At 37.2% G+C, this 65859-nt stretch overlaps 3 protein-coding genes across 3 annotated transcripts; all 3 read right to left on the reverse strand.

Annotated features, from left to right (window-relative positions):
• Positions 1-19343: 19343 nt before the first annotated feature.
• Positions 19344-37233, reverse strand: RNF212 (ring finger protein 212). The gene is made up of 12 exons (XM_038136400.1): positions 37122-37233; positions 35417-35478; positions 32734-32808; positions 29370-29426; positions 26718-26776; positions 25241-25302; positions 25082-25151; positions 24231-24276; positions 23413-23476; positions 21784-21856; positions 20863-21053; positions 19344-19662 (listed from the first exon to the last, which is right to left on the reverse strand). The coding sequence occupies exons 1-12, from the start codon at positions 37231-37233 to the stop codon at positions 19625-19627; spliced, it is 909 nt and encodes a 302-aa protein (XP_037992328.1). The 3' UTR covers positions 19344-19624.
• Positions 37234-38504: 1271 nt separating this feature from the next.
• On the reverse strand, positions 38505-48555 carry LOC119700814 (transmembrane emp24 domain-containing protein 11-like). The gene is made up of 6 exons (XM_038136433.1): positions 45942-48555; positions 44946-45156; positions 43986-44086; positions 43138-43263; positions 40900-41046; positions 38505-40089 (listed from the first exon to the last, which is right to left on the reverse strand). The coding sequence occupies exons 2-6, from the start codon at positions 45073-45075 to the stop codon at positions 39940-39942; spliced, it is 654 nt and encodes a 217-aa protein (XP_037992361.1). The 5' UTR covers positions 45076-45156; positions 45942-48555; the 3' UTR covers positions 38505-39939.
• Positions 48556-49181: 626 nt separating this feature from the next.
• SPON2 (spondin 2) lies at positions 49182-55595 on the reverse strand. The gene is made up of 6 exons (XM_038136431.1): positions 55438-55595; positions 54411-54636; positions 53829-54052; positions 53369-53560; positions 52198-52372; positions 49182-50206 (listed from the first exon to the last, which is right to left on the reverse strand). The coding sequence occupies exons 2-6, from the start codon at positions 54631-54633 to the stop codon at positions 50028-50030; spliced, it is 993 nt and encodes a 330-aa protein (XP_037992359.1). The 5' UTR covers positions 54634-54636; positions 55438-55595; the 3' UTR covers positions 49182-50027.
• Positions 55596-65859: the final 10264 nt, after the last annotated feature.

Here is a 65859-nt window from a genome sequence, read left to right on the forward strand (position 1 = left end):
TATTGATCTATAAAATGTTTCTTTTCTTCTCCCTTCTTTGCCCTCTTGATTCTCTTCCAAGCTCCCCTGTTCTGGTGCTTTCCGAGGAACAAGGGCTTCTGGGAAGGACCATCTTGAAACACAACTTTGTCCGCTATGCCCCGAATTTTATTCCCACTCAGGAGGCCCTTTGCACAGTTCTGGCAATTTGGAGAGGAATTACATCCATTTCTAGCTCTTCAGACTCCTCCCAGCATGTATAAGGCCCTTTGTAACAACAAGGGCTTAGTATGCACATTATTGCAAGGTTGCTTTGGATTCCCTCTCCCCTACACAGACGTAAATGGAAGTGGATCTGGAAAAAATGTTTCACTTCCTGTGAAAGTCAATCCACCTAGTCAGGAATCCTCATAAAGAGAAATACTGCTCAAGGCAGGGATTTCTCTGAACAAACTAAGTGTCTAGGTGTTTTGAATAGGTGGGTTTCCTATTCAGTGGTGCACACTAGTGGCTTTATAATGCAGCAGTGACGCAAAACACCTCTGCTAGCTTAAAAATACAAGGTTCAGGATCACTGGAACAGCAGTGCAGAGCAGCTGGACTAGCCCACTGTATCTGTCCCTTGCTGTACCAGTGGTGGGAGCTGATTGAAACCAGCTGTGGCTTCCTTGAGTTGGCCACTGCTTGCCTCTCCATTTTAAGATGAAGTGAGGAGAAATTGCACTGCTGTAACTCTACAACATGGGATTTTCTTTACTCCCCACTCTTCTTCAAAGGCAAAATAGTGTCAAAAAATCATGCAAGTTTCTGACTTACAAAACAGGGGGTCCTGGGGGCTCAAGTGAAGTTGTTTTTTGTTCAGCAGAAAACAGCAAGTCACTGGAGGGATGGCATTTCCAAACAACATATATCCCACCTGTCTTTTTGACCTGGCACCCTGTCACACCACAAGAGTGATGGATTAAAGCTTTTATACAGTTGACTGCTGTTTCTGAGTCTCATTTTTCCACTGAGGGCTCTATTTCCCCATTAGCAAATGTTTTTATTTCGGGCAGACTACAATGCCTTGTTTGTGTTTGTTTGGCAAGCCATGGGTTAGCCTGGTCAGAGGAAGGAGGAGACACGGCCCATCCCTTGTGTGATGTCTTTTAACAGCTCTGAAAGGCCACTGACAGGCAGCAGCTCCCTGCTGCTCCCACCCTGCACTCCAGGCAGCCCATTACTGAGATAAACTAATATCACCTATTGAGCATTAGCTGACATATGGCTTTTGAGGACAAAATCAGATAAGAAAGAGTTTAAATATTGAATCTGCTTGCACAGGCTTTAACTTCTCTGTTTGCAAGGAGGAAGAACACAGAGGCTTATTCTGAAGTCAACTATTTCAAAATGCAGTCAATAAAAGCAGTGTAAAAGAGCAGCTGGTAAGTACAACCATGTGTCAAATGAACCATTGTGTTTTCTAGGAATGAGGATGTAAGAAAGTCTGGTTATGGGACCACTCTTTTTCCTGGAATACTATACATCTAAAACAGCAGCTTAACAAAACACCACTAAGATCAAGGGATATTTGCTGTTAAAGCCTAAAGGAATCACAGGCTTCCTTAACAGAGGGATTCTTAAGGCCTGAAGGAGCACTGAAAATGGTGTTTCAGCTTCTCTTTGTCTCCTTTCGGATCTAATTTTTTATTTGCAGTTATTGGCAGAACTAAATCCTTCTTTCTACTAATTCTCCATTCATACTTTCACATGGAATAGGCTTAACAGTTGTTTAAGACCCATGACAAACTGGCATTCACAAGTCTGGAAACAGACATCCATATTTTTGTGCACATGCAACCACAAAGAGGGTAGCAAGGATTTCAGCCTTAATATTCAAAGGAGTCCTTCAGGTGTTCAAATTTTGTGGCAGGGTTTACAATTTCCAGTGACTTTTGAGAAATGTTTACCATGTTTCTGGTCCTTTTTTCCACGCAGCCCTCACAGATGGCAAATCAGCTCCCCAAAACTTTAATAGATTTTGGAGCCAAAAAGTAGGGAAATCATATCTCATCTATGATCTCATACAACCCTTCAGGTTGTTCTGTGTGACTTTATCCAGTGCATAACCTCCAAGAAAGCTCAGTGAAAAGATGAGCAGATCATCTCCACCCTGCAACCTGTCACCTTCTCATTGCAAGACCAAGCCTGGGACCAAGCCCAGGGCTTCACTCAGCCCCTGCTGTGCCAGTTAGCTGGAGCCACATCCCTCAGAGCTGCACTGCTGCTGGAGGCAGGCTTTTGAGGAACAAAACCAACTCTTCCACCTCCTTGAAACCTGGAAGTGGCTGATCACACCTACACCAGAGTTCCCTGAACCATCTGAATCTAGCTGAGTTCCTCCTCAGAGAGAAAATACTGCAAATTCCTCGTGTGAACAAAAGGGGAAGCCACTGTGGCCGCTCATGAAAATCAGTCATGGAAAAAGAGCTGGGAATTCATGAGTAGTGAGAGGGATTATACACTGTCCCATTAGAATGTGCTCCTCTCCTGGGGAAAACACCCTGCGTGACACTGCTTTGTGAAGCTCACATCCAGTAAGCCAGTTAAATTGCTGTGAGGGAGTGAAAGGTAATAATATCCCTCCTGAGGGGAGCAGGAGGTCTTTCCTGTAGACACCAGAGTTTTGTCTTAAACTCCATGTCCAAGTCAAATAATTTTCAACTTCCTTTGCAAAAGTAGGAAGGAGTCAGATGGAAGAATCACTCATTGCATGGAAATAACAAGATTTGCACAGGTTGATTGAGCGCCCTCCTCCATGCACTTCTCCTTCCAGATCCTCCTGAAAAGAGCTAAAATAATAATCTCTAAAAATTAATAATAAAATTAATAATCTCTAAAATAATAATCTCTTGAGAGTATCTGTTACTGACAGTTCATTACACTACTTTGAATGGGATTCTTGCTTCCACTTTAAAACTGGAGATGGTCTTGCCAGTCATGAAAGATTTTGTATTTGTTATAAAAACACAATGTGGTAGGAATGTGTCATTTCAGAAGCAACCTACCTTTCACCAGCACTACTGGTTCCTTTCATATTATAATTAGAATCAGTCTCTGATTTTAAAAGATGGGAAAGTTTCACAGAGTCCTCAGAAGCTCCCTCATGCTGAGCTGCTCTTGACTTCTGGCTTAGAAGATGGGTCAAACAATGTAATGGTACAGAATTATATATCTCATAGACAGATCTTCATGTCTCCTGAGTTAATAAATCAGTGGAAAAGATTTTCATTAGATGTTTAGTTAACTTCTATTTTTATTACTGGGACAGTATTTTTCTGTTAATTTGATGATGTTCAAAATGTTCAAAACTCTTCTTTAAGAGATTTGCCAAAGTACTACAAGCAGTTTCTAATTTGTAATTGTAAAATTGTCCTTTTGTTTTGCTGGAGATACCAGTATTTTGTAGTAGAATTTTTTATATTCGTGCAAGACCTCATACAAGTATGCACAGAAGAAAACACTGTTGCATTATTTGCCTTTGAATGGAAATTTCCCATGAATATAAATTAAACTACTCCACAGAAGTGAATACAGAGCAAACACAATTATGCCACTGTTTCTTACATATTTTGGCAAATTAGTAGGATCTGGTTATCAAATTTATGATGTTCTGCTCCCATAATAAATAATATGTGAACCCATTAAAACTACATTTCTCACATATCATTAACTACAATAGACCAGCACACGTGCAAACATAATCTCCTTCCCAAAGCCAGATACTCTATATCAAACTTCTGGTTTTTCTATGTGGCCTGTTTGTAATATTCTTGGAAGCTGGGGAGTGAAAATGATTGCTATATATTTGAGGCCTATAAAAGACTGGGTTAATTTTTCCAAATGTCATAGATGTTTTCCACTCATCAGTTTCATCTGAGCTTTCACTCAGTATCTCCCACCATTAGATCCAAGTCTTACCCTGCTAATTACCAGCAAAAAGCAGTCCCCTCCCCTTATTTTTAACTTGCCTGGAGAAAAGGCAGTTCAGGGGAGACTTTATGGTGTCCTGTCAGGAGTTTGTAGCCAGGTAGGGATTGTTCTCTTCTCCCAGGTAACAAGTGACAGAACGAGAGGAAATGCCCTCAAGTTGCAGCAGGTGAGGTTTACTTTGGATATTAGGAAAACATTTTCACAGAAATGTTGAGCATTGGAACAGTCTCCTCAGGGAAGTGGTGGAGTCACCATGCCTGGTAGTGTAAAAAAAGGCATGTGGGTATGGTGTTGGAGTACATGGCTTAATAGGCTGACAAGTGGACTTAATGATCTTAAAGGTCTTTTTCAACTTTAACCATTCTATAATTCTATGAAAACTACAGTTAGACAAAATATGTTCTGCTAATATAATATCTTTCAGCTCTGGCCTCAACTCAGAAATGTCAGACCACTTCTATTCTCCCCTTCCCTTCCATCTATCCCTTTGACAGACCCTAGCAGGTAGGTTTCATAGCACTCTTCAGCAATTAATCTTCAGACAATTTAATATTCTTTGCCCTCCCAATAAAAAAAAAAACAAAAACACCTTGATAGTGAGAAAATAGGGGATAGAAAGTTTAAATGGCTTTCTCCTGGTTGCACTGGAGCTCTGTGGATAAGGCATTTCCTGTAGCACCAGAGCAGTACTGAAAGCCACCTTTCCTCTGGGCAACAGATACCAAAACCTTTGCAAATATCCATGAATCCAACCCAAGAGCAGTGCTGCTCTTCCTGCCAGCAGCACCACCTCCCACTGCAAAATAGCAAATAGCAGTTTGAGTGAGAAGAGCTGGTATTTGTCACCTCTGCCTTTGCTGCGCAGTGGAGAACGTGGCACCTGAGCTTCCACACTCTCCTGTCCCTCTTGCCCACAATCATTTGTGAATTATCATTTGTGCAAACGTTTTCACCCTTTTCCCTTTCTAAAAGGTCAGAGAAGAGGTGTCAGTGCTACTGCAGCCATCCAGCAACTGTTTACTAAATAATCCTTCACTGCATCCCACCGACTGTTTTCTTTGGAGGGAAACATTCTTACAAATACAGCAGATGACATATGGAATTATAAAACAGCCTATTGGGTAAATTAAAGATCTCCTTTATCCTCAAAAACATCCAGCTTTACAAATCTAATGTGGAGTGCTGTACTATGCCAGATACATTTGGAAACTATCCCAGCTATCACTTTGAAACTCTGCCTATTTAAAAGTTTTGGCAACTTTAATCACAGCCACAAAAGCTTCAGCAAAATTGCTGTTTTAATGAGGCCAGTTCTGCCAGGAAGCAACAAAGCAACTGATGCCATCTGTTTGCATCTACCCACATTTAATCTATTAATGTGAGCCAAACTTACAGTCATCAGTATTGTTTTACTGGGATCATTATCTGGCCTAAAAATAAGCTATGGGTCTTATTCACTGCTGAAGTAACTGAAATCAGCATTCTTGCACCAGATATAAGTTTGATCCAATGCTTTTTTGGCCAGAAGAGAAACCAGGAATGGTTCAGCCCCATATGCCATGAATGCAAATGAACCTTGGCTAAGCAGACAAACGCTTTCTTCACATATGCATTACAAGCTGAAAACTAACTACACTTGTGGGTCACAGTGTCTGTTTCTGAATCGCTGTGAACTTAAAATAGGTGGAACAGAAACAAGTTAAAAGATGTTACTATATTCCTGTGCTACTATCAAGTTTCTATTCAGTGATCCAACATGAAGTAGCTAAATAAATCCAACTGGCTTCTTTTCTATTCATTCTCTCTCAAGATCCTTTTTTCCACTTATTTTATGCAGTTATAAAACCTTTGGACAATCGTAACAATAAAACATGGATATGGGCATTAGTGTCTGTTACTTCAAGGCAAAACTTAAAATCATTAATTGATTTGACACTCCAGAGAAAGCCACTGCAGAGAAATGTCAGCTTGCATTTTGTGATGTCTCTGTCTACACTCTGAACAATTGGAGTAACCAGGGCTGAGAATGAACTGCAGGAACCTGGAGCAATTCTTGTCCTCTGATCCCGAGGCTGAGCTCCAGTTACATCTCAGCTCCCATACAGGCAGTTCTGCTGGTATAAATTCCCACTCCCCACCTCCTTATTCCACCTCCCTCAGTTTGATCTCATTTTCTACCCTCTGGGATGCTATCACATGGATTGAGAGCAAGATCCACCAAGGTCTCTGACCTGATCAGAGCCAGGACTGTGGAGGTGCACTGAAGTACAGCTGACCTGCAGCCTGAAGTAATCTGAAAATTTTAGAATCAATTGCTTAGGCTGGAAAAGACCCCTTAGATCACCAAGTCCAACCAATCCAAGACAGCTCTTCATATAATGTTCTTCAAAACTTCCTGAAGATCATGGAAGGCAAAGGTGGAGGTGTTCAGCTTGTGAGGAACAACAAGCACTATCTGCCATGGCTGGCAACACACATCCTTCCTCTTGGGATATTTGAACCTAAAAAGATGAAGAATTTAATCTAATTTTTGATGGTATGAGATCATCCTCATGCATAAGGAGATGGACTGACAATGTCTACCTGTTGCTTAACAAATGTTAACAAAAAGTAGAGCTAAGCAAAGCAAAAGAAGAAAACCTGTATGCTGTCTAATACCTGTAAGATCTGGAATAAGATATTTCTATTGGATGGAGAAACCAATTTTCCTGGTTTCCTGCTTGTTTCCCACATAAGAAAAAATATGTGCGGAATGACTATTCTCCAACATTTTAAAACATAATTTACTATAAGCAAGATGTTAGTTTCCTTGGCTCAATACAGACATTGTCCTGCAGTAGGGATAATTCTTCCCAGTTCCTTGGGCCTCTCATAAATTTATTTCTTACTTGTTCAAAAAACCACTTATGATCACCTACATCCTCTGAGTTAATGGTACCATTTTTTCTTGTTGTTTTCAGCTTATGTTATGATCTCTGAGACTATACGGGATTTAGGGATTTCAATTTGGTCTTTAGTGGCTCATATATGCCACAAATTTAATACATATCACTGGGCAAAGACTAAAAAAAAAAAGTGCAGCTGAGGCTGGCATTTCTGTAAAAGCCCAGAGTGCTGTAGTACATTGGCAGGATAATCTGTCATGGCTAAGAATTATTATATTCATAAGTCTATACCACACAAACTGAATCCTCTGATCTAAATTAAATTACTCTGGTTTCATGGCAGTGCTACTTATATTGCATTACAGTCCATTATCCATGGCCTTGTTCTGGCCATAAGTGATGACAGATTCTAGTGCCTCACATAGTTATATTGGCCATTTATTTTCAGTGCTAGAACAATAGGCACAAACAAGTCTCTTTTGTAAAGCTTTGGTACAGCTTGAGACACATATTCTGCTTCTCAATCAAACTTTTTTAAGGTATCAGTATTCTTTTTTCAACACTATTTCTTTTATCTTGCATGCCTGATCCTTAATCATTAAGATTTCACTGAGCTGTGACATGAGCAAACTTTTCCATCATTTTCTGCCCCTTTAATGCCAAAGTTCACAGTACTTCAATTATTTTAAAACACCAACTGTACTTCACATTTTATTTATGATATTAGCATGTCATGTTCTGACACTGCAGAGTGTTATAGGGTTTAGTGCTGATATCTCTTAAACACAGTAAACTGCAGTTCTTGAACCCAGATCACCTAAAGCATCAGTGGGATGGATGATCCCAAGGGCATAAGCACTACAGCACTGTGAGAGAAGCACTCCAGGCTCCTGCACCAGCTGCCAAGGAAAAATGGTGCAAATTAGCAGATTTAGGGTAAACCCCAGAGAAAATTTATTCCTCACCTCCCAGGGTTAGGCATTAAATTAAGCTCTGGAAAAGAAACACAGCAAATAATTATGGAGAATGAGAAATGCAATTTAATTTTTTTTTAATTCATATCATTTTCTTAGTGCAAGAAAGCACTAAGATAGCTGTGATAGCTTGGGCAGTGTGGTAGTGGGGTGCCAGCAACAGAGGCAAGGGAACATCATGCAGTAGTTGCACTTAGAAAGGAAACTACTGATTTCTAGGAACAGCACATTCCCCTGCTTTGGATGCTGTGCTGCTGTATGGGAATACCCAAATAATTCCCCTAAATACATTGACAAAAACTCTGCTGTCTAGCATCCATAAACACAGACTTATCCTCCAAATATACAAGGGAGATAAACCACAATCTGTTTGGTTTTAAACCAGCAATTTAATAACTGCTGCAGTAGTCTTTTTTAGAGTTAAATCCAAACCACCATCCCTATTTAGGAAGCTCTGGGGCATGACCTGCCTCTCCAGAGCTGGTTCCTTGGGAGCTGGAACAACCACACTCCAGCTGCCTCACCAGAAATGCAACTGCAGCAGCTCCAGAAGTTCACAGTAGCTGCACTAATTTTTACCAGCTGAGGACTTGAGCCTCTATCTCTTGTTTAGACTCCAGAACAGACATCAGGTTTCAGCAGCGTGAGTCTGCTCTAAGCAAAGAGCTGATCTTTTTGGGTTCAGGGTTTGCTCATCCCAGGGAGCCGGATCTTCCTCAGGCAGTGTGGAGCTCTGGTGACAAAATGACATCCAATTCCTGGAGAAATGCTGCCGTGGATGTGGGAAATGGAGTAGCTACCACATGGGTGCTACTGAAATGAAACTGGCCCCACGTGCCAGCTTCGCAAAAAAGAACACTTTGTTCCTGCCTGGCCTTGGCAAGCTTTTAACCCTGGCTAATTTGACATTAAAGCTACACTAGCTGTCTCAGATCCATATTGTTAAAGCCAGCTGGATATGCCAAAAACTACAAAGGGGAGCAAGCTTTTTGCCTACACAAATAACACTGACTGTCACTTTGTATCAGGACTTAATCCTGTTAATGAGCTGCAGGCGGGGCAATTTCCCTGATTGAATATGTTTTTCAGAGCCCATTTCCACTCACTGCATTGCTTGCTGATAGCCATAAGGTATGGACTGCAATCTGGACTCCACTCTCATTCAGCAGTTCATTATTCAGAGTGCCTTTTGCTTCCACATCCACTCAATCCTGTTATCTCTCCCACTGCCACAAGGAAATGCTGTTCCCATTCATTGCAGGCTTTCCAAGCTGTATTCAGATTTGCACCAGGCTGCACGGTCATCTTTTGTGCTGTGTAAAGGATTTTGGGGAGGTTTCACCTGGTTTCACACTGGTTCTGTTCTGCTGTACTGGATAGTGGAAATTTCACAGGATTTCATTCATTCATTCATTCATTCATTCATTCATTCATTCAATGAAAATGAAGTAAATTCCTTGGTTATTCCACTTCAGATCCTAAGAACTCACATTGTGCTGCACAGAAACAGGCCCATGGATTGGGTAAGTTTAACACCTGATTATATATAAAGATTAGTCCAGAAAATGGATTTATAGTAATAAAAACTCTATTTTTATTTTTCATTTATGTTGGTTTAATTTGATTCTACCACAGTTTCATGGATGTAAAAGGAACAAGTTTTTCTTTGCCTCTGAAAACAAATGGTTGGATACATTTTCCTATTTATGTTATATGAACATCCTTGGAAGAAAAAGAGAACACCACCAGATGAGAAGATGCCACCTCAGCTCCCTGGAAACTGGGAGAGCAGGTGTGCCTGTATTGATCCTGCTTAGGATCCTGCAGCAGGCTGAACAGCTCTTTGTCCAAGATTTGATTTGTGACATCCTGGCTCTTTTAGCTCTACTTGCTCTCCCAGGAAGAAAACGATAGGAGAGGAGGCAGCCAGGATACTTATTTACTTGTCCTCTGAGTAAGAATCTAGTATTTCAGGTAAAACATTTTGGGTTTACGACAGTTTTTGGGTTTTGGGGTTGGTTTTGTTTTGGTTTTTTTTTTGACAAAGGAAAAATATAAAACCCTACATATATTTTTCAATGGATATGAATGCTAAGAAAATCACCAATCTTACAAAACTCACTTCTTTTCACTGCAAACCTGTTCTCCGACTGAAAACCCTCTGAAGAGCAGTGCTGGTTCTAGGCATGGGGCCTGCACACACCTAACGTCCCAGACCACTACGACAAATCATTTGCTGCTTGATTTTAAACCAAGTACTAGAAAAAAAGGGCTATTTTGGATTAAAGGGACAAAGCACTACTTTGAGCACAGGAACTAATAAAAGGCTGGCCTCCAGCAGGCAACCATCTCACGCTTTGTTTGTTTTTACCTGAATTAGATTAGTGCTGCAGTGTGATTTCACCCTTATTAGACACTAGGAAGGCTACACAATGTAGCACTAAGCCCAAGGAAAAGTTCAGAGAGAGTTCACAGCTAATTAGAGATCTCAGGCTGCTCACAGCAAAGCAACCTTGATGGTGAAGTGGATTCTTGCATGTCTGATATGACTGAGCTGCACTGGCGTGGATTTTTACATGCCTGAACACTGTTGCATCCAGCTGGTGTTTTTCCCTCGCTGGTGAACTAAGAAGTGCTGCTCCTCTCCTCCCAGTTTGCACATAATGTTTACTGCAAAATCACGGAGAACTCTGTTAAAAATATCAGAGTTACATGTCACATAAATATTTATGTCAGAACAGCTCAACAAGGCATAACTGGGACCCTGAGAATGGATATATGTAGCTACTATGCATTTATATAGTTTAGCAAATAGTACATATTTAGTATGGTGGTTTTTTTGTCTGACTTCTCTAAATAAATTGTAAAGTTAAAGTGAGTTGTATTTTTTTTCTCTCTTAAAAAATAATTATTGTTAGGTGAATCAGAAGTCAAAGATGCGTTTGGTATTGCCCAAGAAATACTACCATGTTTACAGAAAAGAATTCACACATAACCCATACTAATTGCTGAGAAAACCCTTGTATTTCTTGCCTTTCCAGTTATAATGACCTGATTGTGAGAAGTTTGGCTACTTAGGAGATGTGTTACAAAACACATGCATGTATCCCTGTTTTACATCACCAAAACCTGGATGTGGGCAGGAACTCTGAGTGTGGCTGGCAGCTTTTCACCCCTGCCTGACTTCCACAGAAATGTTTTCTCACCCTTCAGTATAAAAGAGACTTGTTTCTCCATTTTAAAAGTGACTGTTGGCAGCAAATAGTTGTATCCAAGGCTCCCCTGCACAAAAGGCTTCCCAAAGAATAAAATGCCCACTTGCCCGGATGGTTGGGCTCAGGAGTTGCTTCTGCCCTGCTTGGCTGTGGTTTTGGGCTGTGAGTGGGAGACCAGCGGCTCACAAGCTGTTTGCTGTCTCTGCTGGAGTGAATTCACTGCTGGATGACAGACTGGTGGCAAAATCTGCCCTGTGCCCACTGGCCTGGCTTTACGTGTGCTGTGTTGATGATGATGCTCCTTCAGGATCTGCTTATCACTGCTTAAAATATGTAAGATATTTGTATTCTCTGAAGAGTCACACTTTTCACCTCCTTGGGGTATAAAGAATGTGGATTAAACACTTCTTAAAGCTGGGGAAAATATACAGCTAGTACAGCAATATTTCATTAAATGTGACTATGCAGTATGTCCCATTACATATGGTGTATTCAAAAAGTTCAAAACTGTTGAAGAGCAATTAAGTAAAATAAAACATATATTAGCATATCCCAAGAAAGCTCTAAAGCACTCCATGCAAACTTCCATGCTTTTTTTCCTTACTCATAAGCTAATTAATTTTTTGGAAACAGGCTGCATTTATGAATTTTGGAAACTAAGTGAAGCACAGCAGGGATCCCAGTTTACTGCCTAACAAAAACTGTGACTCTTTTAAGAGCACTGACAGACACAGCTGAGTCTCAAAAGAGCCATTCCCTTCCCTCAAACATTTTTTGGTCCCTTCAAACACTCTGTTGCCATATTAACAATCCACGCTGAAAATCTGCACTTACCCCAACAGCATCATAGTCAGGAGCTACTTTTTGATTTACATCTTTCTCAACTGATTCTCAAGGAACACTGCAGGCATTAACCATTACAAACAACAGGAAGGTTTTCAATGTGTGTATGCTTTACACACAGTCTATGTCTATTTGTGACATTTATTTTACAGCTTCTCTCTTTAGTGGTAATATTTGCAGCCCCGTCATCAACAACTGAGATAAGAGTTTTAAGGGAACAGTAGTTTGAAACAAAGATTGCCTCCAAGAAGAAGGGCTTGAATGAAGCAATAAAATGTTTGCACACATGAAAAATACCTATGAAGTCACTCCTTGGTCTACAGAGCCAGGATGCAGGGAACAGATTTCACTGCTGAAGTGTTACCATGATTAATCACAGCCTGTAGGAAAGCCATTCTGAGTGTTCTGCAAGGGAACTGCAGGGCCACCACCATGCAAGGACTCCAAAAGGCTTCCCTGTGCCAGCACAGAGGCGACTTTCTGTCCCCTCCACACCCTCCTACAAAGGCTGCCAGAAGCTGCAAATTTCAGCCCAACAGAGACTCTGAACTCATTTCTGAACCCCGAGAGGCTGCTGTCTCATCCAGTGTGCAAAAAGGCCTTAGCAGACTGATGCCTTAGCATTAATTATTATTAGCTGTCTCTGATTTATGGTGTTAAGGGGAGGCACTGTGGTTTGCCAGTTTCCAGTTGGAGTTGAACTGGAAATATACAGCAGCTTTCCCCTAAATCTACAACCATGGCATCAATATTGACATGAGCACATGAAGACACAGCTCCCTGTGCATCCATGGCAGAGTAGCAGTCATCCAGCCTGTGCAAACACACCCCCTTCTTCCTCATACAGTCCTGCAAAATGTGCATGGATGGGCTCTTTAAGAGAAAAAATTACTTTGAGGGCTCATGTAGTTCTTTTAGGAGGTTGATCTTGTACTACCCAGCATATTGGGTATGGCATAGTTTGGGAAAACACCAATTAGGTTAAAGGGAAAAATCCTTCTTATATGTAAAAGCTTCTTTATATTTCAGTAACACATTTTCCACAAGAACCATTGAAAACCCTGACAAAGTGATATATGAGCAAATAAAACTTGAGTTTACGGCATACAGGCTCACATTGTCTGATTTTTTTTCCTCAAAACTCAGTGCCAACTGTTTTCTTTGCCATTTTTCTCCAAACCCACTGTGCCAACCAAATGTCATTGATATGTGACTTTCCACACAGATAGATGGCATTGCAATTTTTCAAAGTACTAGACTGAGGCTATTAAGCATATTGCTTTAAACTTGCACCAAAATCAGAGGATATGAAGGAAGCAGACAGTTGGCAGAACTAGCCTTTCTACCACATATGTCAGCAAGAACTATAGCTTGGGAAAATGATGATTTCTGGAATATAGCACTAATGTATTTACCGTATGCTGGGCTAGAAGCTTTTTACATTCATGCTAATAATGCAACTTGGTAATTTCACATAGGCAAACTAGAGGTCTATTTTTATTTTTTATGCAAAGATTTAATGTATGGGGCTGAAACATGGCCAGGCTGCTTTATTTTTACCCACACACTCCATAGACTCTACTGGTAAGCTGTGAAATGCTGTCAGAAGAAACAGTAACTGCACTGCACTCGTGGAAAATGCAAGTCCTCTACATTACAAAGGTTATTTGCCTTGTTTCTTATTCATTTATCTATTTATTTATTAGTTAGAAAAACTGCATCATTTCTAAATGACCTGCCATTCCTAGGAACTGCAGAGATTCTAATAGAAAGATAAATAAATAGATAAAAAGCTGGAAATGCCCATTTCAGAGCTTACAATGAAAGAAATGAGTAAGGCAAACCAGGTCTGCATACCAACACCAAGAATGAAACCAGAACACAGAACAGCAGAAGTATTGACCAGAGGTATTTAACAGCTCTCATTTAGGTATTCCAGTCTCTCTCTGCCTTAAACCTTCTACTGCTGACATTGTATGGGCAACAGCAAAAAGGAGAACACACGTGAACATCTGAGTACACACAAGGAGCAAGACTAGAAGGATGTAGTTTACATTGAAAACATTCCTTGATATTCATGGCTGCTTTTGTTCTTCCTTCCTTTATCCTGCCTCTACCTCCTAGCCAGGTTTTTCTTCCTCTCCCCTGCACCATCCTATTTATAATGTTCCCAAGTGACAGGTGACAGCAAAACCGGAGGTGACCTTCAGAGAGCTGACTCCTCCCAGGCTGGGTCCTGTGTGAAGACTTAGGTCAAGAACATAGTTGAAACTGGTCTGGGTAATCCCAAATGGCCCATCTGTTCCTCACTCCCATCACACCAAGCCTTGCCTGTCATCACCCACAATGACTCTTGGAGCTCTGTCCTGCCTGTTTCAAAGTGGTTGAGCTCAGAGGAGCTGGGGATGGCTGAAATTTTATTTTTTTTACCGTATTCTGCACAGCCAAATGCATAAAGACACAGATGTACTTCGACCATCTCCAAAGTCAGCTTCTGTTTGGCTCAACACTGAGCTAGGCAAGGATGTGAAACATGGCTAAAATGTGTGCTCAGTTAAGGCAGGGGCCAGAAAAAGCTTTTAGGAATGTCTAGTGGGACTGATTTCCTCCTCTCTTTTGGGTTTTTTTTCTCCAGATGCCTTAACATGGGGATAGACAGCCCTTGATCTTGTTGTGGAGACTGCTCTGATGAGAAATGTGTTGTGTGGCTTTACCTGGGAGGCCCTGGGTTGGTTAGGACAAAATATTGCCAGTGTGGAGTGATCCTCCAGAGTGCAGGACGTAACCTGGAACCTCTCAGCATTGCTCATTTTCTGCAGGGCTTTTTTACATGTGGGCCTTGACAACACCAGTGCCTGGTTTTAGAGTTTTGCAAGGTGGACCATGATGTAGAACAGTCAATCTTTTCTAGATTTGGTGGCTTCCAAATAGTTCTATGGCAGCAAGGTCAGAGGGCTGCTGCTTGCTGGGAGGAGGGGCTGTGAGGGACCTTCCCCATGTCCCATGTGTCAAAAAGGAAAGCAACCCTCTTCACTTGCAGAACAGAAAGATTTTCCATGTTTTGCTGGTGGCAAACTGCTGGTGGCAAACTTGCTAACAGAGCTTGTTCACTGACTCCTAACACTGAAAAGCTTTTCACATTTCACAGAGTCATGTCCTTCCCCACCTTGTCACCACACAAATTTTCCATTTTGTTCCAAAGAAGTTCTTTCCCTATCCCTCCAGACACCAGATACTCAGCTGGCACCCTAGTCTCTGGTACTACTTTAGTATTAGAGTTCAGAACAAATATTTAATACCTTTTCAAGGAAAAAATTATCAGAGGTTTAGACATAACCAAGGGAAGACTTGCCCAAAGCTCATGTAACACATGAGACAAAGGATCCTCAGGGCAGAGCCTTCTTCAGCAAGTCAATCCTGTTGTTACATAAGGCAGATTTCCCTGCAAAATGTAGCAGTCAGGGGTCCTAGTGATGCAGATGATTTAGTCACAGCAGTGCTAAATCCTTCTGCAGCTGGTGGGATACCCAGCCATGTCCATTCTCTAAGATTACACCATATTTTCTTTGGAAAGTGGAACATTATACCTTTATTTTATATTTGATAATTTTTTTTAATATGGGTTTTGAACCCATATTAAAGTAGTACCATTCTTTAACCCACTTGAAACTTTATCCTGAGCCAATCAAACTTGACTCTGAGTCAGTTAAAAAGTGTGCCACACTTCTCTTGTGACTGAAAAAACAAATTGTTTTTGTTTTTCCAGCAATCTAAAGGGACAATGTGGAAAAATCCCAAACACTACAGTGTGGACATGAGCAGTGTCCTCCTATTTGCACAGCAGTTTTTATCTGCACGAAAGAGATTTGCAGAAGGACTCTGGCACAATAAACCATGAGAAACAGCATGTGCTCCAAAGGCACACAAAACTGATCTACAGGCTGAAGTATGTCAGCATTTTTGACACAGAGACCACAGAAGGAGTGAATTATCAAATTGCATTTCCTCAGGTCAGGAGCAGGTTAAATTCTAGAGGGAAAATAGGGCTATCATAGATAAACCAACAGCGCTGCATCTTGATGAGTTATGGCATTCTTTCCTGACTGCCAGAACAAGAGAGTTCAAAAATAAGTGGTAGCAATTTCACATTTTAATTGGCACAATTGTAGAAAATGCTCCTTGGCAAGTATCAGGTATTATGTCTAACAGACCAAGCATTTGTCTGCAACAGACTTCCTTTGTGTCACACAGGAATAAATAGACATGATGCTGCCTTATATGGCATAAGCATCACCTTGTGAGGGAGATGTGATGACTGTGAAATGAAGCTGAAGTTGGCAACGATAATGCAAACAAGAGGATACCTTCAGCATGAGTGCTGACCCCATTGCATGAATAGCACGATTCTGTCTCGTAATAAAATCCTCCGCTATTGTTTGTGTGTGCATAAAACACCCTTGTAGTGAAATATATACTAGTGTTCTCTCCCAGAAAACTGAAAGAGATAAATTGGTGCCCTCTTATGCCTTAAGGCCAGAAAGCTGCAGATAGAAAGAGAGAACTGGAGGTCAGTTCAGTCTGTTTCTCAAAGTTACACAGCACAGCTTCAGCTGCTGCTTCTCAATGCTGAAGTCTTGACTGTGCCTTGCCAAAGTCCTCTGCTCAGAAATTTTCAAAATTAATAAATAATTTATTCATTCAGACCACTACTGCTCACCTTCCCCAGCATGACTGAACCCCTGCTTCCATTTTTACCTTTTACATCCCTAAACACTCCTGTATCTGAGTTAGTTTTAACTTCCAGGGACCTTATGTGGTCCCTCACATTTGCTGTTCACCTCCGGGTGCTTTTCTGATGTTTCACATTGGGACTCCACATCACAATCACATCCTTGCTCTTCCCATCACCGTCTGTAGCGTTTCCATGTAAGTTCCATACCGAAAAGGCCACAGGCTGCATTTCAGTCCCCTTAGCCAAAGAGCAGTGAGGAGTGAATTTCTTTAGAGGTAGCTCAGCACCCTCTGCTGTATCCTCAGCGAACTGCAAATTTCCTTGCACACCAAGGACCAATTGCAAGAGCAAGAAAAATTCTGTGAAGAGAGATGCCTAAGAGAGTGATATAGGAACTTCCGTGCCTATTGGAAGATAGAACAAACCTTGTTTTTTTTCCCTTCTCCTCTTCTTAAAGAGTGAAATACTGAATACAGCATTTCCAACTTTATTGAACAAATGACAGAGGCATTGAACTTGGCAAATGACAATCCTCATACTTTTACCTTTTAAATTATTTTTTCCTACCTATTACTTGATTTTATATAAGAACCACTTAGATGCAAGTTTTGAAAAACACCACATTATATTCAGTTCATTATTTTTGTTTAATTTTTTTCTGAACTGGGAAGCAAGAAGATGTCATTCAAAAGTGTTTCTCCTCAGCATGGATAGCTCCAGTGCCTTTGCTTTCTTTCTCAAATTACATTGTTTCTCTTCAAAGTGCATTTCAAAGCTGTAACATTGCTGAAGATGAGGCTGCTGGACTTTTTCTTCTTCAGGATTAGACTGTGGGTGCAAATAGATTAGGCAATACATGTTAAGTAGAAGATACTACCAGACACTACTAAGTAGTTCAAAGCAGCAATAAAATGATATAAATATCCATTTCCATACTACATTTCTTTTCTTTATTGATGTGATGTTCCAAGTTCTCTTCTCAGCCTACAGCTACAAAACACAGTCTGCCTGTATCCAGCTTTCATGACAGAAAAGGTAAACTGATGGTTACCTGAACCATGAAGATTGTCACTGAATTTGAGTGGAAATCACTGTGGTGAGCAAGAAACAGGAATCATCCTTTTCTCTGTGAATACTTATCCACATCTCTGAATGACAGGGTGATTCTTTGTTATTGTGACTCTTTCCTACACAAATTCTTTCAGACAGGGCCCATTTATATACACAAATTTTCAGCTTCATGAAGCTCAATTCTGCCATTGATGGGGGCTTTTGGAGTGGGATGGAAGAGAAACAAAACCAATAAAAGTGAAGTATTCCAGGTGACTGCAAAATGCAACTTCCAGCAATTATAAAAGCTGCAGTATGACTTCACAGACTTGGATGACAACTCTCCAGTGTGACGAAACAGAGATTAGAGAGAATCCCTTCCTGGGATGCTAACAGAAAACCACTGGGGCACAAATAATGTCAAAGCTGGCAGTCATGTTTCAGCAGCCTCACTTTTCAAGCTATTGAAGCTCATCTGAAACTAAAAGACAGTTGAATTTCTTTAAGAGTTTCACCACACACCTTTATTTAAACATGTCTGTGGCACTATAAAATTAAGTCTTTTGACTGGAAGTTTGCTTGGAAGGAAGCTGACTTTGAGATCCCAGCTAAACTCTGAAGTATAAGAATACTGAGGAGGACAAAACCTACCAAATTTCCCACAGTACAAAAAGAGTAAAGGTAGCTATACAGTGAAATAAGGCAAACGTGAAGTTGAAAATTCCCATGCTAGAGCAGGGCAAGGACTCTTCTCCCTAAACAGTGGAATAAACCTGGGATGAACTGATTTTAACTCCCTTGCTCTGACTCCATGTACTTCTCAGGGTGGAAGTAGAGCTGGGAAGGAGGGAAGGGTGGGGGGAAGTTTTCTTAAGATTTGTTTTACTTCTCATTATCCTGCTGTGATTTTCTTAGTAATAAATTCAATTAATATCCTCAAGTTGAGTCTGGTTTGCCCATGATGGTATTTGGTGAATGACCTCTTCCATTTCTCATCTCAACTCCTGAACCTTTCATTAAGTTTTCTCTCTCCCATCCACTTGTGATATGAAAAGTAAAACATTTCAACTCAAAAGAAATTTATCATATATTCAGGGAACTTAATCTCAAAAAAGCACATCAGCTTTTAGTTTTATTTTACTTAAAATGGTCCAGGTAAAGTTAGGGTCAAAACAAAACAAAGGCATTTGATGACTCAGTCATACCAAAATTGTGCCACATACACAGTGATGGAGGGCATATAAATTTAAGAGTTGTTCTCAGGAAACAAAAATTCTGGCACCCTTTATTCAGAGCCTCCAGTTATTATTCCTATTATTACTATTCCTGCAAAAGTAGAAGTAGTCTTCACTGTGTTTTGTCTCTTCATTCCAGTTCCCCCATTTAATTCCATTTGGGGAACAAATCACTGCTACCTAAATCAAATGGTGAACTTCCACAAGCATGGAACAGATACTGTGTTCTGAGCTCAGCAGAGCCTGCCAGAATGTAATATTCCTCAAATACCCCTTTTCAAGAGTGCAAACAAAAGGAGATACATTGACTAAGAACCAAGCTTTGGAATTCTGTAACCAAAAATCCATAAAGAAATTTCTTTTTTTAGGATTGAAGTCTATCTATAATACTGTACAGCACAATTATTTATCCTGCAGCTCAATGCACTCACAGCAAAACATGCTCATGCAACATATAATCACGTTTTGCCTTAACACTTAGGTAAGGAAGGACTTTTATTTATGCAATATATTTGAAGCCAGAATTTCAAAAAACAAGAAAATTTTGTACTCCTATCTAAAATTTCAGTAGATGTTAATCAGAAAGATCAGCGATGTTTTAAATACAGTATTCATGCTGAATAACTTGCTGGTCTGTGCCAATTTGGCATATCATGGAAGCTACAAATACTTTGATATCCAGAGACTATGCAGTGCTTCTCCAAATGCTTCTTAACCAAAACAATTCACAGATGTTTGCTCATCTCTCTGCTGAACGTCCTCCTAAATTAGTTGATCCTAGAATAAAAATACAGGTACAAATGAAAATAAAAAACTTGGTAAAACTAAAGTAAAGCTTTATTCTTGTAAATTATTTGGGGAATTTATTTAAATAAAAGCAAAATTATTAAAAATTAAAAAAAAAAACCTACACAACTGATGAAAACTTTTCTATTGCCATTTTCATGAATGTAAATGTGCTCCTCTGTATTTCCATAAAAGCATTTTTGCCATATTCCAATTTTAGCTACACAGGTGAATCTCCAAAGCATTATTCTGTATACGAACTGAATTTAATTGCAATCATACAGCCAAATGACATGTATTACTAAAGTTCAATACAGCTACTTTTTTTATAACATTAATTTCTCCAACATTATTCAGAGATCCTATCAGGTTCATGCTTTATTTCACATACTGTAACACTCCCCAGAAATCTCGCCATTAAAAAAATTGATGTAACCTTTTACAAGCTATAAGCCTTCATTATTTTGGTTTCATGAACTCAAAACTACTTGGTATATGTAGGAAGGTCACATGTATTAGTATGGACTGAAAGTGCTTTAGAGATGAATTATCTTTTTAATAGAAGTTTAAAAAATATTTCAATGGCAATGCAAACTCAACAATAAGGACAATTAGGTTTGCAAGATGTGATTGATCAGGGTGCTCATAATCTTATCTAGGTTCTCTTTCCCAAAAAGGGCTAGACCATTCAAGGTACCTTCTGACCAGGGCTGCTCTATGATACTGTGACTCTGATTCTGTGATTTTATTAATTAATGTGCCCCAGTGCAATTCCTACCCAAATCCACGCCCTCCTTGGGCTGATGTTTATGCAGCTGCTTTTGCTAGTTTTATGTTGCACTCAACAATGACACCCTGGACTAGCTCTCTTTTTACTGTGATCTGTGGACATTTACATGGATGTCTTGATCTTTAAGAAACGTGAAGTTGAGAGAGAAAACTTGGACATTATCAGATTTACATCTGTTAAAATCTAATTGTGAAGTGAAGCAAGAACACATTTTCACAGCAGATACCATCCTGCACATAAGACCAAGGCACAATACAATCATAAACACCAGCATCTTTCATATTTTGCTGAAAGCCTACTTCCAATTCCGAAATAACATTTTTATTTTTGTTAATTTATTTAAGCTGCTATACTGAACATTTTTCAGGAAGTGTTAAATGCTAGTTTATAAATATACTTGCCCTGTTGTCTTTGCAGAAGTCCAGAGAGGGTGATTGGCTGCCTTGACAGAGGCAGCTGTGGGGAAGGTGATGTAAATGGATACAGCTGAGGGGTTCTGAAATCAGAATTAGCCCATGATCCCCTTTGACTGCTCTGGGATCCAGATGATGATGGACAAGAACTCTGTGGTAATCTCACCAAAGGGGTGGATCTGTTAAGGAAATTAATTCATGCATGTGATTTGACACTACTTCTAAAACAATACAAAAGATTTCAAAAGTACTTCAATTTGTTGTCTATGTATTTTTACTTACTGAATATTTTTACATATTTCAAAAAGCAGACTGACAAAACAATTATGGAATCAGACGTGGAAAAAAAGAAGTACTTCATTACACATATTTTAAATTTCTGCTAGGAAGATATATTTGGCTTAATGGTTATAAAGAACAAGAGTTTAATTTTTCTGGAACAATTTAAAGTTATTTGTTGATGTTAATAATTCTCACAGTTTAAGACATTTTCAATGTTCAAATGAAAAAACAGAAACACCTGTTGCAGCCTGCCTGAAAAGTTCAGGTTATTTAGAGAACAGCCCATGTGCAGACATTGTGCTTTCATCTCTGATTTTTGTAAGAATGATACAGCAGAGACATTGTTAAACTTCCTCATTATAAAATTACCCCTTTCAATAGGAGTACCATGACTGCAGATGTCAACAGCCACAGAAGCACAGATTATAACTGCACATTTTTGAAAAACGTGATTTCAAAATAACTTTCCCCCAAAACCACACATTGATGTAGATGATAGCCAGGCTGCACAGTAACACTTCTTCAGATCTAGAATATAACCTCTGAACATACATATAAATAAAGGCCAGAGGGGACATTTCAGTCTCTCGTAGGAGATGGTAACCTCTTGAAAAAGTATTGAATTACCTTGTAGATCCTGTTCCAATACTCTGACTTGGCTTTATTAGAGCTATCTGAGAACTCCTGTAGGATACACTCCCTGTTGGAATCAGACATTTGGAAACAGGAACAACGTGAATTACCCATTTTACTTATGAAGGAACTTTGGAAACAAAGATTAGTAATTTTATTGCATGATTTGGGACGAATTCATGATTGATTCATTCAAGAACTAAAAAAGGTACACAATTACAATAGTCAATGAGAGAGCTCAGCTGTCACAAAAACGTCATATTGCACCATCCCTGCAAATCTTGTTCCAGTTAAACACATGGTGGTTTCTTTCACCTTCTTTCATTTATTAGACTATTAATAGACTATCAAGACAGCTGTGCTGAAGTGCTCCAGTTCTTCAGCTGATCTTTTTTTGCCCCATCCATCTCTGAGAAGGAAACTTTCCTTAGTGCACCATTAAATCCTTGTTTCCACTTACCCTTACTTTTGCACATAAACTTTCATTCCCTCAGCACTGTCCACTGCAAAACTTTCTGTGAAAGTTCTGAAATCTGCTGAACATATAACTGTTCTACATAAAATTTTACTGTCTAATAAATATCTATTTATATTTAGACACAATAAATAAAACAGTTAACCTCAGCTCTCGTTATCTTATACTTAAATTTATAGGGAACCACGCATTTAGGAAGGATCTGAGCATATAAATCAGACATAACATAGAAAAAGCAATTTTTTCTCCTCCATTGAAATTGCACTGCAATTGCATTTGTCTTTGTTTCAGGACACATACACCATGTAAAACCACAAGAGTACTAAAAGTTCTTTATGTGGCTGCAGATGGATTCTCTGAACTGCTGAAGCCAGATGAAAGCCTGCCTGAGCACAGACTGCTGCAGAAACAAGCTGTATGTAAAACCAAGAATGGGAAAGACACACAGATAGCAGGCCTGCAAAGCATTAGGAATTCTGGGAAAGTCCTCACAAATAAACAGGACTCAAGAGACTGCACCAATTCCAGCAGGCTGTTACTCATGTCTTATTTACATCTGAGTGCTACCCAAGCTCAGGGTATGAAGGAATGAAAAAAAGTAGTGGCAGGTAAAATGTCTTACACCCTATAACAGTGATAAAGTGAAAAAAAATCACCTTTTTGAAAAAAATTCTTGATCTCCACTACTTCACTTCTGTTATAAAATTTTTTTTTAACTTCCATTTTGTTTCCCCCCTTTTCTTCATGTGATATTTAATATGACATTGCGGACAATAATACTCTCTGTTAACCAGAAATACATAAAATTATGAAGCTTAACCCAGGGTCAACAATGTATATTGCAAGTACTCCTGTTCTGTTCAATCACACATATAGTTACAGTATTTTCTTTGCAACTGTTGATTTGGCAAATATTGGTTTGGTTACAAGTAATCATTTACTGAACAGAAGAGGTAAGTACTAGGAAAACCTTTCATACTCCATTTTAACCATTTCCCAGCTGTGGGATTGAAGTTCACATGGTAAATTCCTCACACCTCAACACAATTCAAATTTTTTCAGTAAATTGATAATGTATGGATTTTAATTTATTCATCCTCCTAATACAACAGAAACGTGATTCAGTTACAAAGTTTACTTTTACTCACCCATACGTCCATCCTGTGGTGGAGTTATTACTGATAGTCTTGTTGGACCAGTTGGTGTCTCCAGCTACATGAACAGCAAGTCATTAACCCCAGTGTAATAAGCATATCAATTATTAAGACATTTTGAGCAACAATGTTATATTTTTGAGGTTTACAGAGTTGCAGGTTTCCAGAACTCTCTGCTGTCAGTTTTGTTCATAGCATTAAAATGCAAAACCTAAGAATTAAGATACTATTTTTAAGTATCTATGGGTAGGTGGGAAATACATGTATTTTAGCTTTATTATATAACCTACCACATTCAGATAAGAAGTGTTATCAGACACTCTCACTGTTTTCTGTGCTGACATTCCATTTGCAAGCTAGCAGCTGTTCCTGGAAGTTACCTCTCCTAACCAGGAGACTAACACCATGAAAAGCTCCTGCCTTCATTCTCATGTTAGCAGTATCACTCAAACCTGCAATTCCCTACTCAGTGTCTAAATGGTGCTTTCAGACCACTGACATTTTTGTAATATTGGGATTTTAAGAATTTGCCATTTACTTTGGCATCACAAGTTTAAAAGCCCGTATATGGCATGTGGAGAATATAATTCCAGAAATTAATGTTGTGATTTATTTGCTTTTGGTTTCTTTTGGGGAGCATCTGACTTCTATCCTACATCAAGCATATCTGAAATCACCACACCCATCAGAATGGTTTTGAATGGCTTCGGGGGAGAAACCTATTTTTTGCAGCATTAACAGAGTAAAAGAAAACAAAAGGATATATATGTGTGTAACCATACATAAACAAGTATCAAAAAACCCCCACTTACTCTCCTCATTGGTGAAGGTACAGGATCAATCTCCATTGCCTCCATCCTGGCAAGAAAGGTCAAAGTATGACATTGTAATAAAAATAACATTTTCATTATAAAGACTAAAATTATGTTAGATTGTAATGTTAAATTTGACTATTAATGGAAAAGCATAATACATAATGCATAAGACACATAAGTATTTAGGACTTATTCCAAAACTCACTAGCAGTAAGTAAAATCTATTCACTGATTCTGAGCTTTGGTTTAGACATTTACAGAGTAAGTTATTTTATGATTAGCATTGTTATTCTTCTATTTGTCTGAATAAATATGCATATTTATGTATTTTTCATTTGTATCCACACCAAGGGCACTCTTGATCTCTGGGGTTTTTTTGTAGAAAAGAAAGTCACAATCAAAGATATAGAAATATTTTAGCTTGAGCAAGCTGTATATTCATTTTATTTAAAATTAAATGAGCCTTACTGGAGTGGCTCATCCCATGTATCCTGAGACAACTACAGTGTACATATAGGTGTCTGTACAATAAATTTAGTTTTTCTCTACAGTAAATGGAGAGTGTCTCACTAATCTATCTATCTATGCATTCATCTATCTAGCTATTCATCCCAAAGTTCTTTGGAATAAGGTGCATCATGCCTTAGATTTCTTTCCAGTAACCACAATTCATACAACTGTAATGTACACTTGAATAGATAAGACTTTCCTCAGTTCTTTCATATTTGAACAGTTTGCAAAAACAAAACACAAAATCAAAAAACATTTTAAATTCACTGCAAAAAGGTTACTTTCTGTATAAAATATTAGTTAAGATTTTAATTGAAAATTAACAAGTTTGTACCCACGTTTCAGAAGTGGAAGGACGACTTGAATGAAGAGAATATGAAGAAAAAACATTCTGTTTTCTGGAAGGAACTGAAGTCATTAAGAAATTTAATATTAGAACACAGCTATGTCCAATGACAGGTATTCCATAGTTAATATTTTAAACCAACACTTCTTACTGGATGGATTTCTGCTCGTACTGGAAAATGGCAGTGGTGTAGTTTTTTCAGGAGGTTTCATACTAAAGGGGAAAGAAGAAACAAGAGATATAAATTGAAAGCTGGTTAGATTAGTTAACATGCCTAACTGGTCAATAAAGTAAAAAATCAAAGCATTTATCCATCAGTAGCAGGTTTTAACATAAAACTATTTGCCATGAAGCAAAGTAAGAATTTATTTGGTAAATCTATGAACTTGCTCTTTACATCACAATATTTGCAGTGCTCATTATATACCCAACAATATCAAATTTAGCACAACCTTATGACAAAGTACTTTAGGGAACAACACATGTTAAAATACAACTATTAACTATAGCTAAGCACAAAATTCATTTCATTTCATGAAATTATACATTTACCAAACTTTAAGAAATCTAGTTATCAAATGAAATGTTGGCATTTTCATGCTATTCAACAATAACTTTGCAAAATTGGTACCTTTGACAAGAATCATAAATAGGAGGAATATGTTTACTAGGAAAGCAAGTAGAGGCCCTAGGACACTTCTCTCTAGGTGGAACCCAAAAATAAAATCTAAAATTCAGTAAGAACTCTGTAATTGGTATAACCAAGAGGCTATTTATTTGAGATGAAGACAAGAAATCTGAGGCATAAAATAAACAAAAATATATAAACTGCAGTAATCCACCACATACAGAGTTTCCTTTACACTGTTTTTTTTCCTTCTGTTACATTACACCAAGCAGCCTGAGAGAGCAAAATACAGTATACGTGCATTTAAGAGTCAAGGGAAAGTCTGTACTAAAAAAAAATGCAGAAAAGGAATAAAGATCAATTAAAGATCAAATCTGTGCAATAAAAATGCTGGTTTCATGAACTGGCTTATAAAGGAGATTTAAATAACAGCTTTGGCTTTATGCTGGAAATAAATAAGATGAAAAGATGAAGGTGTATCAGTCATTGAGCAGAGGGATAAGTATGAGCGACCTCTTGGCTACAACTTTGATACATTTGAGAAAAAAGACTAATTCAAGATGAGACAAGAATTTAATTTTTACTAGAAATAGAAAACTATGAGAACCATGTTACAAAACTCAGGTAACGTTATAAATGGGCTACAATACCAGGAAAGGCATCATAGTACTTTCCAGGCTGATGCTATGAAGTCCATTGCAAAATACACAAACATGGTGATGCAACTGAATAAAAATTTAAAACTGAGTATCTATGTGATAGACTTTACCAAAAGTTCATTTTTAGAGTTAAATATGGAGTTGAATTGTAAAATAAAAAGATTTCTTCCTGACAGGACTGATTACTGTGAATAAAATGGATCTGATGTCAGAAATCACTATACATTTATTTCTGTAAAAAACATATGAAGAAGGCAACCAAAACATGAAATTTTTATCCTTTATCAATTAAAATTACTGTTGTCTGATTACATTTACTTTTGCTGCATCAAACCTCTTACCGTTGTATCTGTTGAATTTGTTGTGTTACTTTCTTGAGAGACTCTTCCAGCTTTGCTATCTGTGAGATAATCATAGATTTAAACAAAGTCTGTGTGAAATACAGCTTCATTTTCATCCAGCTAGTATTCTAAAGTGTTGAAAGGCTGCTTTCTATTGGTTTTAATCTTAAGACATCACTGCAATTCCAGATTTATTGGAGCTGTTATGGCTGTGTTATGGACCTATTAAGCAGTCAGTCTGGAAGAGATATGCTTCTTTTTGGCAGTTAAAGACTTAGTTTGATTACCTTTTCTTAAGTATGCTGGTAATACTGGATAGGAAAAGTGCTTAAAAATAGTTTTCTTTTCTTCTGCTTCTTATTTTTCATACTGATATAAAAGCTTTGTTATGATTAATATAGAGTTATCCGAAAAAGCCACCAATAAATGTACAAAATTCATTGTTTCCATAGTTCTCATTTCAGATTCAAAATATATTCAGATCACTTCAGTATCCATTTGTAGTAAGCCTAAGTGAAAAGTTTTTTCTACTCTGTTAAGAGACACAACCAGAAATATCTCCATTAAAAATGTTATGAGCTGGCAAAATTGAAGAATATTAAGGTCAAGAACACTAGGTCAGCTCCCTAGTATGTGTATTTTTTACAGTCTTTCATTATGTGAACATACATTATATTTTATGAAGGATGTAAAAATTTACTCAATAGCCTTAATACTGCATCTATGTTTTATCCCTAATTTCTATTATGTGACCTTAATCCTTCAGACTGTTCATATTTTGATTTGAAGGCAAGTTATGCATTTGCTTGTTAACTTTTCATGCTTCTCAAACTATTGTTTGAGTCCTTTAATAAAATTACCTGATTTATAAAATCATATTGTTTGTGGGAGAAACTATGCTCTTTTTGCAGATGAAAAACTCTGCGAAACAGATGAAAGAAAAAAATGTAATTTATGTAAGATCTGGTTTTTGGTATTCTGTTTTTTTCTTCCTTCCTAATGAGAGCTAGGTTTGATTAAGAAAGGAACCAGTCAGGAAGAATGTACTTTATCCTGTTGCTCTGTAGGACTGGGTAATTTTAAGACCAAAGTACCTTAAAGAACCTGAGTAACTTATTTGATTTTCAGTATTTTGGGATTCTACCATAACAAGGACACAGCATAACAGGACATCTAGACCTGCCAGGAACACGGACAGCAAGTGGCCACCATCACCTGCACCCTAATACCTGCATAACTCACAGAAACAGCAACCAAGCAGTTTAATGAAGACCATGAGACCTCGCTGGTTGACAGTGACAAGGATGACAAACTAGAAATAAAGAAGGGGACCGGAAACAAGACAGCCAAGCATGAGAAGCTGGAATGGTGTTTAATACAACCAGCCTCTCCTGACCCTGATCCAATGCAAGCAGTTTTAACACACTAACAATACACAGAATGGGCAAAACAACAACAAACCCACCCAAAACAGTGCGCCATTGAAGCAGCAACCAACTGCATTTTCAACCGTTTTGGTACTGTCACCTGGACACCCACCTTAGGTCAAGCACCATCCCTGAATACTTCACAAACATTGCTGAGTGAATGTCTCAACAGTAAACAACTTAAAAAATTACCATTACAAAGTATTAAAACTCTCCACAGATTCTTTGGAGATAACATCTCAATTTATGATGAATTCTCTTAAGATATTTGTTTTACTTTTTCTACAGGTTTCAGTTTTACCATCTGGAGTTGGTACAATAGATTAGAAGGGGGATGAAATCAGGATTCTTCCCTGGTCTGGCTTTGAAAGCAGAAGGACGGGACCCTAAAAGACCTATACTACACTATGAGTGATTCCAAAATGCATTCATGGAGAAGAAGGAAGAATGGGCCACAGAGCACGTAGTTTTCTAAGCTTTCTATCCATGACAATCATACCAGAAACTCTCCTCGCACATGAAATGGCCAACTGGGCAGCTACTTGAGATTTTCCTCAGTAATTTCATACATGGGCACCCACTCATGAGTCAAGTCACCAACACTGCCAAGTAGCTTTAAGCAACATCCCATATCCTTAGAAATAAAAGAAACATCCAACTATTTAATCAAATATTTAGAAGTAGCTGAAAAATGAAAAAGGAATCTGCCTTCCAGCCTACAAAGGAAGAAGCACAGTCACAAATGCAGTACCTGTTCTCCACAGAGTAATTAATTCTGTCCTTCACACTGAGCTATCCCAAATTCAGGGTGTTTCAGGGTATATCAGCCCTTGTCTTGCTCCCCACTGCTCAAGCAGCTCGTTTATTCTGTCAGCCCTGGTCTTCTTTGCCTCTGGGCTCATCTTCTACCACCCCTCTCTCCCCACCTCTTCCACCTTCCCCTCCATACACTGAACTGGTTTCTTCCCTCCCTGTCCTTTGATTCTCCATTTAATCTTAACCACCTCAGAACGAGAATGTTTTATTAGAAACAGTAACCAGAATTAATAGAGTCCTCACAGACTTTAAACAATTAAAAAGTGGTATTTATAATGACAGTAATGAGTCAATCCTGATAAATTATCATAAGTATTCCCATAAAAGACTGAAATATCATTTCTAAAAATAAACCAAAGTAACAAGGCAAACATAAACAAAAAACCTAGAAAATCACAATCAGAGTTACCTTTTGTTTGTGGTATTTTAATAATCGCTTACGATACTTTTCTTGAAATTCTGAAACCTAAAAATAAATACAGTTAAGCTTCACATAATTACATTTATGCACCTCAGCAAAGAAGTGATGGAAAATAACTACTTCACAGTATTCAAAGTTTTCTGTCTTTTATAGGCAGTTAACATATTTTTTTTAAATGCTCTTCAAAAAAATCCCAAACTATTCTAAGTTATTATCACTGACAGACAAAGTCTTATAAAGTCAATTTAATCGAATATGACCTACAGTAGAGCTGGTAGATTTATTTCACTGAAGTTACATTTTAACACTATGTTCAATAGAAAGGTAAAGACATTAGAAAGCCAGTTTAGCTGCAGTGTTTCTTATTCATCAGAGCTAAGCAAACACATAAAATTAATGGCAACATAAAAAGTAATCTGTCTTACTGGCAATTATAATATGCCTTGTAAAAATACCCTGTTAATTAAAAAATAATTGTTAGACACACTGTCTGGTGATGTGTAAGCACTTCTTGTGTCCACATGAGGATCATAAACCATGACAAGTAAAAATGACAAGGTAGGCAAGACAAGAGCTTGAGAAACAAATTACCACAGGTAGTAACTTCTAATAAATTTTTCTTCTCACATTTAAGACAACTGCCAGAACATCTCTAGGAATTGAGACAACCAAGAAGAAATACTCTGAGAATATAAACCCATAAAGGAGTATCCAGCTTAAATGGTTATTTTATTCCCTGTGGAAAGACCTAGGAGGTTCCCACTGAATACTCATCAAAGGATCAGTGTGTCTTTGGAAGAACTGACGGAAGAAATGTTCACTTACAAAGTGATGGCTCTGAGCTGTCTCCACTAACTCAGAAATGAGCTCTTGGGTCTAGGAGAAACCTGAATTTATCAGTTTAGTGCTCAGTACCAGTCAAAAAGTAAATCAGATCTTACCAGTAGTTTAAAATGGAATAGGGGACATCATCATTCTCCTTTAAAAAAATGCATGTTCCTATATGCTGAGTTTGCTTAACATCTCAGAAAGGATAGAGCAGGTCTGAAAACAGTTCAGATCAATCAGAGGTATGCAAGAACTTCAGTAGAAGAATGACCACACAGAATATGAATCTTCACAGCTGAAAAACAGTTGAAGAAGGGCTGCATCAGCAGTCTAAAACTAATTATTAGCACAGACGTAGTGCATGAGAATGGATACTTTTTCCTCCAGAATCAAATTCAAGAGTAAGAAATGAAACTAACAGGTTGAAACCTGAAAAAATGAAATAATCATCATACAGTGAACAACCTGTGGACCTCCCTTCCACAATATGAGACAGATGCTAAAATCCAGGAAACAAGCTGACAATTATGTGGGGAAAAATATCCACCAAAGCTTCTGAATGCAGACCAATCCCACTTTGAGAAATCCCTGTGCCACGAGTTGTGGAAAGCTGGGAGTCTCTTCTGAAGATGTATCACTACATCCAGCTCTGCTCTCACGCCTTCCTAAGCACCTAAGATGGCGAATAAGCACCGCTAAGAAAGCGAAAGGTGCCGCGCCCTAGGTGACCTCAACAGAGAGCCTGGCCAATACCTTGACACTCTATTGTCAAGGTTACCATTATAGTGAGCATTATAGCTTTATTAATAGTATTAATTTTGCCTTGTTTTCACATGTGCTTACAGAACACAGTACAGAGAATGATATCTACTACATTTAATCAAGCCATGCTTGTTGAACAGAAAAACGTGGGAAGTGTGGAGGATTTTGTGGACAGCTGGCTAGCTGAGAAAGGTCATGCAGACATAATATTGTTGGTTAAGCAAGAAGAAGACAAGTATAGGAATCAGCAGTCAGTGTCCACATAGGGCAAGGGCACTGTGCCCTTGGTGCAACAACAGGATAAGGAAGAGGATTTTTGTTTAGAAATATGAAGAATCTGCAACAGAATAACTACAAGAATGCAAAAGTAGGCGTAGTTAGCTGATAAGTAACTAACCAGTAATGAGCTCGCCTTTTGCAACATGTATTAGCCTTATTAACACCAATATAAATATGTGTGCCTATCAATAAAGTTTGAGACTTGCTGATCACTCATATTGCATGCTGCATTTCTCCTGCCGATCCAACACCACCAAGGTGACAAGGTATTCGATTAGATAAGAGATTAGATAGCTCTTACGTCTTTTGATGCTGGGACAAGTTCTGAACATACCTCAATGCCTTCACTACACTTCAGTATGTTCCCAACAGGTTATCTCAGGCTACAGAAAAGCTACCTCAGCCTGGAGAGATTGAGCCCTCCTTTTTTCTTCCTTTGGCACATCGTGGAAGTTTGTATTCCCGTGTGATTGGAGGTGCGCAGGTTCCCTGCATTTGTTCAGTTTATGGAGTAACTGCTGATCCTGCTGCTAAAAAGTGGGTATGGAAGGATAGAGGAAGGGTTCACATTTACTTAGTGTTCCTTCTGCATCTGAGGAGGAGCACTGCTCAGGAAAGGGACCAAGCTCAGCTTTGGAAAAGTCTCTGAGGCCTGGGGTAGAGCAAATATGAATCCATGATCATTGCTGGAGAAAACAGGTGATATCCTCTGGGTTCTTGTTCTGCTGGATCAGGAAGCCCACCCAAAGATCAGCAAGCCCCAGCCCAAGGAGATGAGAACAGCCAAGGAAGGCTGCAGCTGGGCCCAGGGACCATGTATGGCTGGAGTGGTTAAAACTGCTGCTGAAGTGCACAGAGAGAGGCACAAGGACAGGAAGTCCCAAGCTGAAGAGATGCAGAAAATGAGGAGGAAAAGGGAATTTGTATGCACTTAACCCAGACAGCTACTAAAGTTCTTGACAAGAAAATAAGCCTGACAAAAGGAATCCTATCTGGAAATCATAGAAAGCAGGAGGGAAATGACCTTGGAGCAATTTACTGCATCTCTGGGACAAAAAAGAGGTGTGTTTTGATTAAAAAAAAATAAATTAGAAGGAAGAGAGAGCACAGTCAGCTCAGGACTGTGTCCAGCTCAGGTTTTCACAGTGTAACTTTTTATAGCTATAATTAAGGCACACTATCTGGGCACATTTAAGCTTCTGGAAGATCTAATTTTTCACTGCATGGCATTGAAAGTGATTTTACACCATTAAAATAACCAGACTAGTGATCCTTAGAGAGAGTTTGAAAACATAACCAGTGACCATAATGAATAATTTATGTCTCCTTAAGAACTCAGAAACTGTGGAATTAAGGAAGTAAAGATAGTAATGGGCATACATTCATTTTCAAGCACCCACTCATACACTTTTCCCATTCACATAAAATTCAGTAGGAGTTGCTAATTATTTCATAGAGTTAAAAAGTTTAAAGGCAGATTCACCTGTGATATTTCTTTTGAATATTTCTTGCTCAACACATCTATTGGCATGAACAGTGATTGAATATCAGGACTTGTCTATGAAGAAATGAAAATATACCCAGGTTAGCATTTTTATTAGCAAGTCAAACAAAATAAAGTCTTTTGTGTTTCTTAAATTGACTGATGAATATAAATTAAAAAAAAAACACCTGACAGATTAGAGAAGGATAAAGCTGAATCTGAAAATAAGCCTAGTTTTCTTTAACGGCCTTATCAACCATCTGGAAAGCATTGGGATTTTGTTTAAATATATCACCCACTTAAATACTTATTGTGATTAAGATAGCACCAGCGTCCAGAGGACTCTCAAGGAGGATGCTGTGGCCCCTGGAAGAGGCACTGCATTCACACCAACAGCCAGGTTTCTGGCAGCCCCTTTCCAGGCTTTTTGGTTCTCACCATTCCCACATGGGATGCATCCTACAATCAGTTTTATTTCTAAGTCCTTTTTCAGAACAGTTCCAATGTTGACTGGGATCCCTTTGTCTCTCCCTACCCATTGGGCAGCAGAATATTATCCTAAAATAAGGAAAGAGCCTTAAAGTAATTGTTGAATTTTTAAAATATTTTATGACTTGTGTCTTTTAATCAGAGCTGTGCATGCTTTACGAAAACTGCTTTTCCTTGCTTTCCCCAGCTACTAATTCTTACAGAACTCACAAAAGGTAAGTAATTGTATTTTCCTCTACAATTTTGAATTTGGTTGACATCAGCCAAAGACTCAAAAATTTCCATCTGACAGACGGAGAAACACAGACAGACAGCACAGTTAACCTACCTAAGGTATTTCAGTAAAGAAAATAAAAACAATACAATAATATTCCATCTTGAAAACTTAAGATATTTATAAAAATATATTCAGCTTCTTTAAATGAGATGAACTCATAGGAACCAAGCTCTTGCAATCTATTTAGGGGTCAATCAAAGCAATGATATTGATTTAAGTACCGATCAGATTTGAAAAAAATAAAACCCAACCAGCTTCATGCTGATACAAAAACTCTTTCAAATAAAGATTTGTGTAACACTGTTTATATTTCATCTGCTGCATGGAGGAGTAGCAGATGTTCCTTTGATATTCTGAAATACTGAACAGCCATCATCTGACTTATTGTAACACTTAACCATCCTCTGGGGAAAAGCAAGTGGGGATCATGAGACACAGAAGGAAGACATAAAGGTGACAAGAATGCATTACTGCAAAGATGAGAATATTTAATGTGTACATGTTGATTACCCCAACATACAATTTAATTAGGACTTCTAACACATTTATAGGACCTCTTCTCATTGGGAATTCTTCCATAGCATCAAGCTCATAAAGCTTACCGGGTATATTTCCACTCAGGTTCCTGAATTATAGAGCCATGACTTTTTTATATGCAACTTTAATTATCATTCCAATCATTTTATCTGTTCTTAATCAAGGATAAGCAATCATCATTAATGTCTTTCTTAAAGAATATGGTAATTTGCATCCTTCCAGCCCTCCAGAGCAGTGACATGTTCTAATGAAACATCTAATATTTTTGTTAAGTGTCCCAATAATTTAATTTTTAAATTCCTTCTGTGCTTTTGAAGTAAATTATCAGGTTCTGCTGAAATGGTGCAATTTAAGACTGATGTAACTTAAAAATTAACATTGTTTGGAGCAAGGTGTTGAACAAAATGACCTCCAGAGGTCCTTGACAACTTAAATTATTCCTTGACTGAAATTATTAACAACGTTTGCAGCATGAATACGTTGACACTGAAAGCATATTAAAATATGCCCTTTAACTGTTTATGAAGGGCTTTTTGATTCTTTTCATGTTTGATTACTGTGTGAATTGTACCTTTGTATTATAATTGCATTTTGTTGTTTGTTGCAATTTTTTTGAGTAACATTGTCCTCTTCAATGTGCAAGGCCTTCATGTTTAGCTGTACTGAATTTTATTAAATGTTTTTAGTGTTTCTCTTTCATCCTTATAAGGCATTGTCTCTTAGGTAGGCATCAGTCTACAAAAATATGAATGTTTCCACAACCTATTTATAGAATCAGCTAAAGAGAAGATTGCTCCTGGGAGAAATGCAAAATTAAAGATTCCTAATGATTAATCAAGAAATGGAATTAAAAGCTCTTAACTCTCCAGTGAATAACAAAAATTCCCAACAATATTTCAAACTCTTTCTTAATCACATAGCTATAAGGAAAATAGTTAAGCTTAAGAGAAAACAGGGAAAAAAACCTAATCCACTTGAAAAGACTGCTGAGCTTTCAGTCCATTACATGAAATAATTCATTACAGTTCATTTTTTGTGATGCAAAAATGCCAAAATCAATAAGCATTTTTCCCCATTTCTAAAGTAGTCACTGATGTTACACAGTAACCAGCTGTATTTCTTGAAAAGTTTAGAATGATTTACAGTCTAGCAGTACCTGAAAACCTAAAAAGTTTCCATAGGCTTTAATTTAAATGAATATTTACAACAAAAAGCAGAGCTGTCTAGTGCCTGAGTATCTTAGTTTAGCAACCTGTTAGCAGTAAATAGTCATGTCACAGTTGGCAAAAACAGAAAAGGAAGCATTCTTTAATGCAAATAGTTTAGCTGTTAAGCAAACCACAGAGTAATGTAATGCAACAAAACTAAAGCTTGATTTACCTCTTTTGAAAGGACTAAGGTACGACAAGCCCTCCTACAGACCAAACATTCATCTTTTTTGCCTGTAAGGTAAAGACACATTTAAAATATAGATCAAACGGAATATATATTGAATATATTGTAAATATAATGTGATGCCTAAACCTCTGGAGCTTGTGGAAGAAATCTGCAGGTTGCACAAGAAGTATGAATAAACACGAATAAAGAATTTGATTCCATAACCATTACACTGAGTTGTGCAGGAAAAATGTGTGTGAATGTCATCAGGTCTTACTCCTGTAAATAAGCATTCATGTAAATGATTTTATGAATACCATTAGTGTCACAGAATGCAGGTGACTTTTAGTTTCCTTGATTTAAATAGGACTACTTGCCTGGTTTAATTAAATGTATGCTTAAGTGCACTAATGACTTACAGTCAATCTGATACATGGCTTTTTAGACTGGGGCACAGTTAGGTTATCCCAACAAAATATATGAAACGCAAATGTCAAGAAATTAGTAATTTTGCCTTTTGAATTCCCCCAGAGTGAAAACAATATCCCAACAAAATATATGAAACCCAAATGTCAAGAAATTAGTAATTTTGCCTTTTGAATTCCCCCAGAGTGAAAATAATAAAATCACTTTTAAAACTTTACAACTTTTAAACTCTTTATCTGCAAACATATTAGAAAATATCCATAGAAAATACACATTATTTCAATATTTATAATTGATAACTCTACTAGCTACTGCCTTTCTGAAGATTTTAAGGATCAGCGTTTATAAACATCATTACATACATTTTAAACCTCATTACTACTGAATTCACAGCAAAAAGATACATAGTCTCTCATATGCTTTTCTACCAAACAATATTAAGAGCAGAGAGAAAAGATGTTCATGTTCTAGGAGCCTGCAAGCTGTAGAGGCTGCATTTTATGATCCTCCATCCTCAATAGCAACCCTGTGAAAACATCTAGTCAAAAGCTTTTAGTTCTGAAATACAGATTGATCATCTTTTCTGTGTGCCCTTACAAAAACCAGGGCATTTAGCACGATGTGAAAGGGGAAAACATTGGTATTCGTCTGCTGCATTTTTTTCCCTTTTGTAAAACAACCTCATTATTCCTCTGCGTTTCCCACATAACTTTGTCCAAGAGCATCACATGAGTCCCAGAATACGACTCTGGAACTGTAAAAACAAAAGAGCTTCAAAACATCACCTCCAATCTTCCCTCCTGCTGCTGAAAGTCTTCAGGAACAACACTGGGCCTCAAAACTTATCAAAACTACTTCCAAAACCTATCCTGAACACATCCTACGTTTTTTCAATTGCTCTTTCACTAAGGAAAAAACATTATTTTTCTCAAATTAGCCAGAACAGAAGACCATCTACTTGTGGGGTTTTTTTAAAAACAAAATTATGAATCATAAGCATCCAGAATCCAGTTTAATTAAAGCCTCCATTGCCTGTGCCCAAAGCTTGCTCTCAAAGCCTCACCCACCTGGAGATGGGCACAGGCAAGTTTTACTGTTCAAAGCGAATCAACAGCAAGGACTGGAAAGGCTTATCAGCAACATTCGAAAAAGTGCTCAGGGCTTTGTTGTTTGTTTGTTTGTTTGTTTGTTTTTCCACAGCGGGTGAGAAATACCAAAGTTTGAGGTGGATGTGTGCACGCAGCACAGCCCGCCCGGCCGGGCGCGCCCCAGCAGCCATTACCTTTCTGCAGGCAAACCTCACAGAAAACGTGGCCGCAGCTGGTGAGGCAGAACCGCGGCGTGGGGTTGCGGGGCTCGCACAGGCAGGAGTTGCAGAAGACGAGCCCGGCCATGGGGCAGCGGGGCAGGACGGCCGGGCGGCGGCCCGGGGCTCGGGCAGAGCCGCTCGTCCTCAGGCCGAGCCCCGCGGGGGCGTCCCCGCCATGTCCCGCCTGCTGAGGCGGCCCTGAGGGCAGCGCGGCCCGCGCCCCGGCCGCCGCGGGGCCTCAGGGCGGCAGAGCTTGGTCTTCACACACACCCCAATATTTGTTTTTTCGGGCCTCTCACTACCAAACTGGAGCGGTGCCGACACAGACGGTGCTCTGAAAGATTCGCCCTCCCGTCCCCAAAGGTGGGAAACAGAGCGGCACCCACAGCGCTCGAGACAGCACCTTCAGCAGGAGCTCCGCCCTGCTCGCTCCTCCCGGGTCAGCAGATGTAGAAAAAAAATAGAAAAGCAGAAAAAATAATTATGGATTTCACTCTTTTAAATGCAAGAATCCTGGAAGTTCGTTAATTCGCTGTCACGGGTGAATTTGCTGTGACATCTTCTGTTGTGGAAAAAGAGCAAAACAAAGAGATTTGATGTTCATTTCTTAGACAAAAAAAAAAAAAAAAAAAAGACCGCATCGCTTGCTAGTGTCCCGTGATGAAAATTTTAGGCACAAAGTCCCCTACAGATTAGTTGCTGTGCAGGGTCTAGCTCTGGGCATGACAGAGCCACAAACTGCAGAGGAAGCTTTCAACTTCACAAAGGTTTCTGCCCCCGAAGTGCTTTCCAAAAGAGCTCTGAGTCAGCTTGTGCTTTATGGAGTTAATAAAAAATCTTGAAGGAGAGTGAAAACATTTCATAAAAGAAAAGATTATCATGATGATATGATGATGATTATTAATAATAGTAGTAGCATTAGTAGTAGTAAAGAATTAAGCAATCACAAGTTGCATTCAAGATGCCCAAGTCTTAGTGCTGAGTCTATACTCTTTGAGTATAGACCTAATTAATATGGTGAAACATGATCAGCTCTTTTATGAATTCTGAAATGTTGTTTGTCCTGGATTACCAGCTGGAGTGTATTGTAAGTGAAATGAGTTATGTTTGTCACTGGGATGTGGTTAGGAGCCTTACACTAAATATCAGCTAAAGTCTGAACAACAGTCTTGTCACACTTTATTACTTTCTTCTTGGACTTCATATACCATATGGTTTTAACACATATTTCCTTCTTACCCACTACCAAAGATGTTATTACAAGACGTGTTGTGAGTGAGTGCTCTAGAGAAGTTAATTTAATAACACTTACTGGTCATTCCAAGTGGCACCTCTGAAGTATCTGAATTTTAAAATATAGGACACAATGCAGTGAGTAGCTTTATGAGATTTTATTTGGATTGATTTGGTCCCTGGAACGTTGCTTTTTGTCTCTACTTTATATCAATTTTATTGATTCTCACATACTACCAGCTGTCTTTTAATTCCCATGCTGGAAATATAAGTAGACTTAAAGGAAAATGTCATTTCCTTGCTAAAGAAAACAGCAGGTGGGAAGATAGAAAAAAGAAAGAAAGCAGTGCCTTTAGAACAATAATTGGTCTACAGATATTTCACCTTTCACTACTTTTTAAACCAGCAAAGGGTCTGAAAAGATGAGTGGGAAAATAAACCACAATATTCTGTTGTCACAGTGCTCTGGACACTTCAACTTCCATGTCTTTGTATGTAATCACCTCCAGCTCCTTCCTTCTACTACTGCTGCTTTGTCAAGCTAATTATCTGGATTTTTAACCACAGCCTTTGACTTGTCATTGGATGATACTGTAGTTACACTGCTATTTTTACATAAACTAGCTAAATTAGGGCATAAAGGTACATGCAACCAAGCTGCAATAAGTAAAATGGAAAATTAAGTCAAAATCTGGTAATTTCTGTAGGCAGTCATATTAAAGTTGCTAAATTATTAAAATTATAAAAATTCTCCACACAGAAACATTTAGTACAGGAATGAATTAAAATAAAATTGGCATTGTTTACCAAGAAACCAAATAATTTGGGTTGCTTTGGCATTCTTCATAAAGACTAATTTACATCAACAACTGTGGGAGGCATCTGATCATCATCAACTCCATAGCCTAATGTTAAAGGCTTTTCTATGAGAAAAAGTAAGTATAATTCCAAATTGCTTGTCTGGGTCTCTCTCTTCTATGATAATTTTTGCCACCACTGATCAGTTCAAACTCTGAATATTTTGCAAGAAAGCATTCACAATTTTATTTAGGTGTTACACATATATAGATTGAGTTCAAGACACTCTCACCCAATTAAGCACTGCAGGGGATGTAATTATTTCTCTGTTTACTATAGGAATCCTAGTCAGTCTGAAGTGCTGAACTGTTCATAGTAGTGCAAAATAAGATTTCTCAGCAAGCAGAGTAATTTAAAATCTTAGGAAACTTTATTTTAGGTTTGTATTTCAGATTTAACCTAAATTAAACATTCTTCATTAAGTACTGAACTTAAATGCTGCCTTAGTCACTGACTCCTTCTATATTTAGCTTTACATCTGTAGATGGGGAAAGAAAATGATAAAAGATGGGATTCAAGGAGCAAAACATGAGGGGATGCCAGGTGTTGTGACCTAGCTGGAGAAACCAGAGTTAGAACAGAAGATGAGAGAAGGTTGAGAGTTCTGTACAAGCATTTTCCTCATAGGTGCAGGGTTTCTTTGGATGTTCAGTGTTACATGGTGTGCAATTTTTGAATCTGTGTATTGACTTTATAGAACTTAAACAAGCTTCTTAGATATAAAGAAATCTCTGAGAGATTTGATTTGCCAGATTCCAACAGAGATGAGGATTAGTGTTTGTACAATAGCCCACCACAAAATATTGCTGTTGGTTTCTTCGCTTGTTTTCCGAAATTTTTCTTCACGCTCCTAGAGAATAAAGGAAAAGCATAATTATTACCTTTTGGAATCTGTATCTTTCATGGTAACTAGAAAGGCATCCCTCTTCTGCATAGCGGTGAACAAAAACATTTTTCCACGTAGATAAAAATGAAGGTTTGTATCTTCACAAATCAAAACTGAGAAGCGAGCACACTGCATCCTGAAGCAGGAAGATAAACAGAGCTTCCCTTGTTCACAGATGTATTGTGCAAAACATGTTCCTTCAGTACAGATTTTAACTGGTTTATGTTTATATAATTTACTGTCAAGAGCCCTTTTGCAGCCAGATTTCTGGTTTTGGGTAACAAGTTGATACACCTCAAACACAGTCTATCTATGTGCATATAGAAAAGCGACTGGGTGTACACTTGTTTGAAGAAGGGCTATATAAATATACACTTCATGGGGATATATAAATATACACTCAGTCATTTCCTTCCTCACTCAATGGAGTTTGTGCACCCAGGGCAGCGTGGAAACAACAGCATCACCCACAATGGTACCTGCCACCTGCTGGGCTGCCGTGGCTGAATCTGACCAAGAAAACTCTGCTTGGAAAATCCTGCTTTAAAATAACACCTGTTGCTACAAGCATCAGCCCACAGTGATTAATTAATTTTATGTAACTGCTTAAAAATATTTTGCAAGGTAATGGAGACTATTTTGGTTAAATATCTATGGATTTTTATGAGTTAGTTAAAAATACCACTGCAATTGGATAATAAACCTCATAATACTTTATAAATCAATAACCCTCTATACAATATTTTTAACATTTACATCATGGGACATACATACTCTTTCATAGTCTTGTTCTCTGGTTACGTGATGAATTTGCTCAATTAGATGCTCTAGTCTGACATTAACTTCATTCACTTTGTCTTTGGCTTGAATAGTAGATTCATCCAAAAAATGTTCTCCAACTCTGATGTCCAAGTGGAGACGCTGCAAAAAGAAAAAAAATGTTCTCATTACTGTATCTTCTGCTTTTTCAAAGTTCCTTAGATTAAAAATGAAACAATGGATAATTTCCCCTTACGATTATTGTAGGAAAATAGTTTTAATTGCTTATAAAAATTAAAATTACTCCTACAGTTAGAATCAGGTGGAAAATCTGAAGGGTTTCTTAATTTTATTTTTAAATTAGTTATACAAATTTACAGTCTTCACTAATGTTAGGGCATTATTTTATGCTGGTATTGATTCAACCGCCATTAAAATGTTGCTTTTGTCCAAAATAGTTTAAAAAAAAAAGACTGCTCATTATATTTCACATTTCATCCTGATATTGCAGAAATTACTATCTGTAATAGTACTGTTGGAGGCTTTTTACAAATACACTTCTAGGTTCCCTCACATAACTGTTTTCTTCACATTATTTATCCAAGTTGGAATACCTCCCAAGATCCTCCAGGCTGTTGTGTGATCTATAGCAAAAATGCCTCAAGCCAGCCAAGCAATAGAACAGAATGAAGAGAAAAGAATGGAACTTGCAATGTTATGCAGCTTATTATGGCATGCATTAGAAATTCTAGTAAAACTGTAGGAGATACTTCTCCTAGAAGCCAATTAGTACCTAACAGATAATAAAAAGGTTTTAGTCAAACAAATAATCTTCAAAACCCTAGAAATTGATATTACCATGATAGAATTTAGGTCTGCTCATAGATCAGCCACAAATGAAGAGTGTATTTTCTTGCAGTTGTCTTGAAGTTACCTAACAGTATAGGTGGAAATCCATCTCACAACCTTGCATTTCTTTGTTTTTGTTTGAAAGAGTTCACATAACCCTATGGTTCTTACAAGAAACAATTAAAGATTCACCTTCACTAAAGAATGTTTTTCCTTTTGTGATCTTTATTGCTCCAGATATAATTAAAAAGGACTACATTTTCCTTTTTTAATTTCTGTGTTCTCAAACAAACAACATTATTTAGTATTTGTGATATTAATGTTCTCCTTCCCTGCATCTCTTGGCTTCTTTTATATAGGATGGTCAGAACTCTACATGGTGCATGTATTGTGTAAAATAATGTTAATACATCCCCATCTGTACCAGATAAAAATCACCTGCACATCCTCAGAATCTCATTCATGGTGCATGGTTAACTGTAACCAACCAAAGCTTTATCCCTCTTACTCTCCCTAGTTGATAAGCTCCACAATTATTTTTTTTAATGATTAAAGCTAATTTCTTTTGCAATGTATATGATTAAATTTCCATTAATTTCTATCAATCAGCCTGTAAGAACACCTTGTTATTCCAGTGTAATAATCCTACTCCAGTATTGTTATTTATGTGTTATCTACATGTTTCTGAAGTGCACAGCTAGGATGAGATTTAGCTTAACTCATTTAGAAGATGTTTATATTTAGCTGGTCATTTAACTCTTTTTCTGTCAGCTGAAGAGAAAAAGCCCCAAACCACTCTAGAGAGTAATTCTCTCCTGATTTTGGGAAGCAGCAAATAGATAAAATTTTAAAATACTATTTATAATTTTTTTTCTGCAATCAGTAGAGCCATGATATCACCTCTGACAGCTTTCCCTCCTGCCTCAGCCCAGATCTGTGTTAAAACCAACTTTGCTGGGAGTAGACAATAACAAGTCGGCTGATATATTCTTCATTTGAATATCTTTCAAAAACTAAAATGTTACATTTTCATTGTAATCCAGTCTAAGTTAGTGAATACATGGAATATCTTTATGTCAAATGCTTGTGGTAGTCAATCTTACATAATTGTCTTTTTGATTCAAATTAGTTGTTCTTAATGATCAGAATCTTTCACATTCAAAGCACAATACAAACATTAAATCTCTCTATCCTTAGTCGTGCCTCTTGAATGCTGACTTTTTAAATATGAGAACAGTCTTTTTATCATTTTATCTGCATAATTCTATGTTTGTTTTATTTAATCACTAAAAAACATTGAATTATCTGCTAGAAGTTAGACCAACTTCTAATCCAGTTTGAAATCTCTGCTATTGGTAATGATTTATATTGTTACAACAAAGACTCTGTAGGAAATGCACCTACCAGTGTACTTCCTGCAATCACTGCAAATCTTGTGGAGTTTGACTGGAAACAGATTATATGCTCCCCAGAGATGTAGGATGTAAAAGTAAAGGTCCCTTGTGGCCCATACAGTTTTGACAACAGTACCTGCAATTTAGATAAATGCATTGGGTTTGTAATTTTTTAAAATTTGTAATTTTTAAAAAAATTTAAAAACAGCACCGTGAATTGCATGCAAAAAGGAATCAGTTCAGCTGCTGGTATCATTAAATTTATCCAAATTTCAGAACACATTTAGAGAAAATGAAACTCTTTTAGCTCACAGTGAACATGAAAACTTTACAGAATTTTGCAGCGTTCAAAATCCAGTGGTCTCTAAAGCATTCAAAGTTTGAAAACTGACACCTTGCCTAGGCAGGGAGACAAATTGTCCATTGCTGGAAAAGCACAGACCTCAGGCAGCTGGTCTGCATGAGGGCTACAAGCAGCCTCCTGGTGACCTTGACTTTGCGTTTTGTTTATCATCAGCACTCCTTTCTGCTGCTCAAGTGGATTCTGTACCATTTTATTTCATTAGTGAATTTTGGGGTTTTATTTTTCATTTTATTTGTTTTCTCACTTGTCACTAATTCTTCTTATTGACACTGTTTCCCAAATCTGGTAGTAATGCAAAAATTGTCCATAGACATAATTATTAAATATCATAACTTGTTTTTACTTTTATCTTTCAGCATCAAAATGCTGAACTAGCTGGTAGACTGTAGATTTACTTCTTCCTCAGAAGTGTCTTTTATTTTTAGATAGTGCTGCCTGCGAGTGCCAGAAGTCAAGTCATAAATCATAGAGAAACATTCATAAAGCATTTTTACCTCACCAGTAGGGCTTGTGACAGTCACAAACATTCCCAAACCAGGAGCAGATTCAAGAAAGTCATGGATATGTATATCCCAGCGTTGTACTTTGTAATTCCCTGAATAAAAACAGAGATAAATCTGTTGAATAAAACATAGCTTAACATTAAACATCTTCAATGCTTTTTCAGGAAAAATAGAAATTTATATGTATTTAATGTGTTTGTGATTAATATTGTTCAGGGCTACTTCATAACAGAGTGAAATGCAATACATTTTTACTACACTAGAAAATGTTCTAAAGTACTACTAAAAAAGGGGTAATTAACAAGAAAAACTTTCTAATTACTCCTAATGCTCTGGGAAGATTAGCCTCTAGAAGGCACACTGAGACCTCCAAAAGCACAATGTGCTGTACTCAAATTACATTTTATGGATTGTCTTTCACACATCATATTATTTTTTTTAAAATTAATTTGTATTATTTTTTACTATCCCCTTGAAATCTTACATTTACAGTCTTGTAGATTAATTTAATGTGCTTCTCATATCAGAGGGGAAATGAAACTTTAGTACATCATGAATTGTCTCTTTTCAGACCAGCACTTATCAAAAAAGTATTTCTCCCATTCATATGGGGAAAACCATGTTAGATAAATCCTGATATGAATGAATACATCAGTCAGAATGTGCAGAAGCACACATGGAAGCAGCAGTTCCACACCTGTAGAATTAAAAAAACATTCTTTTTTTTCTTTTTAGTCAGTAAAGCACTCTGAAAACCTGCATTTCTTTGTGTGATGGATACACACAATGTTTGAGGACTTCAAACCTAATCCCTGCTGCAGGGAGTTATTTTCAGAGTGCCCTTTTCTTGGTTTTTACCATATTCATCAATCACAGAAATTGCTGTCACATTTCGAGTTATCTTTGTTACTGCCTGGGTTAGATCATCATAAAACATTGACAGGTACCTACCAACTACCAAGGTGTCACCAGGAATATCTTCAATTATGCATTTCTCTTCCCTTTCTCCAATGTGAAAATACAAAGCGAGTGAAAAAGAAATCCAAAAGTTCATAAGAAATCCTATTAATTTGCTTTTCATGTTTTTTATATATCCCTGCTGTACTGTTTTTGAAGATAGTTACATACAAATGCCTGTAGTCCTGTGGTTGTTCCTTGTTTGCTGCTTATCAGAGTATTTTAGAGAGAGAGAAAAAAAAACTGTGAGAAAAGGCAGCTGGTGGTTACACATTTATAAATAACTACAGCATGTTCTGGAGAATGAGATAACATGGAAAAGACACCTTTTAAATTCTTTCTTCTTTCCCAACACCTAGATTAAAATTTATTTTATACACTTAGAAGAGCATGAAACTGAAAGGGCCTCTCAGGTGCTTGAGATCAGTTGCCTAAATTAATGTAGGCAACTACATTGGTTACCTCTTCCCATAAACTGCTCAATTTTCAACTTAAATGAAGTTATTATTTCCCATTAATTCTGGCTGATTATTCCAGAGCTTCACCCCTCTTTCATTAAGCAAACTTTTAATTTCCATCCTGAATCATTGTACAAATGTAGGCACCTGATTAAAACCCACAGGCACTACATAGAACTATAAAGAAGTCAAAAGAACTTGAATGATCAAATAATCCATTAAATAATCAAATAACACTAGTGAATATGATATTGCAGGGACAAATAACAACATTAACACTTTCAGAATAAGATTTTTTATATATAGGAATTACTATTTCTTAGATACCTCCTAATATATTCTCTGAAGAAAGTTGTAGTGTAAATCAAAAAATGATCAAGGTTCTTATTTTTATTCTTTGTACTAATATAGATCAATGTGTGTGTCTGATAACAAACTCATTTATCACTCAAATGTTCCTTGTCCTGTTAATGGAGATCACTCTGTCTGAAAGGTGGGCCTAAGTGGTCATTTTCCAGTAGGGAGGACCCACCTGTGGGATCATTTCCAGTTGGGAGGACCCATCTTTCCTCATAAAATTTATGTTATCCCAGTTGCAAAACAGCACATATTTTTCGTGTGTCGAGGAAGAAGCATGCACAGCCCTTTATCTCCAATATCTGTAACCTAAATAAAAATTTTGGGATAAACTCCTGCTGGATTATTTCACACCTGCAGAAGGAGGACTAATTCATGTTTATTACTCTTCACTGCACCTACCATCTATAACGTTGTCTCAATAAAGGAATGTCTGTGTAACACTGGCAACGGCTTAGGACCATCCTGGGTTCACTCCATTTCACAGCATGAAGTATTTTCATGCAAGTTGTAGCACAAGTATTAGTTCACCTCCAAAAATCACCCATCAGCATCCCCATATTAAAAGGTTGTCAGGCAAAGAGAACTGATTCCTTACACATTACTGCTTTGACTCCAGATGGCTAAGGATAGAGGGATAAAAACTGATCTCATGGCTGTTGAATCCTTAGGAATGTCAAGGGGGATGTTAGGACTCCTTTACTACTGCAGCACTTATCCATCAGAAATAATTTTAAATTATACAGGATCTCATCATAATATTGGACTTTTGCCCCTCTACCACAGGAGATGTTGACTGTCGTGCACCTGCATAAATTCCCATGCCATACTCATACCTGCAGGAAATATAGGTTTGTCTGAAGGTTGTGAGCTACTTGACCTATCATCTTTTTAGCTTTTTGTTGAGTACTTGTGGCTTCCAAAGTTCTGAGTTCCAGTGGTAGAACACAAGACATACAAGGTGACACCACTTTATCCTTCACTCTGCCCAGACCCATTGGAAGAGACACATTTCTTCTGTACTTTTGGCTAGCAAATATCAGCATAGTAGGGCTGCTGGACTTCAAGCAAACAAAAATAATTCAGTCTTCAAGTAATCAGGTCTTTGTGCAGCATACTGAGAGCTTTCATCTCAGTCATTCAGAGTTTTGTAAATTGTTATGGACATAACTTCTGCATACTGCAAAAACCCCATTGAGCAACACCTGGCTGATACCAGAATTGCTGTATCGAGTGTTAGATTTATTTCTTGGGAGTGTTAAATATTGTCATGGAATAGTCTGAGTTACTTTATTATGTTGGATCATTCATGACAGATCAATCAGTTATTCCCAATGTACTTCAATTACCTGGGCCTGGGAATACAATTAAATGAAGTTTTTTTGTCTTGAATAACATCAGATACTCTCAGATCTTTTGTTTTCACACTTATTCCATTATAGGAATTTCATTTCATGTGTATTTTTTTTTTTAGGACCACAATTTAATTCTGTGGTAACTTTTTTGTTGCTACACTTTACCATTAACCACATCTTTCATTCTGCAAGAACATCTGCCAAGGCATCAGAGCTGATTCTTTCTGTAAGATATTCTTGAAAAGAATTGTCCTTACAAATCCATTTCAAGCTTCTTTCCAAAGTGCTTTCTGAGATTAGCTTAATCCAGGAATTAATTTGCCTATTTCCTTCCCTAAACCTCTTGTATTTAGGACCTCAGCATCTTAGCTGCCAACCATCTGTAACATGAGATACAAGGGAAAAGGAAGGAAGAGCTTCTCTGTGTTTCTTTCTTGTCCCAAAATTTTTAAGGGAATTCCAAGGCTGCAGAAGCTACAAAGTCCTAGCAACATCTGTGCAGGGATAATGTACCTCACTAATCAGTTTAATAGATAAATACCATGAGAAATGTGCTCCATCACTAGAGTGCATTTCATTCACTCTGTCCACAGTCTTGCCAAGTAATGGCTCCATCCCTGTGGTTTCAACAGGAATGCCTGGAATTATATTTATGGCCAAGCAATGCACAGCCACACGGGCATTCTTAAAGAATATATTTACCAAGGTCTCCTGAATTTACAGCTTACAAAAAACCCCATATCCAGGTTACTGGCTGCATAGGAAATTTCTCTTTTTGAAGGATGATGTAGTGAATATTCATGTATGTAAACACCCTAAAATAGTAAAATTATGGATTACTGACTGGAGTTTTCTGAGGTGTGTTGGTTATGTATTCTCTTTCTACTTCATGTCCTTATCTCCTTATCCTTTCTCCTTCAGTGTCCTTTGGAAAACTTTTGTCTCCAGGAGCTAACACTGGGACTCCTCCACTCAAATCTTGTTTCAGGTCATGTATGTTAATACAAATGCAGCTATTCTTTTACTGGGTCTGGGCCTTTATTTATTCTGGGCATGTGAAGAACAAAAACTGTAGTGTTTAGAGAATTTCCAGGGATGTACATCAAAGGATACCTTGTGAGTTTTGAGTTTGTTTTTCCTAAGGCATAATTTAGAATTGCAGCTGATATCTGCCCAAAAACTTTATTGAGCTTAATTTGTCTCTTGACAATCAATTTGAAATAAGCTCCTACCCTCTGAGAATATTTAAATATGTACTAAAATATATGCTTATGTTTTTCTGATATGATGATAAATATGTAAACAGGTAGTAAATAAGTGTAACACAAAACAAGATAGTAAAAACTAATACAAAAGAAAAAAGAAAAATGCTAACAATTAACTAAGCACAGAATAGTGTAGTAACACTACACTACACACATTATAGAGTGGAAATAGGCAGAACTTAAAAAAATAGGTATGATGACAGGAGTAAGTGGAACAATTTTGAACATCAGACAACAGTGGGAATCTGCAGAATGAGAGAAGAGCAGAAATTCCTGCACTTAGTTCTAACAATTGTGTATTTATCAGCATTTGCAGTGAAGTCTAGTCTGATAAAAGTTTCAAATTTATTTGTGTCTTTGCAAGATATCTCTCCTGGAAAAAGAAATACAGAGAAACATTTAAATGTTTCAAACCTGTGGTTTCAACCCAGTGTGCTCCTTTAAGGACAAGAGAAATTATTTTGTATTTGGCATATTCTAGAATGAACCTAACAAATCAACTCTCCTGTTCAATACCTGTGCTGTATATTTGTAAAATTGCAGTGTGCTATAAAAGTTTTGTGAGCTGACTTTAAACTTATTCTATAGAATAATTATTATTTCAAAATTCTTTTCCTAGTTGGTAGCCATAGCTCATTATAAGCTGTATGTTATTTTCATTTTATGTTATTTGAGCATTAAAACTTGCAGTCAGGAACAGTTTCTGACATGTGTTTTGTTAGAGTTGTGCATACCTTAATTTTAGGTAATATGTACACAAATAGCAGCAAACACATATAAAGAAACATGGACACATTTACTGCATATATAAGGTTAATGATATAATTTATGTTATGGTCAACAGTGTTAACTTTGAGATTAAAGTTGTCTCATGAGGGACACACACCAATAATCAGTTTTTGTATCTCAGCTAACACTTTTAATTCAACTCAGATGCTTTCTGTGACTATCAACACTTCAGATTTTTTTTCTAGTAATTTTGTTGACTGAGTGTCCTCATGGCAGTTATTCTTCTCACTTTTGAGAAAGAAAAAGACATTTTCAGATATTCAAAAGTCTCAAGAAAAGTTTACTCAGTTCCATTATTGTCTTAACCACACTGCAAACATCTGGTCACTCTGACTTTTTAAAGTAGTTTCTGAAGAAATGCATATTAAGCAAGGTGAGAAAGACGACAAAAATGCCAATAAATTATAAAAACATAATTTAGAGGAAAAAAACCCTATTTTCTAGGTATAAATATGTGTAGATAAACAAATTACAATATTTAAGGAGGTTATTAGTTTAGACTTTGTGATTGAAAGATTTTTACTGTGAAGTAAAAATGTGAAGTACAGTCTTTCCAAATGTCTTCTTTTCTGCCACTAGAGGGTACTCCAAGAACTTACAGTGTATTTGGAGGAAGGATTTATTTGGGGGTTTTTGTTCTTTAAATTAGCCAGTACTGTTGTCCTACTAAACCTTAGGAATTTAATCCCCCAAAATCTTGATATTAAATAAAAACTTTCAAAACCATTCTAATGCAGCTTTTCAGCAAAATAGTGCAGCTTATCCAAATTAAAAAGAACATTGATTGACATGTAGTTTAGATTTAAACTTATCCTACTTTTAAATTATCTTAATTATTATATTTTCTTTATTTCAGACACAATTTTCTGGTTCACATCCTGTTTCTTCATCCAGGTTTGGACAAGGCATTCCATTATTGGCAGGCTGAAGAAGTACAAAACGAGTTCTGATCTTGGTCCCCGTTTCTCTGCAAACCCCTCTGCAGAGCCCCCAGGAAGACCACTGTGAAACCTCGCAGTCCAGGGGTGTTTCTGCAATACACACAGCAAAGAGGTAACTTTACATCAACTTAAATACATGTGATGTCCATCAAATCAGTGTGTTGTCTCATAAATTTAAAAAAAAAAAAAAAGTCTGGTTTCAGCTCCTAAACGCATTTGTATGATTGTTATTGCAGTCTAGAGCCTGTCTGAGGTATTAGATCAGTTCTGAAGAATATTATGTCTTGAATGAAAACACAGAATTTCTTAAAAGAAAACTATGCTTAAAATGATTGTACTCAAAAGATTGAATTAAAAAACATTTACTGTCAATTTTTAGAACTCATTTTCCTTTTCATGACTTTCTAAAACACTGAGATTAAAGCTTTCCTCTGGTTTATTTAGGTATACTTATATTTCTTTGCAGGCAGCTATTGTTCCTAGAGTTGCTCATATTGAACTCCATTTTACTTTTGTTCTAATTTGCTTTGGAAATAAAGTCCTATTTTTTATCATTAAATCATCTTGCTATTTTTTGGTGTGTACACTACTCTTCCCTTTGCAAATAAGGATATTCTGTCACTAGAAGATTTCTAATGCTGAAAGTATTTCAATATAATTTTCATTCAGTGCAAAAAAAAGCAGTTACAAACTCTGAAGTACTATCCATAATGTATGCTTCTATCTAACGTAAAAATCATAAAGAGTAGGTGAGTATTCCTTAGCAGGTTAAATTAAAATACTTCTTGTCACAGGAAGTGGCATCAAAACTGCCTGTTACAGCATTTGTGGGTCAAAGAGGTGTGCACAAGCCCGTCTTTAAATGCCACAGTAAACGTGTGACACCTGGTATAAATTTCTGGCTGTACAGGGAACTCACCACTTCTGCTGTCATCACTCATGCCTATGCTCCTAGAGGGAATGAGGGACATTGCTTGACCTCTGGTAATTAAATCTGCCCTTTTGATTCCAGAATAAGTTTTTAAATAGACTGGTTCATATACAAGAAAGTAGGGATTTGTGATTAACAAGTATTTTTAAATACTATACTTTAAATGCAGTTTTAAATTTATATCATGAACAGTGCCAAATGTTCCTTTCAAGTCTTAAGGGAAGAACATATAACTGTAAATGAGATGTGTAACACTCACTTTGTATATGTATTATTTACTAATAGAAATACATTAAACCACTATTAATTGATAAGTACATTTATTAAATTGTAAATAGCACATTAACTCAGCAGAGAATGAGCTGGTTTTTAGTGGTTGTAAGTGCTAGAGACATGCCATCTCCAGACATTCTGGAGAAAGCTCCTGGGACATGGCTACTCATTTGGGAATACATTGGTCCCTTGAAGCATTTGTTGAATTTGAAGATTATTTGTTAATAATATAGGTATTTTAATTCAGAGATTTGAAAATTACCCTTCTGATTGACTTGACCCAGTAGTTTGCATGTCGTCCTACCTATTCAAGATTATTAGCTAATACTTTGAGAAAGTGAAAATGAGAGATAACTTTACTTTTATCAGGATTTATGTTTCTATTGAAAATATATCCAAATCAATCAAATTATATAAATTGTATTGCACATAACTGCCAAGCTCTGACCCAGAAAGAGACAACAATAATGGTTCTTGGCTTCATTGTCACGGTAAAAAACCTTAAGGATGAATATTTACTTCAAAGTTGCAAAGAGTTCGGGAATGCTGATTCTGATTGAGTGTTATTTGTTTCTTATAAAATTCACTGAGCTACACTGATACAAAGGCTTGGGTAGCTCTTGCTCTGGATATAGCCCAGTCCTTTGAACCACAGCTGAAATATGCAATCCCTTACTTATTCTTTCAGGAATTCTCTTTTATGTCAACTTGTGTTCGGCTTGTTTCATTTCCTATTTGTGAGTCTGTGGAACTATTCCTATGCAGATAGGAGAATATTCTGCCTGATCACCTGTTTCATCCACATCACCTGCTAGATTGCCACATACTTCTGAGTGAATGGAAATAACAGAATTGAGAACATCTATTAATCACTTACCTGAGACAGTGTCTATTATTTCATTGCTTTTAGCTGGAAGATTAATAAAAGGTGCAGAAAGACCTAGCTGACTTTTCTTTAATTTCACCATTGTTACTTGAGCAATTGGTGGCAAAATTTTGAGTTTGGGATAATAAAATGAGTTTGCTGGGTGGCTTGGAGAGGAACAAGTGATCTGTGAAATAAAAAGGGGAATATTAAAAAAAAAACAACTAAAGAAGGTAACTGTAAAATCATATTTGTAAATCGTGCTAATACTTTTTGGCAAATAATTTGCATACAACCAGTTTCTATGAACACATAGTTCACATAACTATGCTGGTCAGCCCAGAATTTTTAATCAGGACACTTGACTGGATACAGGACTATGGTAGGAGGTCCTGCAAGCACAGTAATGTATAAAAAGATTTGACAGAAGGAACTGGATGTTATTACGAGAAGAACACATGAGTATTAAACTATAATATTAGGTATGCTATAGTAGCTCTCATAGAGATATGAGAGGCCAAATGCTTCTCTCTTCCTTTCCTCATTACTTATTAGCACAGCATTTGTTGCTACAAAAACTCATCTTTAAGAAAGGATTAAGTGAATACTTAGAGTATTCAAACCATTTGAATCAAAACCCTTCCTTTGCCACCACTCTTAAATGGCAAAAGCAAAGTATGAGGCATAGAGAGGATGAAATGAGCAAAAGAGATTGAAAGCAATATCACCACAGTGAAGTTCTCTGCTTTCCTTTAGGTCCTTTCCCTCAAATGTAGCAGTTTCAGGTTTCAGCAGGGCTTTCAACTGAAAACTCCACCTCACAGCAGTATTCACTACTAAGAATTTTCCTGGTTAGATTCACTTCTGGTGATGTCAGGACTTTTGTATTTTCATTTTCCTGGCACTTTAAGGACTATTAAATACCATCTACAGAAATTGTCAGCTTTTCCAGAAAATTTAGAGACAACTATTCATGAACCATGTACATTTTCCTAATAAATTTCAAAGATACAGAAGAGAAACAAAAGCAGTAGGTTTATCAGCTGTGTAATAAATCCATATATAGAGAGCATCAGCACTCTCAAATACTGAAATCAGTTTCACTATTTTAGACTAGTTATCTTTTAAAGGGAAGATTTAAAACATATCAGTATGAAGTGCTAAACTACGTCCATGCACCCACCTCTGTAACTGTGTCCTGTGGAATAGTGGCAAAGTTAGGGGAAGAAAATGTGAATCCACTGTCAGTTCCAGCATCATATGGAAATAGATCTACTGATACTTCATCCATCCAGTGGTCTCCTTCACAGAGATTTAGGCTTTCAATGCCCACAAACCAGTCGGGGCTTGGAACAATTCGTACAACGAACGAAACCTAATGAAACAAAATGATCCATCAGGATTGCATCACTGGCTTTGGAATGCTTCAGTCCTGCTTTTAGTAATTTTCACTTAAAGTTCTTGAAATAATGTCATTTTGCTCTTCTACTTTACAGAAGCTGTACAGTGCTCCCTGCAATGTGGTATGCTTTTTAGTTATTATTTTTCATTATGTTGTTTCTACAAGTGAGAACTCAAATATTTAATTTTGGTTGCTGGTAACATAAAATAAACTTTTGAAATGACTATGTGCATTTACTTACTAAGGGATGTCTTGGATGCACTTCTAATTCAGTTGAGGTTTGTCCTGTACCACTGGAAATTGCAGGAGCAGAGAAGATTCCGTGTACACTCTGAATTTTCTCTCCAGCTTCTTCTATTTCTTTCATTAATGCCCATGCTTCACCCTTTTCAGCAAAATCACGTACACCATTGCTGGCATATTCATTTTTTTTCCACATGCTGTAGTCAGAACTATGAGTAACACCTATTTGAGTGAATACATGGCATGACATAAAAGTCTGATTTAGAATGTCTCTATTTCTCCATTTTCTCTGTTTTATTTTTGAGGTTAAAAAAAATGTGTATAAAATTGAGTGAACACTAAAACATTTGGCTTATCGCTGCTTCTTTCAGATGCAGCCAATTGAAAACAGAAGTCAATTGAAAACAGTTGGAGATTTTTGAGAACATTGTGGATACTTCAATATCTGCATTTCATTCTTAATAACTTTGGCTTTTTTTTCCCTTTTTCATTACTTATCTTACATAACTATTAAGGGGGAAAAAAGACCACAGAGGTCAAGAGGCTTATCTGCTCTTAGTACTGTGCATACTTCACTTACCTAGCAAGGATGACCACTGTGCTGGGGGCCTGTAGAGTGGATACTGCTTAGGGAAAGCAGTCTGACTCCATTTCCCTGTGAAGATTATCCTGTACTTAGCAAGTTCCTCTGCTGTGCAAAGAGCATCCTCCCCCACAGGCAGGCTGCTGGCATGACCCAGTATTGTTACAAGAACTGTCCAGATAACTTTACAGGACCAGTAGACAAACATCAGGTTTTCCATTCCCTTCCACACGAAAAGAAAGAAAAAAAAGTGTTAGCCATATTAGTCACTCTAAACTCAAAAATTAATAGCAGTTACCTAATAAAATGTAATCTGGCATAAGTTATAGCCAAAGAGAAAGCAGATATCTGAAACATTGAAAATTGTTATGCTTCTGAAAACATTACTATAATGCTTTCAGATTTGTTATTTCCATGGTATATACTACAAACCTGTAACTTTACCTGGGACAAGTGTTTCTAATAAAAATGGAAATTAAAATATCTTATCCTTGTCCATAGTACTACCTCAGAGAAAAATCTGTTTCTGATTTTCTTTTGAAATCTGATTAGAGTCACATCTTGATTTAATTAGAGTAGCAACTGTTTCTGTGGAAAACATTAGTGGTATATTTATTCTTCTAAAGATTAAATTGCAGGTTACTTTGCCAAAAGAAATGATTTATTTTAAATTTGTGTTCTACAAAGGCTGTTTTATAGCATAACATTTAAAGTCAAATAGATTTCATATTTATATAAATTACTTTGCTGTCATAATGTGAATTCAAAACATTGTAATTCCTTTAGATTGTTTAAACTACACAGTTTTAAAAAATCAATTTTTTTACAGTTATTGTCATAGGTTGTGCAAATTTTGTTTTTAAATTAACTTGGTAATTGCATCAGACTGTTGAACTCCACCAATTGTTTAAAATAACAGCCTTAAAACTGATTTTTAAATGTCTTTGTCCTTTGAGAAAACTATACAATCTTAAGTAAATCACTAATAATACATTAGTTTGTAAAAATAGCTATGAATACTCACTAAATATTCCTCTGGAGCACTGGTAGAGGGAGAGCACCTGCTTTTGCTGGCAGCTGAGTTGGTCTGCAAGAGAAGACAGTAGGAGTCTTGCTATTTATGCCTGAAGAGGGTCCCTTTGGTCCAACAATTATTGCAATCTTTAGACTTTCCAGGTTTGCAAAAATCGTGCCATCTTCTTGTTTGCAATCCCTCTGGATGGACTAGCAGAGGTTTCCTGTCTGTCAGCTGGTTCAGATTCCTTATCAGGAGACTGAGATGCCGAAAAGACAAAATGCTTTTTAAAAATACCTTGGATTCTTAGTAACAGTTTGAGTTTTCTGGTGCCTTTGCAGTTCTTTGCTCTTATTAATGCCTCCAAGCTATACAAATGAACTGTTTCCAACACTGAAATAGTTCTAGTGAATACTCTTTAAATGAGAAACATGTTTTCTTGTAAGTTTTATTGTCTGACAGATGCTCCTTCCAAACATTTACAGAGAGCTTGCTCACTCTCACACACCATATGTATGTGTTCAAATAAAAGGGGTGAGGCAGCTAAAAATGTCAAGAGGAAAAAAAAAAGTTACATTTCATAATTGCACATACTCACACAGACTGTGTCTCCTGCAAATATGAATTAATTTAAAGTAGTACAGTGTATATTTTTGTATGTACAGTACTGTATGCTGGATGATGAAAGGGCTCTGTAACATTGTGGTTTCTTTGGAAAGAGTGGTTTTGGGAAGCTCTGAGATTTTTCTTAGCTGTCTTCAGAGTAAAAAACCCCAAATAAAAATCTCATTATTTCAGTTAGATCATACATCCTCTATAGTACAATACATATACCTACATCAATAAAAACTTTTAAATTGTTTTTAAATGAAAAAATAAGTATTGTAGAGTGACCCAATTAAAAAAATAATGTTTAGTCTTTATTTTATTTTCCCAACCACCTTTCAAATAAAGGAAAACAAAGGGTTTGTGCCAAACCTGTAAGATTAACAAATGCTATTGTGGCTAATCAGCAATTGAAAATTTTACAGTGAACCATGAAAATATTATTTTATAGAGTTTTCTTTAGAAATTGTGAGGAATGTCACTTAAGTACTTCCCCAGATCTCTAACATCATGGTGCAGCATATGGGAAAAGACCCAAACAAACCTAGTTACTGTCCAGATGCAGCTCCCGGGGCATCACAGGTTAAGCACACACCACACAGCTCTAGTGACACACTGTTGTCCACCAAACATGTCAGAGCTTTGTGGCACTTTCACTGGAAACTTCCCTCCCACCCCGTGGTAAATCCAAGCCAGGAGGTCAATAAACTGGGATGTCTGGATGGAATTTTTTATCAATTATTCTGCTGACAACATGGAATCTATTGCAAATTTCAACATAGATGGCTACAGCACCTATAGCCACAATTTTTCTGTATCTGGGTAGATGTGGGAATACTTTAGCAGATTAAGGCATCTAGGCATGGACATGCCCTTTATTTCCAAGGTCTCTTCCTCCATCCTATGTTAATGGTATGTTTTCCATACTTGATTTCTCTTCCAGGAGCCAGACTCCACTAAGAAAAAGAGCAGAGAGCCATCATGGATACTTTTATACAAGTTCTTTGAGTATTTATTGAAGAATGATACTTGAATTCCATCCAGCTCACTCCCTCCTACGCACGGAATTCCAGATCCACAGGTTTCTTAGAGATTTTAATTTAATGACATCCAGCCTGTGCAGCCTGCTAGAACTACACAAATTTCCCACAAATTTAAAAGTAAATTGTTAAGTGTATTGTTTAAACTACTTAAGTCTTGCAATTTATTATTAAATAGCCTTAAACTTCAGTAGGTTTTGTTGTCTGTCATCACAATTACTGAGCCAGTGAACTTCACATACTGAAACCTACTGTGGCACTGCCAGGACGACACAAAATGAGAACAAAGTAACTAGCTCTGGGTCTGGCACAGAAATATTTAATTTATCAGAATAGCCTCTTCCTTCCGAAGATAAATTGCTGGCAAAAAGCACATCACCAGACTAGATTATTCTGGTTCCATGACTACGTGTTGTGAATGTACCCAGGAACAGGACAATACATGCAGGCTGCAGAACTTGGCACTGGACCTTTCCCTGTTTACAATGAGGGGTTTACTATGACACATTTCTCATTATTAAGTTCTTCAGGACCTAGAGCCTCATTCTTATCCCTGTTGAATTCATAATTAAATCTTTGGGCAAAATACTGTTAATTTATTTAATTATCTTGTCTCCCTACCCCCCAACCCCTAAGGCTGAGTGAAGAGAGAGAAAAAAAAGAAAAAAACATGCAGAATAATGTTGTCAAAAAATCCTAACTTGCCTAACTTGAAGACTCACTGTCTTATTACTTTAAATAGAAACTGTGCTAAGCATAATCAGTCTCTGACATTGTGAAGGACATCAAAACACCCAATGTGTCTCATAGATGGGAAGGGAAAAAAGCAAATTTCCACTCAATGGATTACTTTCATGGCTGGGAACCACAGATGAAAAATTTCTGTGGGCCAGCAGTAGGAGAAAAAAATGCTGTGGGATCAGAACCTATGCTTGCATTCCTTCTTCAGTTTTTATGTCCCATTAGGAATATGCTGAGAACTCATGGAAAACTGGAAAAAGAGTTTCCCTTTAGAAAAAAAATTGACTGTATTATAAATGTATTTTTGCTTTTTCAACAAAATAGCTTTTATTCTTCAAGTTTGTGTCTCTTCTATCCACATATGTACCTCTACAGACCCTGAATGCTGGAGGGATTAGTCATTCAAAGCTTGCTTTATTTAAGCATCAGTGCCAAAGTGTGCCTTGGGTTAAATTTTGCTTGCAGAAGTGTGCAACTTCTGCTGTTTCTTGTCAATATGACAACAGTTTTACAGTTCCTGCAGTCTTTACCCAGATTCAGAGGATGAAAGCTGGAAAGTATAAAACAAAAATGGTGTCCAGATATTTTTGGTTTTTAAATGTCAGTCATAACATTGTCTAAAATAGTCTGTATTTTTTCGAACAAAAAATAATTGATGAGAAAACAAGAAAAAAGCGACTTAAAAATACAGCAGTATCAGCAATTTCATGTTGGCTCTGGAATCATTTGCACTGTACTAAAACATTTAAATGAGCAAGTTCAGGCTATCACACAGGAATATCGCACATTAAAATCTTGTAAATTCCATTTTGATTAGTCAGGGAATAATTTAGCCCTTTTTCTGGCAAGCAACCAGATTGCCATGATTAGTTATGACTTTTCTCTTCAACTGTAAGATTAAGAGAAAGGAAAATTTACCAAAATGATTAATCTGAAGTTAGTTTGGCCAGATTTACTCAAAACAGAAGCTCCAAAAATTTTGTATTTATATTCCTGAGGTATCAACACACATTTCAGTTTTGCTAAAACAATTTCCATTCTGCTGATAAGGAATATATGTGCAACTTTGATATTCACAGGCTGCTTAACATGCTTATAACTTGCTAGAATCTCTTTGTCTACCAAGAAAAACATAACATTGTATTACTTAAGAAGGATTATACAGCTATACTTTCTCTCCTGTGGTTACCATGGAGACACATATAATTATGGACACTCAGCAATGCCAAAGGTTTGCATTCAGTCAAAACCTTCTGAGCTCTGAGTTGTAAAACCTCAGCACCAGAGTAGCAAGCAGCAATGTTTTATGGTGGAGAAATTGTGGTGTTGGTTTGGGACCATTTACAAAAGAAAGCATTTACAAAGGAGAGTAAAGTATTCTTGATATTGGATGGTACAACAGTAGTGAAATCAGCTTTAATCTTTACTAATCTTTTGGGAGGAAAATTTACTTAGCAGATTAAGGTACCTAAAGTAAGTACAGACAGACTAAGTATGTATACTGCCACTATATATAATGAAGGTTTAGTTATTTTAGCTGATATAATCTATAGAACTGTTTGTCTCACCCTTTAATCCATACCAATATTTGACCAAATTAATAACTGATGAGCAGTTCTCTGGTCTCCACTAACTTTATTGATAAGCTCTTCATTGATCCTACCTCCCATGGAACCAGCTAGAGCAACAGATCCAGGCATCTCTAACTTTATTCAAGGCTCACTGAGAATTCAAGCCAAGATAAGGAAAAGATAATGAAAAATACCAGTCTTTGTGACAGCAATGTCAGCATCAAAAACCTTTTCTGTCATCTTCTGCATTCTTCAGTCATTTCTATTAGTATACTTCCTTAGTACTGAAACATCTAATCTGTGGCCCAGCCCTAGCTAACCAAATCAAGGTCCTCCATGACCAGAGGTTATGTTTCTCTTTGGTACTCTCTAGTTTGGGGATTTTTTGTTGGACTTTCTTCTTTTCACATGCTTTTGTTGCTAGTGGAATTGCCATTATGCCTAAACCTTGCTTGTTAGTAAAATCAATGGTTTTCTCTTGCATCATAGAGAATGTTTAATACAGCTGTCTATGCAAAGGTTTAAGAGAACTGAAAACTGGCAATGGAGAACAAGGCAAAACTACAGCAACATAATTAAAACAATAAAAATTTATTCTTGTTTTGTGAAAAATATAGATTGCATATTCTAGTAAGTCCAATCCTATTATATCTTTCAATTAATTTCTAAAGTGAAATGAGCTTGTGCCATTAACATTTGTACTTCTTGGTTGCCATTGAATTTCCACTGGAAAAAGATTTAAAAGCTACTTTTTAAGGTGTTGACTTTCTAAGACCAATTTTATGCTTTCTTTGACTTGTAGAAATGTCAGTCCTTTATCTCTGTGGTAATATTGTAGAAGGCCACCAAATTATATTTCTAAAGTAGCCACCATCAACGCTTGTATTATATCCTGTTTCACAGTCATTTTGTTGATTCATCTTGTGTTTTTTTTCAAAGATCTTAAATCTACTGAATGGTAGCTGTGGTAGCTGTGGAGTTATTAGAGTTGCATCTTTACTTAATTAATCATGTGAATTTAAGAAACTGAAAAAAATGAATTGGTCTTTTCTGGGAACTCATCCATACATCAGAGTTTGCACATAGCTCTAGTTCAGTAAAAGATCCATTAATTGCCACCACAACAAATAATGTATCTTTTTCCCACACCAAGACTTGTGAGGAGTCAGTGCAGAATAAGGGTTGGACTGGAATGAGGAGTGGTATCCACTGTCAGAGTGGCACCACATTTTTGGGACCAAGGTGTAATTATTTACCTTCTGCCATGGAAATTGTATAGGAAGATCAGTAAAACCTTCTGCTTATATGTATAATTCTGTCCTCATTCCTTAGCTTGGTTATGAATAGGATCTAATCACACTAAGAAAAACTTGGAATTTCCAATTTAATGACAGCTGATATATAATAGGTTGTCATTCAAGGGCATTAGAATATCTTATAGTAGAGACTGCAAGCTCTTCAGTGTTGCATTCAGCATTCATTAGACCTCATCTAGAGTGTTTTATCCAGTTTTCTGACCTCACCTAACCTCCAAACAAGACAGATATTGATAAACTCGAGTCAGCTCACAGGAAGTTTTGTTCAGCCAGGAGAAGAGAAGGTGATCAAGGCAGCCTGATAGTAGCCTCCCAGTTCCTCTAAGGAAGTCATCGATCACAGAATCACAGAATCACTGGGATGGAAGAGACCTTTAAAATCATCAAGTCCATTCCCTAACACCTCAACTAAACCATTCAGTGAGTGCCACATCCAATCTTTTTTTAAAAGCACCCAGGGATGGTGACTCCACCATCTCACCGGGTGGACAATTCCAGTACTTTATCACTCTTTCAGTAAAAACTTTTTCCTAACATCTAACGTGAATTTCCCTTGGCACAGCCTGTGTCCTCTCATTCTGTCAGTTGCTGCCTGGATGCTTCACCATGGTGAACATTGGGAGGCTAAGGGACAGTGGGCAAATATTGAGGCAAGAGGGGTTCAAACTGGATGTAAGGAAAACTGTTTTCACCATCGTAACGTCAAGCGGTCAAGTGGTGGAGCAGTTGGTCCAAGGATGCAGGCCAGTCACCCTCCTTGGGGACTTAAGGTGAGACAGGACAAAGCCATGAGCAGCCTGATCGAGTCTCAAAGCTGACCCTGCTTTGAGCAGGAGATTGGATGAGACACATCCTGAAGTCCCTTATAACCTGAACTATCCTATGATCTTATGTTATGAAGAAAATTTGTTTCTGATAATGCTTCAATGCTTCAGGTAATGGCAAGAAATTCTCACCTGTCTAATAATTTCAAAGGTTCTCTCCACATATGAGATTTATCTTTCCTAATAAAGGGAATATAATTGTAAAACTAAGGTTTGTAAAGGACGACAATGTAGGGCTGATGATAGGAATTCTCTACACCATAGAACGGAATTCAGTGCAGAATTTCCTGAGTTAGAACAAACCAATACTCAGTATACTAAAGTTAAATGGGCATGGGGAATATGGAGATAATTAATTGATTGAGAGGTGGTATCTTTGCATTCAGAAACAGGGTGATAAGGCACAGTCATGTTTCTTTGGGTTCTGGGGAAAACCCCTTCATATGCACATTGTTCTATGGCAGCAGCTTCCACAGAGGTGGTGATGTGCTTGTGGAGGGTCTCTGGCTGAAACACAAATGTGACTGTAGAGAACTAAATGCATGCCAAAGCACAGTTTATTATGGGAAACCTCAAGTCTTTTGTGACCTCCTCACAAAAAGTAACCAGGATAGGTTTTTTTGTTCAATAAATGGTGTGAAACCAATTCATATCAAATGGATGTTCTTAATTAACAATACTCCTATCACTATGCTGCCAGCCATCCTCAGGTAAACCCTTTGAGCTGGGAGGTTATCATAGATACATTGTCTTGCATACAGAAATACTTGGGATTTTTACTTGTCTATATGTATGCCCCAATGCACAGGAAGAAACTTTCAAAAGAATTACCAACTCTGACAGCAGAAAAGAAGTAACTTTCAGGGCATACATACCCAAGAGCACAAAAAGTATTAAAAGTATTATAGAGCAGAAGAAGCAAGACTTTTAAATGTAAGACATTATTGTTTTTGACTGCAGGCCAATATCACTTGTCTGCAAACAAAAACTTGCTCTTCCACAGAAATATTGAATGAAATAAAATGTTCTATTCGCCCTTCGGTTCTCAACAAAACTCAGGGGAATGCAAACTGTAAGAACAAATATTTTCTATCAGAAAAATCAGTATTTTTGCCAGCATTGAAGGAAGTGAAATTTTATTAAAAAAAAAAAAGAGTTTGCTGTTTTGAAACTGAAGAAAGCATCTGGTTAAATGATGGGTTATACGATTTCTTGCAATTTTTACTGCTGTTTCAAATCTCTGCATTATTAATAATTATAAGTGCCTGAGTGTGAATTTTATTTCTCAGTTATAACAGTGAAAAAGTGAGCTCTATAACAAGATGACAAATTTAAGTTTTCTACATTGTATTCTGCCTTAACTACAAATTAGGGATAAATTTATATCAATTTATATCTCAGGAAGCTTTGCTGCTCATTTACTTCTTTTGCTTCTGAAACTAAATCAGTGTCAAACACCATTCTAGGACAAACTGTATTGCTAGAAAAGCTTGAATGGATTTTTAATTCTGAAGCACTGGTATAACTATGAATTAGCATCAATAGAAACACTCTACAATTATGTCAATGTGAATATAATCTGAATCTGACCTATTCTTTTAAAAGATTTAAAGCTCATATTGTAATTCCTTTTGTCAACAGAAAAGTCATTGCCCAGACCACTTTTTAATTAACCACCATGAATTCCCTTTGCAGATTCAATTAAGGAAAGATATTATTCTTCACTTCTTGTCCTAACCCGTCCTTCAAAGTGACAGTGCAGTTTGCTGATGTATTATCAGTTATGGATTCTGAACTGTTATAGGAGTTGTTTGGACAACATTTTATAATTATGAATAAAATTGATGATTAGAAAAAAGGAGGAAAACACAATAAAATGTTACAGTTACCTTAAAACTAAGGGAAAATAAGCGCAGAACTGGGGAAGGACTTCAGTAACACTTTGAGTTCTTAGTCCCCACATTTAGTTTTCTATTTGTGCAGTAGTAGCCCTATACAACACTTTTGACATTCCTAACTGTCTCTAGAATTGCTGAGTTAGAAAAAGCCAGAAGAATCAAAACCAGAAATCTAAAATCATTGATTTACTCATCTAAATATCAGACCCAATACTCTTTAATAAGTGAATTGATTCCTAAATATTTTGTGAATATTTTATATTATTGAATATGTGTTGAATGGTATTCAACACATATTCAATAATATAAACCAATTAATTTCTAGAATTGTATAAACACCTGGTGGTAGGGACCTCTGGAGATCTCTTGTCCAGGCTCTTATTCAAAGCAGGGCTGTCACCAAACTGGGGCAGGCGAGCTGTGGCTTTGTCTGGCTGGGTCAGTGCTTTGCAGTTCATGGAAAGCACAAAGGGTGTGGGTAACCAGCTCCAGTGCCACACCACATCCCGTGTCAGAGTGTTCCTCCTTGGCAGACTGAACCTCCCAAGGTGCATCTGTGGCTGTTCTCACCCCCTACATCATCTGCAGTATTGAGTCCTTGTTTGCCTTGTTGGCCACTCTACTGAGTAAATATTGTCAGAAATTTGCCAACACCACCCTGTTTCATCAAGTGCAATAGGTTTATAGCACTCTGTAGTTATGATATAAAGAAAAGGCTTTTACCTTTTTTCAAGTGTGGATCCTCTGCCTTTCCCAAAGTCCTGAATTCTTTCTCTGTGATTTCTTTCAACCAGGCTTTGATCATTACTAATGCTCTGTTTAACATATTTTCTGTCACATCTCCTCATTTTCATGTTCACTATTTTAAAGACTTCCCCAGAAAAAATACAGATATTTTTCCTTTAATGATTATCCCAGTGTTATAAGAACTGATTTAAAAACAAGCAGTCATTTCATTGCATCTGCAGGCAAGTAGATCTTTCCTGATTCTTAGTATGAGGTGCTACTTTTACAAATGCTAACAATGCAGTGCCTGTTTTTTTCCTCACAATAATAAAATAAAATAAAATATTTCTCATAACAATTGTTTGTAAAATCTACTCCAAAATTCATAGTGATTTCTGAAGGTAATGTTATGTTGTATGCACATTACATGACAAATCTCAAACTATTATCACAGGAATCCCATCGCTTCACAGTATCAAATTCTTTGCACACTTTCTTTGTTGAATATATCAAGAAAGTCCCATCACATACAGCAAATAAGGCCCTTGGAATTATACTTGTTGCCATCCATTGATCTCTTAATCCAATCCATTAGCACCTCAGCTAGATAGTGTAATCCAACAGATACAAACAAAGCAAAGTATGGTTAAGATTTGCTCTATAAAGGTGATGCAGACAGGATTTAGGTTTGCTTGTACAAAGTATTTAGTATTTGGATTTGAAGTCACGTTCAGTGACACTAACAATTATACCAAAACAGGAAATCAAGAGGGCTATAAAAAAATAGCATAATTCTTTATGCTCAGTTTACAGGGGGATCAATGTTTTCTGTTGATGGTTTGATCTTATAGTTTATTCATTTATCTTCCTGGATTGCACTAGGATAGCTTGAGGATGTATAGGACAGCAGAGAACTTGGTTAACTGTGTGGGAGCCCACACATCCTTGAGTTTGGAATTTTGAACCACATATTTTATAGATAAATTACATTTTAAACAGAATAGAAAATATACATTGTTTACAGTGTGTATTATATGATAAATGCTTTTTTTGAAAACTGAAATGTTTGAATTCAGCATCTAGAGATAGAAAAGCAGTCAAAAATTGAGGAAAACAAAACCAGCCTTACACACAGCTCTTAAATCTCTTGTACCAGCTAAGACAAATTGTCATCACTAATTAGATCAGCTTCAAGAGATTAAACACCAAGCTTATTTTTCCATGGTGTCTAGTCCATTATAACAGCTATTTGTCTCCTTCTACCAGCGGGACTGGCCAAATAAATTACACCAGCCATAATTTACTAATGTTTCTTTAGTCTTTTCTGAATTAGGAAGAGAGGCCCTCAGTCCCAGAAAGCTTACATAAAAACTTTTGCCTTTATGGGGTTTTGATGGGACTCTGAGGAGGTCTGAAACTTGAGGCAGGACCAATTTTATCTGCAGAATGAACACCCTCACAAACAGCAAAAGTAATTCTAGCTTTGATGTTTTGTTACAGCCGAGACATCCCATTAATAAATACACCAAATGAAGGTCTTATGATGCAATAAACAAAAGTTTGGAAAACAAATCTTCCCCCTGTATTCTATTTCTTTTCACAATGAGCTCTCCTTCCAGATGCTCTGGAGCCCAGCAGCTTGCGCTGCTTCCTGGGTTGCAGCAACCTTCAGAGTGTCCCTCTGGGTCTCTAGGAATGTATCCTCTCCT

This window comes from Motacilla alba, chromosome 4 (assembly GCF_015832195.1).
Source record: "Motacilla alba alba isolate MOTALB_02 chromosome 4, Motacilla_alba_V1.0_pri, whole genome shotgun sequence".
Classification (NCBI taxonomy): Eukaryota; Metazoa; Chordata; class Aves; order Passeriformes; family Motacillidae; genus Motacilla; species Motacilla alba.

Bases quoted from the DNA above. Each gene is read 5' to 3' on its own strand.
- LOC119700814 (XM_038136433.1), bottom strand. From the start codon at position 45,075: ATGAAAAGCAAATTAATAGGATTTCTTATGAACTTTTGGATTTCTTTT. The intron at 43,264-43,985 runs GTAAAAATGCTT...TCTAAATTGCAG, and splicing joins TCACAAGCCCTACTGGTGAG to GTACTGTTGTCAAAACTGTA. The intron at 40,090-40,899 runs GTATGTATGTCC...TTTATTCTCTAG, and splicing joins GAGAACAAGACTATGAAAGA to GAGCGTGAAGAAAAATTTCG.
- SPON2 (XM_038136431.1), bottom strand. From the start codon at position 54,633: ATGGAAAACCTGATGTTTGTCTACTGGTCCTGTAAAGTTATCTGGACA. The intron at 54,053-54,410 runs GTAAGTGAAGTA...TCACTCAAATAG, and splicing joins ACAGTGGTCATCCTTGCTAG to GTGTTACTCATAGTTCTGAC. The intron at 50,207-52,197 runs GTAAGTGATTAA...TGTGTATTGCAG, and splicing joins AATAATAGACACTGTCTCAG to AAACACCCCTGGACTGCGAG.
- RNF212 (XM_038136400.1), bottom strand. From the start codon at position 37,233: ATGGCCGGGCTCGTCTTCTGCAACTCCTGCCTGTGCGAGCCCCGCAAC. The intron at 35,479-37,121 runs GTAATGGCTGCT...TTTACCTTACAG, and splicing joins TGAGGTTTGCCTGCAGAAAG to GCAAAAAAGATGAATGTTTG. The intron at 21,054-21,783 runs GTAATTCAATAC...TTTCCTTAACAG, and splicing joins ATTGGAACAGGATCTACAAG to ATCCACCCCTTTGGTGAGAT.